Source organism: Poecilia reticulata, chromosome 16 (assembly GCF_904066995.2).
Source record: "Poecilia reticulata chromosome 16, P_reticulata-male-v2, whole genome shotgun sequence".
NCBI classification, from domain to species: Eukaryota; Metazoa; Chordata; class Actinopteri; order Cyprinodontiformes; family Poeciliidae; genus Poecilia; species Poecilia reticulata.
Genome location: NC_088845.1, coordinates 31036402 through 31107926, shown reverse-complemented (window position 1 = coordinate 31107926; position 71525 = coordinate 31036402). Strand labels below are relative to the sequence as shown.

Sequence of the window (71525 nt, the reverse complement as noted above, 5' to 3'; positions counted from 1 at the left end):
AAAATTCAGGTATTTTTAATAAGTCAATGAGTAAAAATCGGTAACCTCATTGCAAAATTTTTCATAACATAAACAACCTACTGAGAAAAAATACTTAATGTATTGATGTTAGAACACTGCAAAGTACTACTGACAATATCAGCTGTTTGTTGTCAAACAGCACAGCAGGGTAAGCCGATGTAAACTATCTTCAGAACAATAAAGCTTGGATCAAAACAAAAAGCTCTTCTAATGTAAATGTATTTATATAGCACATTTTCAGCAACAAGGCAATACAGAGTGCTTTACATTAATTAAAAGGAAATACAAACAAAATAACACACCAAATGAAAGAGCAAAACAAGAGAAAAAGAATCTAATGTTGATCTAAAGTATGTGAACTAGGTGCGCCTATTCAGGGTTGCTAAATATCCTCTGGTCTAATTCCCAGGGGTGAAAGTAAGGGGGTACAGCAGGGTACTGTACCCCTAAAAGGTTTAGTGGGGGTACACAGTACCTGCAAGAGAGAGTCAATATATATATATAGGAACAACATCAGACATCTCAGTCCAGAAATGTGCAGTTCTAGGCACAGCCAAGATACTGGAGGAGAACCTCAAGCTCCCAGGCCTCTGGTAGAGGACCTGAGCTCAGAGGATGAAACAGACCACCCGCGGAGGGTGAGAAGGGAATTTTTTTATATATATATATATATATATATATATATATATATATATATATATATATATATATATATATATATATCTTTTTTTTGTCATAGTACCCCCAAGAATTTAAAACTACTTTCACCCCTGCTAATTCCATTTCCAGGTTGGAAGACAGGAGTCTAAAAAGTAGTCTCGATTCAAAAGTTTCCTCTGGGCTTCTGGTCTCTGCATCTAAATAGTGAGTACTCTATAGTTTCTGAAAAAATAAGCTAAAGAATGAGTAATCTAATTCCTTTTCTGGGTTAAAAGTGAGTACTCCACAGTTTCTAAATAACTGATAGAATTTAGCTATTCATCTTTAAATTATTAAGTTTGTTTTAAGTCCTTCAATATCAACTTCAAAAGTGCTTTACTGTGTGTCTGATGTATTTTGTACTAAAACATCCTTGTTCTTCATCCAGTGACGTAATTAGAGGTAGGTAGAGCATCCAGAAACTGAGCTCCAATAAGAGTAGTGATAACTCCAAATAATATTACTCAAGCAGAAATAGAGACTCCATGATCCTCTCACATCCATCCTTTGGAGCTACCGTCTGACCACAGACCAGCCAAACTCTAACCATTAGCAAGTCTCTATAATCAGCCCTGAAAGGTTTTATATCAAAAGCCAATTAGAAGGCTAAATCTGGCATTCTGGACTTTTCTACTTTTATAAGTCATAACCTGTAAGACTAATTTTTAAATGTTTAAACAGACTTGCATCTAACCCATTAAGTGATTGTATACAGAAATTGCAGGTCAGCAGTAGATCTACCAGAGCAGCTTTACATAGATATTATAAGGTTCCACTCCATAGACCCATTTTTGCTCAAAGTGCTCCATCTGTTGCACAGTGGCAAAGTTGGTAGAGCTGTTGCCTTGCAGCAAGAAGGTTCTGGGTTCGATTCCCGGCCCCGGTCTTTCTGCATGGAGTCTCCATGTTCTCCCTGTGCATGGTGGGTTTTCTCCAGGTACTCCGGTTTCCTCCCACAGACCAAAAACATGACTGTCAGGTTAATTGGCCTCACCAAATTGCCCCTAGGTGTGAGTGTGTGTGTGCATGGTTGTGTGTCCTGTGTGTCTCTGTGTTGCCCTATGACAGACTGGCGACATGTCCAGGGTGACCCCGCCTCTCGCCCGAAACGATAGCTGGAGATGGGCACCAGCAACCCTCCTGACCCCACTAAGGGACAAGGGTGCAAGAAAATGGATGGATGGATGGATGGATGGATGGATGGATGGATGGATGGATGGATGGTGCTCCATCTGTGAGAGGATCTGCAGTTTGGATCTCACTTCCTGCCAATTTAAAGTCTGTAGCCAGTTTTAATATGTTAAAAAAACAAACAGAACTGTATCCACTCTTAATGTTTTTATGTTTCATTGTTTTATATGCATGACTGTGTTGTGTTGTGTAGTGGGAAAATGTTAGGGTTACTTAAGGTTACTATGATTCTTGTGTGAAGCATGAGCTCTTGAAAAAGGACTTCTGAAGGACTTTAGTTTCTCTGGCCTTAACATTACAAAGAAGTCGTTGGGTTGTTTCTTTATCTCTCTTGGCTCCTTTAAAGGAGCAATATTATGTAAAATCTACTTTTTTAGCTCTACATTGTGTTATAATCTTATTCCCTAGTAAAAAAACATACCTGGAGTGTTACTTTGATTCTTTCATGCATGTTTAAGAAATCCTTTCATCTCACATGGCAGCTGTGCATAACATCTGATTGGAAATACTATCACCTTCAAGGTGCAGCTACTCTCAGGGCTGCAGTTTCCAAGCTTCTACCTCACAGAGCAGCCCTCCCTCACGGCTCCCTGCTCTGCTCCTTCAGACTAGCCAAGCATCTGGTGGAGCTGCACATCTGCTGATCTCATACCAGTTACTTCTCAGTGCAACGTTGGTAACAATGTTGTTAAAGGGTTAATAGAAAAGTCATGTTGTGATGACTTCCTGAAGACAGAGTTTCAGTATTTAAAGAGTACAGAATCACATCAAAACAGGAAGTAACATTTCTTTTAAGTCATATTTGATATATTCAGCATTTTTATGACAACTGAATGTGACAGTTACTTGATTATGCTATGAAATGGTACTATGTGCCTGGAAACATAATTCTGCCCCTTTGAAACAACTTCTACAGTTTTTTCTTTCTTTTTTTTTTAAGGTTTCTCAAGTAAATGTAGACAGATACTACACTCCTGTGATTAGCCATCCATCTATTAAAGACACTAAATAGTTTGCAGTGTAAACATGTTGTCAAATCAACACAGCTAAAGGTTAAATTTATACAAAAACAAATATAGTTGTTCACATGTTTTCTTGTAGGGAGAACAATTTTAACTAACGATATTTGAATTCCATATTTCTTCATCCTAAAATAGCTGCAAATGCTGATTTTTACACAAATCATTAACTATTTGATAGTCTAACAAACATTTGCAGTGTTTCCAGACAAAGATTTCTGTGCTGCTCAGTACCAAGTTAACAAATTAAGAATGCTGAAGTCTTTAATGCTGTGATGACTAAAGATGTAGATGGGATCACATCAGAAAACTGCTTACCTGAGACTGAGATCTTAATGTACGCAGAACCTCCTCATTACGTTTATCACAAGGAAGCATGTGAAGTTTCTTTGCACAGTCCAACTCAGAATTCATATCTTTGCACAAATACTGGTTGTAAACACTCACATTGGTTCCAGTCATTGCACACTCATAATAGTTACCATTAAGCAGAGCAACAGCAAACCAGGTGGACGGTGCCACCAGGGCTGTGGAACTGATTTGGAAGAAAGCTGTGCAAGTGGCGGCCAGGTTTTTCCAACAACACAACTTTGCCCTGTTGTGCCAAAGACCAGTAAACAATATCCACATCTTTTTGCTGAGAATATAACCTAGCAGCAGCAAAGCTAATGCTGGAACCAACAGGAAGACCAAGCCATACAGGAAGTTCAGCTCATTGCAGGGACACTTGAATGCCACTGAGGAGAAGATCTGCTCGCCTCCAGCTGTCAACAGAGCAACCAACCCAAAACCAAGGTTGGTCTGCTTGCTGGCAATATTCAGAATCGTCTTAAACCTATCCATTGGTAGCTGCTGGGTGACAGAGAGAGCGAGCTGAAATAAACGTTGCAGTTTCACTTCCACCCCGTATGTCTAAATGGCACCACCACAAATGTTGTCATTTCCTGGAACTCTTAATGTCAGTCGTGGGTTTAACTTGCTTTCTGAGCTTTGTAGCCAGTAAACAAAATTTCAGTTTGTACCTGATATTGAGATTCAACTCCATGTGTGTCTCCAGTTACCTAAAGCGATCAAATGTCACACTCCTCAATGCTGGTTATAAATAAACCACTGGCATCAGTGCGTCTTTTCATTAGCTGTCACAGATGGGGAGTGTGGAACATTCTGGAACAAGTTATCCACAGAGAACCCCACACAGTTACTGTTCTATGTAAGAAAACCATCCTCAAGACCCAGTAAAATGAAAATACTGTCAGTATGAACTCTTTTGTTGGATCATATTGACATTGAGATAGCCTCTGTCCATTCGTGTGTCTTTTTATGTTGGGTGTGTGTGTGTGTGTGTGTGTGTGTGTGTGTGCGTGTGTGTGTGTGTGTGTGTGTGTGTGTGTGTGTGTGTGTGTGTGTGTGTGTGTGTGTGTGTGTGTGTATGTGTGTGTGTGCATAAAGGGTGGGAATATTTGTGTCTCTGTGTACCCATTCCTCTGTCAGGTCAAGACTTTTGCTACGTTTACACTGCAGGTTTTAATACTCAAGTCTGATTTTTGTTCAAATCTGAATTTTATTGCGTAGTTGTTCATATTTCCAAATTTATGCAATTTGTATGTGATCTCCTTATGTAAACTGCAAACAACCTAAAAGTGTCTTTGATGTGCAGTACAGGATGCAGAAATGACACATGCATCAGTCGTGCTCAGTGTTTGTGGAAGTAAACTTGAATGGTAATGCTGGAGTGTATCTTGCCATTCTATAGCTGCTGTCCAACAGGAGCCAGCTCATTAACAACTTAATCATGATTATTGTTCACCATGGTTGCCGTTTCTCTTCCTGCTAGCATGCATCAAGACACAGAATAGGGACATTTGTCAAGTATCAATGTGCCTGTTGACCTGACCGTACACACACAGATCACATTTGAAAAAGTCAGATATGGATTGGATTCAGGACCACATATCCAAGTGGCCTCAGTCACATTTGTAAAAACTTATCTGTGTTCTAATTGTGATGAAAAGATCAAATACAGGCCGCATAGGGCAAAAAAAAAAAAATCACACTTGTGTCACTTCAGGCTGCAGTGTGAACATAACCTTAGACTCATACTTCCTGTCAGTGGTTGATGGCCTTACCTGTGCATGCAGGTGCTGCCAGGGCTTGGTGCTCAGGTGTCTGTTGGCTCACTCTCAATGGCTGCGTGGCAGGGCCTGGGCCCCCTGGCTCTATCTAGCTCTTTCTGGAGGGTGGGGTGTCCTTGTGTCTTGGGACTCTGTCTGTGGTCAGGAAAACGTCTCAGATCACTGAAGGGCAGTCACATTACCTTCAACAGGTTTCCCAGCTTCTTCCCTCTGGGAGGCTCCATAAAGTTCTCCTGTACTTATAAGAAATCAATTGTCCTTTCTGTAATTACCAAGGGAGGAAATTCCATTTCATTAAAGGAGGCAAAATAAACAAGGAGAATTCTTAAGTGCAATTTTTTGGGAGGTTTGCCAAATTACAACGAATTGTAATGTAAAATGTGCATGTGGTGGGATGGTGTTCCACCCTCCCCCACTCTGTGCACTGGGTGCAACTAGAAGCGCACCGTTGATTGGTGGGCGGGGCAGATGCCTTTATAGTTGGGCAGGCCGCTGCAAAGTACGTCTTTGTTTCCCCCACTGCTGCTACAATCGGCGGCTACATGTTGGCTTGTGGGTTTGGTTGACTCGTCTGTGATCGTAAGTGCCAGTTTTGCTATCCGTGGCTGGTAGTGATGGGTAAATGAGGCGTCGTGAAGCGTTTCGACTCATAGAAACACTGTATTGATACTGTGTCACTCAATACTGACACCTGCTGGACATTAAAAATTCCTACGGGCAACATAGTGATTTGATGACCAAGTCTGTACAATAAGATTTAAGTCTTTGTATTTTATTGAATATTATATATTGTGTTATGTCATATCTTCAGTTAAATTTAAAATATATTTAATATACAGTCAATAAATAATGTGAACATGTAGCATAAAGTGAACATTTTAGTGAATGTGTTTGGAATGAGGATGCATGGACTGTTTCTTTATCCACAAATTTTTATTAAAAAAAAGTTTTTACAACATTTTGAAATTTAGTCTTACGCTTTTTTGACAAAACTTCTGCTGTAGAAAAAATGAAGTAAACACTACATTTACATCGAACCCTTGTTTTTTTTAGTGGTTGCGTTCCGAAAATAACCCGTGAGGCGAAATCCATGAAGTAGTTACCTTTAGTTGGGCCCTGCCCATAGCAATGCATAGGGAGAGCAGGGATCCCTGCTCTCCCTATGCATTGCATGGCAGGCACCTATTGTTCTTCACCTAATAGAATGTCTGTTTATTATTTATTTTTCTTCCGTTAACCGTAATGCGGCTCGTACCGCTGCGTGCACCCCCACAAATGTGGTATCAAAAATTGCGGCCCGATCACGGGAGGGGAGCTATTATTTCTGGTGGGATTTGGAGTTACCACGGCAACACAAATTGGGTAAAAAGACTCCAAAAAATCCCATTCATTTCAATGGAGCGAGATCCTAAAAAATACCCAATTTTTGAGCAATAACTGTGTCATCATAAATCCACGTAGAAATTCCATTCAAACTTCAGTTTGTAGATACGCCCATCATCTAAAGTGAAGACGGTACGTCGATACGAATTAAGGATTGTCCAAAACTTGACTCCAAGCGACCTAAAGTTTTCAATTTTTTGGAAAGTTAGAGTGTGACTGCCTCTCCGCTAGAGTGTGGGAGAGAGTGGATTTCTGACCCCAAAATAATTTCTTAACTTGCCCTCACGCCCACAAATATCGCCCGATTTGCCTAAAAGTCGGTTAGGAGGTAGATATGCATGCCTGCTCTGGTAAAATGTTTTCAAAATTTCCCTAGGGTTTACGGTTTTCTCTCCAGGTGCTTTCGACCGATGTGGCGCGACAGGATAAACTCCCGCTCAGACCCATCTTTTCCCATATATTTCTGAAAAATGTCAGACCTGAGCGCACATCATATTTCTCTCATCACTGTTAATACTGTGAGTGAGGTAGAGATATGAAACGCGGGAATGTCGGAGAAGACAAATAGCACTCTCATACACTTCGAACGGTTTTCGAATACGTGTTACGGTTCCTGAACGGGAATGAGTTGTTCGAAGTGCTTTTTTTGTGAGAGAAAGGCTTGTTTCAAACAGAGAATTCTCTCACCCTCTGTGCCACCAACAGGTGCAGGGAATTAATTACCATAGCAACGGAACACACCAGAGGAGCTGCTTAGGACTACAAACACGCCATCATTGTAGTTCTAACTATGTCTGAACACTCAGTTATTAACAGGGGGTTGAGCAGAATGTCAGAACTACAACATGGCAGAACTGTCTGTTACTAGAGAGGAGGACTTGGCTGGTGTTGAGAACTACTTGTGTTTTGAGCATTATATAACTGATTTAACCCAATTATTATTACACATCAGGTTAGTGTGGCCATTTCAAATGAAGCTTAATGAAAATTTCAAAATAAAAGCCTCAATAATCCTCTCAGGTAAGTGATAATATTAGCTTTTATTATCTTTTCCCCTTGTGTTAGTTATAATATTAGATTAGAAGATAATATAAAATATAACATTAAAATGTTTTCAAAATGTTGCTAGGGCTTATGGTTTTTTCCTCAGGGTCCTTCAGACCGACGCCGAGTGTCTCAAGTATAGAAACTCTGACTCCAGCAAACTGTCAGACAAAGAGCCAGCCCAGGTCCAGATAATTAATTACCATAGCAACGGATCCCAGAGAGAGGCAGTGAGTAGTCTCACAAACAGGCTCAGAGAGAGGTCTCACAATGAATTGTGGGAAGAATAAATATTTCCTGTGACTATTCATATTTTGCTTACATAAAATTTGTATTTCTCTGAATTTTTGAATGTGAATTAAAATACTTAGTATGAAGCTTGAAAATTTTCGAGAAATAAACAATTACTGACTCTTTATTTTTTTATTTCAGACCGTGACTGAGAACACCATGTGCGAAGTTTATAGTCGTCAGTCTGGAGCTGAATTTCATTGAGTACTGGGTTCAACTAATGTAATATTGTAGTGATCTAGATCAATCATAGAACTATAGTGATAGATTTGTCAAGAGTTTCAGACATTGGTGATGAACAGTATAAAACCCATTATTATGTTTAGTACTGATTTGCAAAAGACCACGTAAATAAAGTGAGTCAGTTCATCACTATAGGCAGGGAGATAGTTTTAGCCTTTTATTGCAGGCTATAGAACCGACTTTTGACAGCCAGAGCGTCAGTATTTTTTGGACTACAATTTAGCACAGCTTAGCATTGATGCTAATATTAAGCATCAGAACACTTTTCTTACTTATTAGCAACATTGTATATAGTGAATGGAGTAAGAAATGACAGACAACATGCTATTGATGCCAAACATGATACTGATAGCAATCATGCCAACATTAGCATTTTGGCTAATTTCACCTTATGCATTAATTTGAACAAAATTAATGGTCCAAGTACAGCTTCATCAACATGTTTCTGACTCTCCACAGGTTTTTGACTACAATTTAGCTCAGCTTAGCATTGATGCTAATGTTGAGCATCAGAACACTTTTCTTGCTTATTACCAATGTTTCATATACTGAATGGAGTAAGTAATGACGGACAACATGCTAGTGATGCTCCACATGCTACTGATAGCATTCATGCTATTATTAGCATTTTCACTCATTTTACCTTATGCAACATACTAAATGGTGCAAGTACAGCTTAGTGAACATGCTTCTGACTCCCCGCAGGTTGTTGACTACATTGCAGCTTTGTTTAGGATTATTGCTCATTTTTGCATCAGAACGCTATATTAAAAATCCGACGGGCACACTTTGGCAGGCCCCGTAAAATTTCTGCAGGAATTTTCTAGGGTTATGGGGTTATTTTTACAATTATACAGCAGAATTAAATACCCTACATTGAAACCAGAGAACAAAACCTGTTTTCAGGTCAGCGGATGTGCGTGTGCATCAATCGGGCCTTAATGTGATCCGGAGTCATGTCATTAAAGCTTCTCCTCCAACCCGCCCCGCCAGATTCACAGCTATATCTACGGCAGAGCGATGGATCTCATCAAGCCTCCGGTCGGGTTTTGCTGCCTCTGGCCACAGTTTTTTTCCAGCTGGCATTCAAAGTTTCAGTTTCCATCTCCTGAATGGCCAATCTGTATTAAATACCGTAACGTTATTGACACTCAGGTAGAGAAGAAGCGCGGAGACCGTTTTTACCAATCATATGATCAATCAGGACGCAAAACATTGAAAAAAAAAAAACTGCACAAAAAAATCTGCGAAGCAGCAGCGATACCGTGAAAGGTGAACCGCGTTATAGCGAGGATTCACTGTATATGAAATAATTTATAAAATGCAACTGAGTAATTTGCAGAATGGCTGTATATCTGAGTGTGACCAGCAGGTGGAGATCTTTTTAAAAGTAACAAGATGCACCCGATGCCCTGCGACAGACTGGCGACCTGTCCAGGGTGTACCCCGCCTCTCGCCCAAAACGTTGGCTGGAGATGGGCACCAGCACCCCTCCCGACCCCACTGAGGGAAAAAGGGTGCAAGAAAATGGATGGATGGATGGATGGAAGATGCACCCGAACACAGATTTATCAGTGCACAATATTTTATTAGACAATTTCCTTAAAACAATCCTTTAAAAACGATGCTTCAGGCCTACTACTCGGTCCCTGGAACAAAAGGAACACATAAGGAAATAGAACGGACAAATACAATTATTCCAAAATAACAAACATGCAATGCAAAAGAAATTAGTAAATCAAACAAAACTATAAAAGAAAACAATGGAACAAATCGTTGTCATCCGCTTCCAAATGCCCTTCGATGGGGCCACAGGAGTAACGTCCCGCCCACACAGCCCGCCCGATCCGCAACGGGTTTAGTTGAGAGCGGCCCAACCAAACAATGGCAAGACAAGACAGCAGAGCGTCCAAAGCGCTGCAGCTCCAAACAATCAGTTGCCTGAAACAGAGAACCCATTAGCAGTGGATCCAGATAAAAGAAATCAAAAGCTTAATAGCAGGTAGCTTATCCAGGGGTGGAAACACAGCCTAACCCGAGAGGAAGCGGGTCAGCAGGTGAGGACCAGATGGAAGCCGCACGCCACTGCAACCCCCAGCTGCAGCCGCACGACAGGTGTAGCACCCAAAAACCAACCATGATCTCAGCCACGGATAGCAAAACTGCCACTTACGATTGCAGACGAGTCGACCAAACCCACAAGCCGACATGTAGCCGCAGACCGTAGCAACAGTGGGGGCAACAAAGACGCAGCACCCTGCAGCGGCCCGCCCAACTATAAAGCCATTCGCCCAGCCCACCAATCAACGCTGCCCGGTGCACGAAGTGGGGGAGGTTGGAACACCATCCCACCACATGAGTTTATCTGAGTTTATCTAGGTGTATCTGGCACTTCGTTCTCATGCCTGGACTTATAACGCCTCAACATTGAAAAGGTGGATTTATTTAAATAAGACAGTTTAGTGAAACGTATGCAACACTTAACCTGCAGAACATAATATGAAAGTAAACTAAGTCAATTTCAGCTGAATTTGGATTCAGATAGATCAAGCAGAAACTTACAAGAACCGGATGAAACAACAAAAATGAAAACAAATGTTTTCCAATATAAGATCAAAATGGTCCCACACTGCGGAAACATTTCCTTTGAAGCTGCTCCATAGTTGACGTTGTTCCGTAAAAGATCAATAATTCTTTTGGCAAATGCTTTTGACAGATTGACAGATTCGCTTCCTTATAAACACAGTTTGGCGCGTTAATGTCATTTTGAAACAGTTCCTGTATCGGTCACGTGACTTGCTGAAACCAATACGCGCACCGACACGGGTTTGGTCTGTGGGCTTGATACATGCGCCGACACATCGGTGTTGCTGGACCCATCACTAACACCTATCGTGCATTTCTGCAGTGTTGCTCTGATAGCGTTGCCGGCTGCAGCTGGAGGTTGTTGTGGCGTACGGCTTCCATCTGGTCCTCACCTGCTGACCCGCTTCCACCCCTGGGTAAGCTACCTGCTATTTAGCTTTTGATTTCTGTTATCTGGATCCACTGTTGATGGGTTTTCTGTTTCAGGCACCTGATTGTGTTTGGAGCTGCAGCGCTTTGCTCTGCTGTCTTGTCTTGCCATTGTTTGTTTGGGCCGTTCTCAACTAAACCGTTGCTGGTTGGGCGGGCTGTGTGGGCGGGGCGTTACTCCTCTGGCCCCATCGAAGGGCATTTAGAACTGGATGACAACGATTTGTTCCACTGTTTGAAGTGTTTTCTTTTACAATTTGTGTGTCATTAAAGTTACTCATTTGTTTTCTTTTAGTTTTTTACTAATTTCTTTTGCATTGCATGTTTTGTTTCTTTTGGAATAATTAAACTTGTCCGTCCTTACCTCATGTGTTCCTTTTGTTCCAGGGACCGAGTGGTAGGCCTGAAGCCTCATTTTTAAGAGAAATGTTTTGAAGAAATTGTTTAATAAAATATTGTGCACTGCTCATTCTGTGTTTGGGTGCATCTTGTAACTTTTAAAAATATCTCCACCTGCTGGTCACATACAGTTAGCTTATCGACACTGCATAGAATATTACTTATTAAATGATGTCAGTTATTAGCTCCATATCTCATGAAAGGTCCTAATGTGTTCAATCTGCATGGCCAATAATGACTAGTTAGTTAGTGGCATGCACATCAAACATGGATGTTTTCCTCATTATGAACTGTTGACTCACAGAAGTCAAATAAAAATGCAAGTGTTTAGATCTGAATTTGGTTTACATTCATCGATTCCTGTGGTCAGTGCTACTGATCTAAATTACACCTTTAACAAAAATTTAAGACCAAATAAGTTAATAAAACCTTCTTCATAAACATTGATTTGTTGCAGTGTCTTGATGCAAACTATAAGTTATTTAAATTATAAATTGCTAAGTTGCTTTACTTTTAAACCCTGTTTTTGCCATGACCTAGATGATTGAACCTACAAGTACACTTTAAGAAATAATCTTGTAAATTTACAGCAACATACTGGCAGCTATAGACGCCAGAAGTTTACTGTAAATGCACAGTAGTTGTACCGTAATTAATCCTGACAGCAGATTACCGTCAATGCAAGTACTGTACGGATACTGTAAAATAACGGTAAACTTCTGGCGTCTATAGCTGCCAGTAGATTACCGTTCTTTCGAAAGAACGGTAATCTACCATTTTTCAACGATAAAAAAGAAATGCTAGTACCTACAGACACCAGTTTTTTTTTTTTCTTCACCGTTCTTTCAGAAAAACGGTTTAAAAAAAAGCTGGCGTCTGTAGATAACCAGTATTTTACTGGTACCGCCAATAGGATTTATTACAAATAAGAGCAAGCTGCTATTCCTTAGGCTGCAGCTGCAAGTATATAGCTGCAGATAAGTATTTAATATCTAGGTGTTTTATGGGAAAGTGAATCTTTCAGATCAATTTGAGAACCAATTTTGATAGGTACACTTAATTTTATTGTCATGTAGCGCGGGGTGCTGGTTTTGATTTGGTCTTGGGTTCGGTGGTCCAGACTACAACTCTGCTATGAGGCTCCTTGGTTCCATGTCCTCCTCTGCCAGTTGGATTTCTTTCAAAATAAATGTGTGGCAAAAAAGTGAAGTTCATGTTATATTAGGACAGGAGACAAGATGTTTCCATCTCTGAAATTATGATGCATAGAATCACATATCTAAGTCTAAACTGTTACAGAGTAAACACAATAAAAACATGCTTTATCTGTGGCATTGTTCATTAAAATGGCACATTTCTAATGTATTAAAATTAAATACGATCAGTACACTTAATGATATTAGTGATTAGGTAATGCATTCAGCAAGTACTTTTACTTTTAATACTTAAGTATTTTTAAAAGCCAGTACTTTTTTACTTTTACTTAAGTAAAATGTTAATGTGGTACTTTGACTTTTACTTAAGTACATTTTTGTCTGTGTATTTGTACTTTTACTTAAGTGCATTTTTTGAGTACTTTCTCCACCACTGGTTATAGCCCAAGTCTGTAACTTAAAATTACAGCTCATAATCGCCTCTGATAGACAGACAGTATAGGTATATCATACATTTTCTGATTCCTTAGAGTCTGTTGAATATTTTAGTCATTAACTCTTGTGTCCCTGATGCCCCTGGATACCATTGGGATGAAAGAAATGTATCTAGTTTGGTCAAAAAGTGTGGAAAAATGTGTAATAATTTTGGATCAACGGCCTCTAATGACCTCTGTGTTGGTCAGAGAAACTCAAAACATGGCTTAAATGAAAGCCAAGAATGTCCCCTTTAAGATGATACCAAATATTGCATTACAGACCTTTGACCTACCATGACCTTAAACCAGAGATACACCAGTCTCAAAAAATAGAATTTTTCCAAAGGGGTTGTTTACTTCATAACTATGACTTAGCTACCATTTTGGAAGGGCTATCATACCAAAATATTAACTAGAGACATGTATCTTTTCAAAAAATATTGATAGACTTTGCCACCCTGAAATGGATAAAAACGTCAAATTTTGGCCTCTGGCCCATGGACTATTTAGGGAAACTGACAAACCTATCTTTGAATTTGACTAAACAAGTGTTTAATTAACATTGTATTTTAACAGACAACACCAACACTGGTAATCTAACACTTTTGATTATGCTCTGTAGATTTTGATTCATTCCCTAAAAGATTTATTATGGAAAGTGTTTTTTTTCTTCCAGTTTAATATTGTCTTTAAATTCTGGTTCTCTAAGATGCAAATACAAGTGAAATGTCTTGCCTAGGAAAAAACTGTATTGTACAATTATTTTGCGATAGTTTACTGCCAGTCGTCTGTCTTGATTGTGACAAGAGAAGAAGACATCAAATTGACAATATCCTACTGTATTTTGGAATAACAGTATGTTACTGCTGGAATTCCATCGTAAATTTACAGCCATTTCTAAGAGTGTAGGAAAAAAATAACGGATATCTGGGAAGCATCATAACTTAAACTTAATGCTGAAACATGAGGATTTTTCTAGAAAAATATTCAGATTTTATTTCATGATTTTAAAGGTGCTACACTGAAAATGGTAAGAAATAAAAACATACCCTGTTTTTCTACCATCAGCTGCTCTCAGCTCCAACACAGAGCTGTCAGCCACTAGCAACGCTTAGCCCCTTCCTCCTGCTTCAAATTATTTTCAAATTAAGAGTTAGATCAAAATGAGATTGAAATATTTGCTACCTTTGACAAAAAGTTTAAGTCTATCAAAGCATTTTAGCTAGTTTTTCTAGTTTTGATTTCCAAGACATAACAAGGCAGTTTATGAAGATTCAACTAAAATGAAATAAACTGCGGCCTGATTTATACTGTTAATGTGTTTCATCCTATTGAAAAGTGGGAGTAAATAAAATGTGTTAAATATATTTTGCTTTAGGTATTTACTTACTGCAGTTTTTTTTGGTTTGTGCTCACTGCTGAAGCTTCTCACTTCAGACGGCTCTGAGGGAGCCTGGGTCGTCAGCAGCGCTGCTGTTGCTCCTCCTACACATTTTTTAAGGAGCTCCTGATGAGGTGGCGGATGGTCTCCTGAGGGATCTCCTCCCAGACCTGGACTAAAGCATCCGCCAACTCCTGGACAGTCTGTGGTGCAACGTGATGTTGGTGGATGGAGCGAGACATGATGTCCCAGATGTGCTCAATCGGATTCAGGTCTGGGGAACGGGCGGGCCAGTCCATAGCTTCAATGCCTTCATCTTGCAGGAACTGCTGACACACTCCAGCCACATGAGGTCTAGCATTGTCCTGCATTAGGAGGAACCCAGGGCCAACCGCACCAGCATATGGTCTCACAAGGGGTCTGAGGATCTCATCTCGGTACCTAATGGCAGTCAGGCTACCTCTGGTGAGCACATGGAGGGCTGTGCGGCCCTCCAAAGAAATGCCACCCCACACCATTACTGACCCACTGCCAAACCGGTCGTGCTGAAGGATGTTGCAGGCAGCAGACCGCTCTCCATGGCGTCTCCAGACTCTGTCACGTCTGTCACATGTGCTCAGTGTCAACCTGCTTTCATCTGTGAAGAGCACAAGGCGCCAGTGGCGAATTTGCCAATCCTGGTGTTCTCTGGTAAATGCCGAGCGTCCTGCACGGTGTTGGGCTGTGAGCACTTTGAGTAGGAGCCTCATGCCACATAAAGTTTCTGCAGGATACTTTTTTTGTATCATTGTCACAGATGGGCCGTGAAATATTGTGATTCATGAATGTGATTTATAATTTTAAAGTTGAAGGAAAATTTCTTTGTTGATAGATTAAATAGTTTCATCGTATTTTTTTCTATATATAAGATTCTACCAACAAAAAGTCTCTCAATAATATACATGGCACTGTAAAAACAAAAATGTTAATTTTTGCTTATGTCTGTTTAACAACTCTGGCTGTAACAACCTGGGTTATTATTCTTCTGTTAACCTAATTCATTTGTTTGTTATTGACTTTTGCTCAATTAAATTTCGTATGTATACACTGCGAATGGTTTTATTACAGTTGATCATGTTGTTTTTCATGTGTCCTTATGTCTTTTGTTCCTCCTATAATTGATGAAGATAAACAGATATTATTTATAATGTATAAAAGTATTGTTTGTAATTTGATTAGATCTACATCCTTAAGAAAATGAAAAAATATGTTGTTTTATAAGATAATTTTATCTTTTACTGTTCCAGTAATGCCAGAATTAATAATAAGTAATAAAGACTTTATGGTATTCTGATTTAGTAATGTAATTATATTGTGTTACCACCCCCACGCCACTAGAGGCAGTAGCAAGCCCGAAAAGATGCGACTATGGAGCAGATTTAGAAGAACACCGAAAGCTACAGAATTAGCTAAAAACTGTGAGCTGCCGTGAAGTAAATAAAAAGAGAAGTTCAAATACATTCTGACCGTGAAACTCCTTCCTAAATGTGAAAATATAGCACAGATTTCAAAAGAAAATAAAAACGGAAGTATAGGAAATAGCGCCCCCTTCACTTCCGGATTGCAATGGTCCCATTTCCAAATAAGGTTGACTGACAGTGGTCCGTCCCGCCCCTTTCTGTTTGCTACAGCGAGGTCCTTCTCGGCCGACCAGCTCCATGAGGCATCTACGTGTTCATTAAATCTGAGATTGATTTAGTGGTCTGCAAAACAGATAACCGGAAGGCCCGGACCCTCCTTTTGCACTGTTTGAGTCAGACAGAAATTTCAATCTCCGACATCATCGATCGCCTTGTGAGTGGATGGGACCGACAGAACACGCCGAGCTCTATGTTGCCAAAAGTTTCAGTGTTGGAATGATTTTATCAAACTCTAGATAACCCCCTGAGATTAACAATGACAGATTACGTCGAAGAGCAAAGGAATGAACTTGAAGCCATAGAATCAATCTATCCCGACTCCTTTACAGGTGGGAGTTGATTAAAAATAGTAACTAGCTTACAGCTAGCATCGCAGTGAGCCTTATTTAATGTATCTGACTGGGTTGGAACTGCTTTATTTTTGTTTGATGACTTCCAATCAATGAAAGCTAATGAGACAGTAAATGCTCTGGCCTTTGGCCACGTCTTGCAGGATTATTCACGTTCACATCCAGGACGAGAAGCAACGATTCGGTTTTTATAGCTAAAGTAGACAAGTTTAAATCCGGGATAAACTTGTAGAGACTTGTAGGGGTTTGGAAAAGCAGGAATGTTTGTATAGTTTAAATGGACTGGTTCAGTGACAGCCATGGAAAACTGTCTGGACAATAGTCCACTAGTGATCATGGTGTTCTAATGCAAGTTTGCAGAAATGATCTGTTCTTCATGTGGGCTTGCAGTGCTGTCAGAAGAACCCACCAGTTTCACTATTACCGTTACGTCAGACGCAGGAGAAAACGGGGAAAGTGAGTATATTCAATTCATAAATGTGTTATATTCTGACATTTCCTTATTTTTGACACCTTCTATAATGACGATGATTTATCTGAGTTAATGTATGGTTTGAAGTTACCGAATAAAGATGGTTTCAATTCAATGAGAATGAATTATTCTCATTTAACGTTCTTTTCTCATTCCAGCTGTTGAGGCAACTTTAAAGTTTACATATGTAGCAGAATATCCAGATGAGCCCCCACTGTGGGAGATCTACTCTCAAGAAAATCTGGAAGATGGCGACCTGGACAACATTCTCACCCTGTTGAAGCAGCAGGTGTGTTCATTTATCTGAGAATAAATATTGTGTTTAATTTCTTCTGCTTTGTTCAATATTTTAGATTTTTTTTCTGGGGAAAGTGTTCTCAGCAGACTTTAGGACACAGGAGTCAAACTCCAGTCCTGGGGGGCCACTGCCCTGCAACTTTTAGATGTGCCTCTGCTGCACCACACCTGCATCGAATAATTATATCATTAGCAGGCATCGACACAAGAAGGAGGTAAATAAGCCATTTTATTCCAGTGGCACATCTAAAAACTGCAGGACAGTGGCTCTTGAGGCCTGGAGTTTGACACCCCTGCTTTAGGATATTTCCATACACTCAATAAAAACTGACCAAAGAGCCATATTTAGTCTTGGCACAGCCTTGTAAGTAAGTAAGTAAGTAAGCTTTATTTCTATAGCACTTTTCACAGACCAGGATCACAAAGTGCTGCACAAAGTATAAAAAATAAAACAAATTAAAAACAACATACAAACAATAAAACACAGTAGTACACTAAAAAGCAAGATTAAAAAAGTGGGTCTTAAGTTGTTTCTTGAAAGTGTCTATGCAATGTAGAGATCGAATGGTGCAAGGTAGCTCATTCCATAGGCGGGGCGCCACAGCTTTAAAAGATCTGTCTCCACGAGTCTTAAAAAAGGTCAGAGGAACCGTCAACAAGTTCAGATTCGACGACCTGAGGCTCCTAGTCGAAACATAAGGCTGTATGAGGTTCTTAATGTAGTCTGGCGTCTGTCCATGAAGGGCTCTGAAAGTCAGTATCAGGATTTTGTAGTGCATCCTGTAAGATACAGGCAGCCAGTGCAAGCTTTTGAGGATGGGAGTAATATGTTCCCTCCTGTGGGTGCAGGTGAGCAGGCGTGCAGCAGAGTTTTGTACTACCTGCAGACGCATTAACTCCGTCTTATTAAGACATGTAAACAGACTGTTACAATAATCCAGTCTAGATGAGACAAATGCATGAATAATCATCTCAAGCTCACCATAAGTCACCATTTTACGAAGTTTTGAAATGTTCCGAATATGCAAAAAACAATTCCTAACAAGCTGATTTATGTGCCGCTCCATAGACATTGCTCCATCCATGAAGACACCCAAGTTGCGCAAGTTGCTTTTAACTGTGCAGCTCAAGTTTCCAAGGTGCTGCTTAATTCCAGGCACAGCACTGTCAGGAGCAACAATCAAGGTCTCAGTCTTATTGGAGTTCAATAATAGGCTGTTTTCAGTGAACCATTTTGTCACTTCGGCCAAGCAACTAGTGAGAGCGCAAAGTTTATGCGGCTCACTAGGCTTGAAAGAGCAGTACAATTGAAGATCATCGGCATAGAGATGATAGGACACCTCACTAAACTTCTGAATGACCCTGCTTAGAGGAAGTAGGTACAGCAGGAACAGAACAGGTCCCAAGACCGATCCTTGCGGCACACCCCACAAAAGCCCTGCAGAATCAGACACTACATTTCCCACTGACACACTAAAAGTTCTACCAACCAGGTAAGAGGTGAACCATTTCAAAACACAACCCGACATTCCAACCAAATGTTGGAGCCTGTTTATCAGGATGCCATGGTCCACTGTGTCAAACGCCGATGACAGATCCAATAAAACCAGCACAGAACATTTACCGGTGTCCGCTGCTATCATAATATCACTAAACACCTTCAACAGGGCTGTTTCAGTAGAGTGAAACTCACGATACCCTGATTGAAAAGTGTCATAAATGTTATTTGCCTGCAAAAATGATCTAAGTTGGATGCAGACCACCTTTTCCAGGACTTTGGCCAAGAAAGGGATCTTGGATATTGGCCGGAAATTCTTGAGTTCAAAAGAGTCCAGTCCAGGTTTCTTTAACTGTGGCTCCACAATGGCATGTTTAAAAAGACGGGGAAACACACCGCTAAGCAAAGACATGTTAAACATTTCTGTAATATAGGGCCCAATGGAATCAAAAACCCTCATAAACAGTTTAAAAGGGAGAACATCTAAAGTACCGGAGGACGGTTTCAACTTCCACAGAAGTTGAAACAGATGGGCTTCCACAGAACTTGTGGAAGCCCATCACTCAAAGATTGATGGTTTTAGGAGCTGTTGAAGCAGCAAAGTTTGGTCAAAAAATCATTGAATGTGAACTGGAACACACAAACATTTAATGAGTCCATGCAGTTATGGTCCTCTGTCATGCCACCAAGCCTCTTGCAAGATATGTTTTTTTTTCCTTTAATGAAACAGTTGAGCTTTAATTTGTGCTGTGGCATCAAGTTGCAGCAGGCAGTGTGGAAATGTTCTGGTGGGCATCCCTCTTTACTGCCATGATCACTGTGGTAAACTGCAGCAAATGGCCATATTTAGAGTTATACTGAACATGACAAAACTAGTTCACAACATTATTTCATAATATTTCATATTTGGATGCTAATTTGAATCCAATAAAAACATGTGGGGGGCTGCCCCATGGTTCCCACTTGCTCCATGGAATAAGTTTCCAACAACCCAATCAAAACTCTTGCATAAAGCAGCTGCTCACTATTGATTCCTTGTTTTGACACTTGGAAATGTTTTGTTTGGGGCTTAATGGTTTTAAACTTTTTATCAGCTGCTCAATTGCCAGAGTTTAAAAGTTTAAAATGATAAACTTTTATCATTTTAAACTTACGGAGCTTTATAGAGCTCTGTAAAGGCCTCGGGCAGAGGGTGGGCTTTTTGGTCTTACAATAGTCCCGCACTAACTGAAAAAATATTCATTACAATTTTCCCATTTTTATTTGCACTTAAAGGAGGGAACAGATCACTAGGAAAAGATTTCTGTTCTGTGCACAACCTGGCTCTAAATTAGCGGTGGCTCTTATTCAAGGGCCTAATGTAACTCTGTAAACTGTTTATTTTCTAATATCAACATGTGTGTGTAATAATCATGCAGGCTGAAGAAAACCTGGGTATGGTGATGATTTTCACCCTGGTGACAGCAGTTCAGGAGAAACTTAATGAAATTGTGGATGCAATGAAAAACAGACGAGAAGAGGAAAACCTCCGGAAAGAAAAGGAGGCAGAAGAAGCAGAAAAGGTAATTGGACGTCTGTCTGAATACTTGATTGACTTTTGATTGGTTTGCCTTTTCTATGTCCTCATTTCTGTAGAAGCTTAGGTGATATGCTCAGGTTCCCTTAAGGAGGTGAAGGAGGTTAAGGAGGTGAAGGCAGTATGTATGGACACGTACTCAGTGAAGGGTGCTTGTGTTTGGCAGGTGAAGTTCCAGGGTACAGTGGTAACAATTGAAAACTTCCTGGCATGGAAAGCCAAGTTTGAGCTGGAGATGACTGAGTTCAGACGAAAAAAACAGAAAGAGGAGGAGCAGGCTGGAAAACCCAGACTCACTGGTAAATCAGTTTCACTTTTATGTCAAAACCTTGGAAGCTGCTTGCAAATAAAGTTATTTTTTCCTCTTTAGGCAAACAGCTGTTTGAGAGAGATCATAACCTTGACACATCAGACATTCAGTTCCTAGAAGAGGGTAAGTAAAACTCTACAATAAACAGATCCTGTTGTGAAATTACATTTGGAAAACCCTTTTTTCTCAAACCGGAGGGATTTTTCTCATAACTCCAATCCGTTTCGAGTAATAACTCCAGCTAGATAAACTTAAATGTGTCTTGTGTTTGAAGCTGACTTGCCAGAGTAGCAGACTTGATTTTACTAGCTTCAGTTAGGAACCACTGATTGGAAACAAAACTACGGGGAGTTGGAGTTTGTTTAGATTCTTCTATGATGCGATGATCCGACACAAGAGCCAACTCTTAACAGAGCTGGTGTTTCTGGTTCTCTTTGAACAGTGCGGGCCAAGCACTACATTAATGTCCTGGTTTTTTTTGTTCTGTATTCCAAACAATAACAATGTTTGGCCTTTCGTTTTCACAGCTTAAGCTAAAATGTTTGGAATCACAGGGCCTGTGGTGGAATGCATCTTGAAGGGTGATTTGTTCACTACCCTTCTTCTAAAGCAGTCTTGTTTGGTCTTTTCAGCTGGAAACAACGTTGAAGTGGACGAGTCCCTGTTCCAGGACATTGAGGACTTGGACTTGGATGAAGACGATCCAAACTTTGACCCATTAGATATAGACAGCGATGAAGACTAAAGCTGGACAAAACAACAGACAGTTAAAAACCCCTAGCAGACCACTGCTTCACTCATAGTTCCACCCAATTATGGCTTTTTTGAAGACTCTTGGAGAAAATGGGAAAAATCTGTTTACTACAACAGAAGACATTAAAAAAAACGAATTGAAATTTCCAAAAATCTTGCTCTTCATTAAATACTGACCTTTGAAAAACTATGGTGAATAATATTTCAGTTTCTAAACTCCAACTTATGATACAAGTCAAGAGGAGAAGAGCTACAGCCTCATACAAACGTTTAATGATTTAATATCCACAACTCCTAGAAAACGGGATTTTATTTTTGTCCTGATTCAGAAACATTTGGAGATGGACACGTTACTAGATCTGACACCACAGAGAAAACCAAGTTCTCTGAACAGAACTGTTCAAACTTATTTAGCAACATTAAACTGCTGAGTTTGTAGAAAACTATAGAGTGAATCCAGTGGAATTGCAGATCAATTGCAACATTACATTCTGAATAAATACATCAACTATGGATCATCTTATATTTCCATCTCCATTTTTAATGGTTATTTCAAATTTTGTGTAATTATTGTTGGTCATATTTTTCATTTTCCCTCATGAATATAAGGTAATTTTTTTGATTGGGTTCTTTGCTAACCCTTTTTAGTGATCCTTTTATATGACTTGTTACAGCTGTGAATTACAGTAGATAAAAAAAGGTTTAGCATCGTCTATAATTTACTAGAAATACTTAAAGGGATCCCTGATTAGTTGTAACAATAGATTTTATTTGTGAAATATTTGTTTTATATGTAAAAACAGTTTTTTTTTATTACTTCCAACAGTGACACAGTGACGCATCATCTAAAATTACACAAGTCAAATGTAATATGATAAACAACAACTTGGGTAAATTTAGCCTTTCTGTGTTTAATCCATACATTCCAGTACAGAACAGAGCCGACCGGGTCATCAACCCAGCATGCATTGCACAGGTGAAAAAATGGTGAGCTCCATGGGTGAAAAATGTAATAGAAAAATTTTACAGTAATGAAGAATTGTTACATAACACAAACGGCAATAGAAAAATTGCAACATATTTAGGTCAACATTTTCAACTTATCTTGGATCCCTTTAAAATCCATGCAAATAACCTGATTCCAAAAGGATTCAATATTTTGTATAGTTATGCACTCTTAAAAGATAACTACCATAGACTCAAAACATGACATCATAAAAGTAAGATAAAGCTGTTTTTTTTTTTAGAAAGTTTAAAACTGGACATAAATTTTGTAGTATATCAATTATAGTATTGTATATATAAAAATCATTTGCATTCATGGAATCCTTTCAGCAGATAATGTTCTGGAGTTGAAGATTCTTATCTGTGAAAACAAAGGAAGCAGAAAAGAAGGCTGATTTATAGAGAATAAGTCCTTTTTACCCGGGTCACTTCCTAAGTACTTTGAACTAAAATTGGTTCAAATTTAGTTTCCATGGCTCTGATTCTGTGTCGATATGCTGTGCTTTGTGTTTGAAACACATCTCGCCTGTTTCTTCAGGAGACAATACTCCGTCTCCTGACTGCTATGAGCTGGTACTGTTAGATTTTGGGGGAACTTCCTGACAAACTGAACGGCAGTCAGGCGCGTGTTTCTGCTCAGCAGCTTTCTGGTGTCGGATGATGAAGAGCCAGGATCTAAAAGCAGGAGGCACAGGCTGCCATTCTTCCTCTGTTCCAAACCAACTACTGTTCGGCTATGACCTAAAGGAGAGGACATAGGGATTACAATGTGCCACATGCTGGTATACTGTGATTTCTAAACCACAATATGAACAGAGAGTATCCAGTATAGCACATATTTTAAGAGACGTGCACATCACATCATACAAGATTGAAAGTCATGGAAAAAACTGAATGACCTCTGGGAACATTTGATGACTACACTTTACACACTGCATATAAGTTATAGTTTCTAGGGAGGATTAGACATGACAATTGTAATGCAACCTACTAAGATATTTAGGTATATGCATATGTCCTGGGTAATCTAATATTAAGTCAAGTCTAGTAAATTCAAAGTGCTTTACATGATAAAAACACACCGTTTACAAAAAAAAGACATTACAGTACCAGAATCAGAATAAAGATGAGGAATGACAAGTTGTAATCCAGACCAGAATTAATATGTTGTCCATTTATTAGTCAAAGGTAACTGAACAAGTGGAACTTTGGCCTTGATCTCAGTCAGTGTTTCTCAACCTTTTTCAGCCCAGCGCCCCCCCAGCCTTTATCCAGGTCCCTCACAGCCCCCCACCAAAGAATTTACAGGCTACTTTGCACTGACTATTATTTTATCATTAATATTACTATCACTATTGTAGATGTTTTGATTTTTATGCTTGTTTCTGTATTTATCATCAAAAATAATTTCCCAGAGAATAAAAAATAGAAATTATTTTTACAGGCGTCTGAAAAATGTAATGAACATTCAAGTTAAAATTTATAGGCCTACCAGCAGCCAATCAGAGTGGAGAATATATTCTTATTTTGTGCCATTTTCTAGTTGTTAAATATTCCATAAAATGACCAGATAAAAGATGTTCAACATGCCAGTTTAAACTTTGAACTGTTTGCAAAACGACTGAGCTGCAACATTAAAACATGGATAGAACTGTAACTACATTAATCATAACTCTTCTTCTCTTCAGTGTTTGTTGGTTTCTGGTGGTGCAGCTCTGTGCTGCCTTCAGGAGAATGGGACATCAGAGTATCATCCATAAAACTTCACCCACATGGCATTTATTGTTCAAACCAGAGCTTTCAGTGGAAAAACTAAAGTTTCTTTTAATGCCATACAAATATGAGACAGAAACATGGATTATATCTTTATATAGACCTGTCTATTGATTATAGATTAATAGTTTTACTGGACAGAAATTACAAAGAACAAATCTGGTTCTTAATCAAATCCTAATGAGTCAAATTGAAAGTGTCATGGAGTCATCAGCCTCATGACATTAACACTGACATGAAAAATAATATTGAAGAAATAAATATATCAAATCTAATTAAAAACATAAATAAGTGATCAGTTCTTTACTGTTATGGTCTGTAAGATATACAGGTCCTTTTCAAAAAATTAACATATTGTGATTCATTATTTTCCATAATGATAAAAATTAAACTGTCATATATTTTAGATTCATTGCAGACCAACTGAAATATTTCAGGTCTTTTATTGTTTTAATACTGATGATTTTGTCATACAGCTCATGAAAACCCAAAATCCCTGTCTCAAAAAATTAGCATATTTTATCCGACCAATAAAAGAAATGTGTTTTAATACCAAAAAAGTCAACCTTCAAATAATTATGTTCAGTTATGGACTCAATACTTGGTCAGGAATCCTTCTGCAGCCTTCAATGCAGCATGGAGGCCATCAGCCTGTGGCTCTGCTGAGGTGTCATGGAGCCCAGGATGCTTCGATGGCCTTAAGCTCATCCAGAGTTTTGGGTCTTGGTCTCTCAACTTTCTCTTCACAATACCCCACAGATTCTCTATGGGGTTCAGGTCAGGAGAGTTGGCAGGCCAACAGTAACACCATGGACAGTATACCAGTGGTTTTGGCACTGTGAGCAGATGCCAGGTTGTGCTGAAAAATGAAATCTTCATCTCCATAAAGCTTTTCAGCAGATGGAAGCATGAAGTGCTCCAAACCTCCTGATAGCTGCTGCATTGACCTGCCCTTGATAAAACACAGTGGACCAACACCAGCAGCTCCCCAGACCATCACTGACTGTGGGTACTGGACACTGGACTTCTGGCCTTTTGGCATTTCCTTCTCTCCAGTCTTCCTCCAGATTCTGGCACCTTGATTTCTGAATGACATGCAACATTTGCTTTCATCCGAAAAAAGTACTTTGGACCACTGAGCAACAGTCCAGTGCTGTTTCTCTGTAGCCCAGGTCAGGAGCTTCTGCCACTGTTTCTGGTTCAACAGTGGCTTGACCTTTGACCTGAGGAATGCAGCACCTGCAGCCCAGTTCCTGCACACGCCTGTGCACGGTGGCTCTGGATGTCTCTACTCCAGACTCAGTCCACTGCTTCCCCCACGGTCTGGAATCGGCCCTTCTCCACCATCTTCCTCAGGGTCTGGTCACCTTTTCTCACTGTGCAGCGTTTTCTGCCACTTTTTCCTTCCCACTGAGGTGCCTTGATACATCACTCTGGGAACAGCCTATTCGTTCAGAAATGTCTTTCTGTGTCTTACCCTCTTGCTTGAGGGCGTCAATGATGACCTTCTGGACAGCAGTCAGGTCAGCAGTCTGACCCATGATTGCGGTTTTGAGTAATGAACCAGGCTGGGAGTTTTTAAAAACCTCAGGAATCTTTTGCAGGTGTTTAGAGTAACTTTGTTGATTCAGATGATGAGGTTAACGGCTCGTTCAGAGAACCTTTTCATGATATGCTCATTTTTTGAGACAGGGATTTTGGGTTTTCATGAGCTGTATGCCAAAATCATCAGTATTAAAACAATAAAAGACATGAAATATTTCAGTTGGTGTGCAATGAATCTAAAATATATGACAGTTTAATTTTTAGCATTACATTATGTAACAAATAATAAATGTGATAAAGTTAATAAATAATGAACTTTATCACAATATGCAAATTTTTTGAGAAGGACCGGTATTTATTCTCAGTACTAGATGTGGTCTCAACAAACCCATGACATTTCAACAATATTACTTTACCTTTTATCTGGAAATAGTGTCTGTTTATTCTTGCCATACAGTCTCTGTATTAATTATTGCTCGAAAGGTCTTGCCATACCAGTTTATTCCTCTGTATTTACTTTAGTTTCTTAGTTTATTCTTGCATTTTGTTCTTCATTCATTTCCATTTAGTTTCATTTGATTAGTTTTATCCTTTCTTGGTTTATTGCTATGTCCACTTTAGTTTCTTTCCTGTTGATAGATTTATTTGATCATTTATTGACCATCAGTAATCTTCACCATAATTCACATCTAGTTCGTCGCTCCGTTTTATGTCCCGCTTCTCCTGTTTCAGAGTTTTGCGCAATGTGTGCGTCTTTTTTTAAGCCCCTAAGGTGCAGGGCGGTCGGGAAGCGTATCGATGGGGAAAAGGCAGACCAGGATAGCAGGAGAACAGAGTTGCGCCAAAAGCTACAAACACTGAATAGAAGAAGAGCTGCCATCGATACAGTTGCAGCCAGGCATGATTTAATGTTACACAATACAGTTTTACCAAGTTGCTCAAAGTCTAAACTGGTATTGTACATTTAAGGTTTTGTAAAAAAATTCCGCCAGCGCCCCCTGCCCGGAACGTTAGCTGGAGATAGGCACCAGCAACCCTCCCGACCCCACTAAGGGGCAAGGGTGAAAGAAAATGGATGGATGATTAGTTTTATCCTCTCTTGGTTTATTGCTATGTCCACTTTAGTTAATTTCCTGTTGCCAGATTTATTTTATCATTTATTGACCATCAGTAATCTTCACTCATCACCTGCTGCGCCGCCTAATCGTCATGTGTTTCACATCATGTGTTGATTTTTTCACTGTTCAATGTCGGATTCTCTGTTTTTATGCCATAATTCACATCTAGTTCGTCGCTCCGTTTTATGTCCCACTTTTCCTGTTTCAGAGTTTTGTGCTATGTGCGCCTCGTTTTTTTTTTTTTTACTCCCTATGGTGCGCAGCGTTCGGGAAACGTATCGATGGGGAAAAGGCAGACTGACATAAACCTTTTAAAACAACGGAAACAATTTCTGCATTCTGATTATTGAAATTTAAAAGTGCTGTGTTGTTCTATCACCCCGTTTCATACCGGACCACTTACAGCACCGTGTTAACGCTATAAAATGAACGCTCTCTATCGTGGTATCACCCATGGAGGGATTTCTTTATTTAAATGGGTTCATTTTTCAGAGGGATACAAAGTGAGGGTATCGTGATTTTAGTAATTACATGTTTATAAGAGCGATTTTCTGTTGTCCTTCCATGGTAGCGGGCAGCTTTCAAACGGAAATAAAACACTTTTTAAAATCAATTGCTGCTTTGACATGATCACAGAACTGCCAAAACATATGTAGCTACATAAATACCAGACAAAGTGAATCACAGCAGCATCATCAGCCGGTGTAACGCTGAACTGATGCGGAGCCATGAAGCTACAAACACTGAATAGAAGAAGAGCTGCCATCGATACAGTTGCAGCTAAACATGGTTTAATGTTACACAAGACAGTTTTACCAAGTTGCTCAAAGTCTAAACTGGTATTGTTGTGGATCTAAGGAGTAAAGCTTACCTTCGACCAAACGCCCCCCAAAGGCATCCCAGCGCCCCCCTTTTGTAAAAATGTCCGCCAGCGCCCCCTGCTGCCCTCTGAACGCCCCCTGGGGGGCGGTACCGCCCACGTTGAGAACCGCTAATATAGAGCGTAACACTATGCCTATGTAAGATATTTTATTAGTAATTTCTTTCTGCAGGTCTGTTTTGTTATAGGAAAGTATTGCAATATTCAAACCCGCAATTTAGCAAGATATGTAAAACAGAGCTAGAGCACCAATCGAATCCAACTTTATTTATAAAGCACTTTAAAACAACCACAGCTGATACAAAGTGCTGTACAGTAAAACACAACATAATAAAAAAAACTAAAAAAAAAGAACCAAAAATAAATAAATAAAAAATAAAAAAACTCTTACAGTTTAAAAACAAAAACATACAATTTAAAACTATTTTACTTAAGAGCCAAGTAAAATAGATGAGTTTTAAGACGAGCTTTAAAAGTGGACAGTGAAGGGGCCTCTCTGACCTGCAAAGGCAGGTCGTTCCATAACTTTGGGCCCATGACAGAGAAGCCCTGTCCCCTCTGAGCTTCCTTCTGGATCTCTGTACCTCCAGGAGCAGCTGATCTGCTGACCTGAGAGACCGATAGGGTATGTAGGGGTGAAGAAGCTCAGAGCGGTAAGCCGGGGCAAGATTATGTAACGATTTAAAAACAAACATAAGAATTATAAAATAAATCCTAAAATATACAGGCAGCCAGTGAAGTGAGGCCAGGTCAGGGGTCACATGCTCCCTCTTTCCAGTTCCTGTTAAAAGTGGTGCAGCAGCATCTGAACCAGCTGCAGATGTGAGAGCAGCGACTGACTGACTCCCAGATAAAGTGCATTACAGTAATCCAACCGAGTCGAAATAAAAGCCTGGATCACTGTTTCAAAATGCTGCCTGGAAAGAAAAGATTTCACTGACGCCCATCGCCTTAAATGATAAAAGCTGGACTTAACCACGGCTCTGATTTGGCTGTCCAGTTTAAAATCACCTTAAAACCAAGATCTGTAATAACAGGTTTAAAATAAACCTCCAAGGGTCAAAGGTCAACAGAGGAGGACTCACAGGTGCCACTGGGTCCAAACACCACCACCTCTGTTTTGTTTTCATTAAAATTTAAAAAGTTCAAGGCCAACCAAGCTTTAATATCACCAAGACATGCCAGGAGATGTTTAATGGAATATACATCCTTCTGCTTCAGGGGCAAATAAATGTGACAATCATCAGCATAACAATGAAATGAAATCCCATGTTTCCTAAGGATAGAACCCAGAGGCAGTAAATACAGAGAGAAAAGCAGAGGGCCCAGAATTGAGCCCTGCGGGACACCATAAGGCATTGAAGCAGCAGATGATTCAGAGTCACTAATTTTCACTGAAATAGTTCTCTCCTCCAGGTAAGACCTGAACCATTTAAGAACAGTGCCATCAATACCTACAATGTGGTGTAATCTCGATATTAAAATGTCGTGGTCTACAGTATCAAAGGCAGCAGTTAGGTCAACTAGGATCAGAACAACATGGTGACCAGAATCACATGCAAGAAGGATGTCATTAAAAACTCTTATTAAAGCAGATTCTGTGCTATGAAGAGTTTTAAAACATGACTGGAAAACCTCCAGAATGCCATTGTCATCTAAAAACTGTGTCAGCTGACAGGACAAAAGTTTTTCTAAAACCTTAGAAAGAAAAGGCAGCTTAGAAATAGGCCGATAATTAGCTAGAACAGTCGGATCAAGGCCAGGTTTTTTAAGCAATGGTTGCACTACTGCATGTTTAAAACTAGAGGGCACCACACCTGAGGACAGACTGCTATTTATAAGTGCAAGAACAGGCTGCAGTATGCTAGATAAAATATCTTTAAAAAATTGTGGACGGACAGAATCACGGGGGGAACCTGATGGCTTAATGCAGCCGACCACGTCCTCTAAAAGTGAGACAGTCACAGACTCAAACTGAGTGAAAGCAGCAGAGCAAGGTACCGAAACAGAGGGGTCAGAGTCAGGAGCTGTGATAAGAGCCCTGGTACTACCAACCTTTTCAATAAAGAAACGCAGCAAATTATCACACATGTCAGGAGAAGCTTCCAAACAGGCATTTTGTGGGATATTAAGTACAGAGTCAATGGTGTGAAATAAAACACGCGGATTATGGCTGTTTGAGGAAATTATATTTGGCAAATATTCCATTTTAGCCTCTTTAACTGTGCTCTGGTAGAGACGCCAACAGTCTTTTAAAATCTGAAAAGTAACCTGCAGTTTATCCTTTTTCCACCTTCGTTCAACACGGCGACATTCCTTCCTTGCAGCACGAGTTCTGTCATTAAACCAAGGCTCAGGTTTAATCCTTGGCTGCCTGGTTTTTAATGGAGCAACCGAGTCCAGGATGGTTTGACAGGAAGAACAGAACCAGGACCAGAACTCTTCTGTGTCAGAGTGGAGGAAGTCAGATGATCCACAGAGCTGAAGAAAAGCAGTAGAGAACTGAGTGGCAGTGGAAGGGTTAATACTCCGACAGCGAGTTTTAACTGCAGTTGGTGTCAAACTAACTGAATAAAACAGGCAGGTGATCCGAGAACACAGAGTCACAGATTTCCAGGTTAGTCACAGGCAGACCGCAGGAAATAACCAGGTCCAGTGTGTGTCCGTGCTCATGTGTAGGACCGGATACGGCCTGTACCAGGTTAAAAGAGTCCAGAAGGCTTAAAAAATCCTTTACTAGAGGCTTATCAGGACAACACACGTGTATATTGAAGTCTCCAACAATAAGAACATGTTCATAGTTAGTTATAATCCCAGATAAAAAGTCAGAGAAGTCGCTAATAAAATCCTTATTATATTTGGGGGGCCGGTAGACGACAGCACAGAAAACTGGGTTTACGTGTCTCATTTCAAATGACGTAAACTCAAAGCTGAGGAAAGACGTCTGTAGAAAACACTGCTTACATTTGTAGTCCTGTTCGTAAACCGTCGCTGTGCCTCCCCCTCTCCCTGAGGTGAATTAAAATAAGAACAGTCCACCGGTAAAAGCTCAGATAGAGAACTGGACTCACCAACACTCAGCCACGTCTCAGTCACACACAGAAAATCCAGGTTTTGGTGACTAAAAAAGTCCCGAAGAATAAAAGTTTTATTTGCAAGCGACCTGGCGTTTACCAGGCCAATCCTGACAGGAACTGGATCCTGGGCTTCGACAGGTCGGGAAACCCGGCACAGCGGTTTCAGGTTTTGGAGACACCGTCGGCGGGTGTTGATTCGGGAAGGGCAGGGCCGGCGGTGTGGGGTGGCTTGAACTCCGACCACTGGTACCAAGCAGACGTTGACGGGATCCAGGAAACGCCGAGGCACCCGAGAGCCCAGAAACGATCCATGTGATGGTCGGATGAAAGGAGAACAGTGCGTCACGTAAACCTTCAGCTTCACCAGCCGGCCACTTCGTCTACCACAACGACGATGACGTCTCCTCCGTGACAGCAGCGCAGGAACCCGGAACAGGTGACTCGGAATCTCCGACAGAAGCGGAGGCAAGGATTGTTGGCCAGCAACATCGAATAACAGCATATTCTGGGCCACAGGTCTAGTAATGTGTTGCGATCAGACACCAGCAGGGACTCCGTAGATGACACAGGTCAGAAACAGTACAAACCAACCAAATGAGAGAACAACAGACGAGCAGCCACACACACTGGCGCCATCTTGGATCGGTTCCTCCGATTCCTATTGAGCAAAAATTGAATTGTTAATGCATGTCACCATGAGAAAAGCCTACTGAATTTTGCTTAAAAAAAACTTTAAAAAAAAATTAAATCACATATTTGACTCTTGAAGTTAACTTTTTTTTGCAAAACAAACTTATTTGCGCTTGTCATAAATCTTTTCTTGCTTTTCTAAGTTTTTGTTTGTGACTCAAAGTTTTGCTTGTGATTCTCACATGACGCCTTGAGCAGGGCCTAAAATCACAACAAAATATTTATGATGTGTGCAAATAAATGTTTATGTTTGGTAAAAAAATGAGTTAATTAATTTAAAAAAAGTCTCTTAAACAAAACTTTTTTTTAAAAGGAATCATTACAATTCCAAAAGTTTTGATTACAATTTTATTTTACTTAACTGAGGTTATTTATTTTTTCATCAAATAATTGGGAAACACATTTTTAATTCATACTCTGCGAACCAGACCCTAAACTTAAAGTCTGGTTTGAGTTTTTTCCCCTTCATTAATGACACACTTTTATTACATTCATTATATCTATCATGGTAATTCAGGGTGAGTTATTTTTAATTCTAGATGAATATCTTTGTTGGACTTTTATTTAAGTGTTATTCTCCTTCAAGATACATTTACCTAACGCCAGAATAAATGAAATGTACATCATGCAGCAAAGGAAATTAGAAGATCAGACATATATCCATTATGGAGATGATCGGTTTTGGACGGGCGATGTGCCTCGTACACAGGGAAGAAGCTTTTAGTTATCTTGCTTTGCTAGCAAAGTCGTCAGCTAGCAGCTAGCTAATAGCACAACAACAACAGTCTAATGTCTGTATGATAAAAATACTGAATCGATAGATAAGAACAGTTTCTCCTCACCTGGCTGTCTCCTCCCACTCAGTAGTTCTTCAGAGAAAGGCAGACGCAGAGGCCTGTCAGTGTCTGTTGTATTTCATTACCTCTCTGCATAAACCGCGACTCTAAGCTGAAGTAGAAACGATACTTCAACGTTTTCCATCATCTGACAAGCAGCAAGTCTACTCCACTTTATTCACCAAAAACCTTTTTTTTTATAATTCACCAAAAACTGTTCTGAAATGTGGAACGTTCGCTATGTTGAGCTCCAGTTAGCCGCTTTGTCACACTGCGCCAGAGGCAATTGCATCATGCGTCACAGGCAAAAGGTCAAAGGTAACAAGGTCACCAGAGGGCTTATTATGTTGTACAAAAAAGAAACAAAAAAACAAAGAATTTTAGCACATGTTTTTATGTGTCAGAAGAGGGCTTAGGAAATAATACAAAAAAAAAATTGACCAAAAGGGCACTTGGGGCAAGGAGCAAAAAGGGCAGGTGCTTAAGCCCCCCCAGCTCCCCCCTCTGCACGTGCCTGGACCATCTTCATCTCCACTGCAGCAAACAGGCAGCTCTTTTTATAGAGCACAGTCCACCAAAAGGTTGCATTGTGCCCTTGTTACACTGTTTTAATACTGTATATTAAAAATATATACTATTATATTTTACTAGTGTAATTCTGTAAAGACAAAATATGTCTGGTGGTCTAGCTCTGATTTACATATCTTGCTAAATTGCGGGTTTGAATATTGCAATACTTTCCTATAACAAAACAGACCTACAGAAAGAAACGACTAATAAAATATCTTACATAGGCATAGTGTTACGCTCTATATGGAGATGTTCCTTAGCTTTGATTATATCTCACATTTTTGTAATTTATCATTGTTTATTAAACTCTGAAAGCTGAGAGGCTGTTAATATTCTGTCCTAGAAGGTGGTTAGATGGGCCCTTTTTTTGTTGTTGAGCACCTGCCCCTTTAGTGGTCTCTGCACGGCCCTGATAGACATAATATAAGAATAGACCCTCATGGCCGCTCTTGTCTATTGTCGCTGACGAGATTTAGGGCGGCCATCTTGGAGAGGTCCACCACTCCACTCAGCTTATGTGTTTAGCAGCACAATGACGTATCAGCGCATTTAATCGATCATAACATGCTTTTTTGTTACTGGAAAGCATATTCAAACATCTATCAAAGCTACATTTATAAACAATTGTATTTTTTATTTGTATTGATACGTAGTTCAGCATATTTAAATTTCCTGAGTGGGGAAAACAATAGAATCCATCCATCCATCCATCCATTTTCTTTCACCCTTGTCCCTCAGTTGGGTCGGGAGGGTTGCTGGTTCCTCTCCATCTAACGTTCCGGGCGAGAGGCGGGGTCACCCTGGACAGGTCGCCAGTCTGTCGCAGGGCAACACAGAAAACAATAGAATAGGAATAGAATATTCTGATATTGATGTATGATGAGCATTTTACAAACCACACAGCCGTTCATAATTTAATTATAAATTATTTCGTAATAGCAATACATATTTATATAAATACATGACACACATATATATATTATATAATGACACAAATAAATAATGATAATAATATATATTAGAATATACATGTTTATATGTATAAATACATATAAACATGTATATTCTAATATATATTAATCATCGGCTGTTTTCCAGCCGAGGATTTCTAGCTTCAGAGTCATTCAGCAGCTGAGATTGAGTCCAAAATTTGTGCCGTGCAGTGAATCCGTCTCTCTCTAAAGATATTTCCTACTTCTTCCTCACATTGTGTCTTTAGGAAACCTTCAAATCAAAAACGGAAGATTTGGGAGCTATCTTACTTTTGACAGAATGAAAGAATAACTTATAAATAATAGTCTTTACCACCTGTGTAAACTTTCCTGGTCAATGTTATATAAGTTTTATATATTAGAGAATAATAATAATAATAATAATAATAATAATAATAATAATAATTATTATTATTATTATTATTATTATTAATAATAATTATTATTATTATTATTACAATAAAGCTGTAAGCGACATAAAATTAAAAAAGAAGAAGGAGATTTACGTCGATTCCGGCCTAAGCCGGAAACAGGAAGAAAACTCCGAAGATTGCGCTACAATGGAGGCGACTGTGTTTATCCTATCGCTTGTAGACTGTTGTGCACTGATTTTTCTTTCGGTTTACTTTGTATCCTTTCATTGTATATGTTTCTCGTGAATGTTGATGTCTCGTGAAAAGTAGCCTTTTCAGCTATAAGCTAATCGGAACTCCTGTATTTGTTTTTCTACACAATCTGTGTAGGCTACACCTTTAGCCACCCAGTTAGCCCTGGATAATGAAGCATTTCATACAGCCAAAAGACGGTGGCTCCTCGGAACTTGGTGGGGACACGGAAGCAAGTGGCGTGTCGCGGGTTGCTGCTGCTAGACAACAGTAATAGACTCGTGAAAACGACTAAAATGGTTTATCCCGGAAATTGTAAATATTCTATGAACTTTTGGCAGAATTTCATAACCGAATAAATCGGTTCCTTCTTCCTTTAGTCCACTTTATTTGTTGCAACTGGAATTGTGGAGGAATTATTTTCTCTTACTTAGCATTGGAACCTACAAAAATTGCAGCACCATAATAATCAATTAATACATTTCAAGAAATCTTTTTGATAAAGTTTTTCAAATTATCTGTGATTAATGTTGACTTTTTAGGTGTTAGAATGAATGACAGTTAACTGAGCTCCTTATCAGTGTCCTGTTCAGTATTGTAGAATAAAACACTTTTACTGTTTAAAAATGAAAACAAGATATTCTTCCTCGAACCAACCCTGGTCAAGTTAAATCCCGAATTTCAGGTTTAATATAAACATGAAACAACGGTTTACTTGGAAAATTCTTCTGACCTTCAAACACTTCATTTTCTGTTTGTCTAAATTTCACTTGTGTGCCCTGACTATGATTTTAACAAGAATGGAAAAATCTGACCATAGAATTAAATGCTGTGTAAGTTTATAATATCAATTGAAATCCTCAATTATCAATCTTTAGTAGAAATAAAACAGAGGGGAAGGTGCTTCCCAGAGCATCATCAGTAGTCCAGAGATTAAGCCTTAGATCCAAAGATAGGAACACTTCTGTCTCATGTATAATTTTCTCTGCGATAATTGACAGATTGTACCACAATAATAATCAAGAAATAACAGATGTGTCAGATGACAGAACGATATGGAAAATACTTTTCTTTTTAAAACAAAACATAACCTTTGTAGTATTTAACACCTTGACATTAATTTCAAGATTATCACTCTGTCAGATCTAGAATGTGACTACATTAATGCCCGAGCATGCTGCTCCAAGCTGAACAAAGTAAGTACCATCTCTGTCTTCTTGATTTCCAATGTAAGAACATTTTTTCCTTGTGTTTATGCTCCATTTTAAATATATATGTTTATAGTTGGTTATATGTCCTGAAATGTGTCTGTTTTTATACAATGAAAACAGACAATACAGCTTTTAATGGTTTAATGTTTCTAGTGGGTAATTCCAGAGATGGTTGGTCAGTGTCTCTCTATGATGCTCATGCTGGTCTCCATGCACTGGTTCATTTTCCTGCTCAACATGCCTGTAGCAGCCTGGAACATCTACAGGTAAGCCATGTTTTTTAAGCTAGTGTTAGTCTAACTGTTTGAGTGTGTAAACATTTGTAGTTGATATATCACAATACAAAAGCAAAGATCTTCACTCTAGGGTAATATTATAAGAACTGTTAATTTATATAGTTTGCCTGGTATTTTTATTGAACACAAACAACAGAAATGACGCTTACTGCACAATGATCAGTATATCCCCTTCTAAAGGTAAAATTAAGTTAACATAACTTTGGCACCCGGAAAAGATTTCAAACCTTGTTAAAAGACCAGTATTCTGCATGTTGAACTCCTGAACGCTTCCCTGGTGAGATCCACGTCACCAGGGAAGGAGATCCACGTCCCACTGGGAGGAGCCCAGGAGAAGACCCAGGACACACTGGAGGGACTATGTATCTCGGCTGGTCTGGGAACGCCCTACGATCCCCCCGGAGGAGCTGGCCCACGTGGCTGGGGAAAGGAAAGTCTGGGCCTCCTTACTTAGACTCAGCAAGTCTGGTTCTTTCTTTGAAATAAAATGTTGTTTAAACAATCATTTCAAAGTCTTGGGGCTGATAATTTGATTAATTTGTGTTAAAAGATTAACTTTATTTCTTTATTTGTAAAACCAATACCAACTATAACTACAACTATAACAAGACCCTCAGCGTTCCTCATTTTAGCACATAAAATGAGAGTTATCATAAAATTACACCTTTATTCTCATACAACTTTACTTAATCTGAAGAAGCCTCTGACTGAAGACACTCTGCTTTCCCAAGACAGTTACATGAAGAGGATTGTCAGGGTTGTCCATAACTTTCTTGATTTTATGAAAAATCTTTCTTTGCCTCATCATCTCCAGAGGTTCTACAGTCGTCCCCAGAACTGAACCAAAACAGAAACAACCTTCTTTATCAGGTTGTTGAGCTTTTTTATGTCATTTGTTGTGTTGCTGCTGCCCTAACAGATGAAGGGCAGAAGAGATGATTCTCTCAACAACAGAGATCTGCAGCGTCTTGCTGCAAACCTTGAAGGATCTTAGCTTCCTCAAGAAATACAAATATTTGCCCCTTCAAAGTAACTGACCTAATTCAGCATAGGTCCAACCAACTGGTAATCTTACAATGAGTGGAATGGAGATGAACTGAGTGCAGTGAGTGCGTCTCCAGTGATTGTAGTACAAGACAGCGGGTTCTGGAAGGTCCAGTCACTGGTTCATCAGGATTTCAGAAGAGTAAAGAACACTCCAAGATAAATCAGAGAAAAAGCTGCTGAAAATATCAGTCAGGGAATGGATATAACAAATCTCTAAGGCCCTGAACATCCCCTGGAGTTCAGTTTAGTTTATTAACAACAAATAAAAGGAATATGGCCCATGTGTAAATCTGCCAAGAATCAAATCAGGTTATCCTCATACACTCAGTGACCGTGAAGAAGGAAACGAGTGAGAGGACACATTTGATGTCAGAATTTATTGAGATGCAGCTGTTGTTAGGTAAGTAGGATGAAGTTTGCTAACCCATAAAGACCATATGTCACACGTCTGATCTGAGATGGAGACATGAATACAGTATTTCAGTACATGTTGCAAGCTTCTGTTTGACTCTTCTTCTGTTCCCATAGGTATGTGAAGATTCCTATGGGAAACATGGGTGTGTTTGACCCAACTGAGATCCACAACAGGGGTCTGCTTAAATCGTACATGAAGGAGGCCATGATTAAATTAGGATACCACCTGCTCTGCTTCTTCATTTATTTGTACAGGTAACAAAACCCTCACATTTTGTTTATAAACATCTAATTCTTTAGATAATGTCATTCAATATTATTTTAGTAAATTGCACAGTACTACTTTTTCCTCCATGTATTTGCAGCATGATCCTGGCTCTGATCAATGACTGAGGCCCTCAACAGAGTGACCACCCTCACATCTGTACTGTTTGGATGAAATGTCTCAGAACACTGTTGATTTGTGTTGTCAGGATCCAAGGTTTGCAGTTTGATACAGTTATGTGGTTAATATTTAACCATTCAGTGCTTAACACTTTCAAAATAGCCAAAAATGTCTTTTTGTATGGTAAAGAACCCTATATTATTTTTTTAAATACTTTTTTGACATGAGGGCAATCACATTTGCTTTTCATTGTATGTTGGTGTGAATATTTTTGTCTGTGCTTCAATTAGCTGAAACAAAAAAATGTAAGACATAGTCAATTACAAAACATTTCTAATAAGTAATGCATACAACTGATCCACTTAGCCTACTTTATTTAGTTTCATTTACATAGCATGCTCAACATATGAAACATCAGCCTGGCAGAAAGATCCTTCAGTGATCACAGTTGCAAGTAGAAATTGTTGAATAGCTCACTTTATTTGCAATAGCCCCCATTAAATATAAGATATGGTCTACTGCTGCTGTGCAAATATGCATGAAAAAAGTCCTTTGGACTCTGTTCATAGGGCAGGACCAGGAATTTGTATGATCGGGTTAAGGTTTTTAATGTTTCTCATTAAAACCCAGTGATGTAAAACCAAAAAGAAATGCTTATATGGTTTTTGCTATAAGATACAAAATTATAAAATGGAAAAATGAACATTTATGGTCAACATCTCAGCAAAAAAATGTAATTTAGTTTGATTTTCATTTGCCTTTGGGAAACCATGTTTTTATGTTTCTGGCTGCACCCTACTATTGCTTTTTGGGACTCTAGGTGGCACTGTTTTCCCTGTGCAACTCAATTTGCTTTCAAAAAAAAGAATGTGCTTTGTTAATGGCTCAAGTTTGCTTGAATACTGTAAATAAAGAAATAAAAACTAGGTATCTGTCAAGATGTGTAAGACTAAAATGAAATTTTAACAAATAATTTAATGGATAAAATATTAATTATCTTCTATTTACCCATTATGTAACATGAAAGACATGTTACATAATGATAAAGACATGTTACATGTTACATACATCTGATAAAAATATTTTTACACTGTTCCGCCACTGTTCAATTTGTGAGATTGGTAAGCAATGCAGAACATCATACTTAAACTCAAAAGGAGGAGACTGAAAAAGAGTATGTGTGGATGCTGTTATTGAATGTACTCCTTTGTTTACTGTCCATTTCTATAGTAAACCTGTAATTGACTTGTTACCATCACCCCCTTTACAGTAATACTGCTGTCATAACGTTTGTTAGTCTAGTCTGTATAAAGATGGCTGATTATTGATGGAAGTCTTAAAGAAGAAGTAATCATATCATGTCTTAGAATTGGCCATGCGTAACTTAATAGTTCACTTTCTCAAATAGGGAAACATAAAACCGGGACTTGTAATCAGATGGAAACAGTGGAACACGTCTTATTATAATGTAATAAATATTCAGAGGAATGTCAGAATGTGAAGTCAATATTAAACAGGGAGGAAAAAGGATTTTCTATAATAAATCTTTTAGGAAATTAGTCAAAATCTATTAGAAGTCAATTAATTAGATTAATTTTAAATACTAAGTTATTTCATCAAATTTACAAAGTATGAGGGTGTGTATATGTATGCATGTATGTGCATACACATGCATATATTTGTTTATGTGTATGTGTGTGTAAATAGGCACACATACACATACTATTATTAAATTCCCTTTGAATATCATTGATGACCACACTCCAGTCCAGTAGGTGGCGGTAAATATGTTGGTTGCCATCCGCCAATAAAACAAAAGAAGTTGTACTAAAGAATTAAACAACTGTCAGTAATGAAATGTTTTCATAAACACAAACAAATGCGTTGCATTCTCCGGTGAAAGTAGAGAAATACGTTTAGTTTTGGTTTTCACGGTGATCATGGTGATCTGGATCAAAAGGGAAAAAAACCCGCTGAAAATCACAAGTCAAGCTGCGCTGAGTGTTGAGCTTGAGGGGACATAGTAGTTTAAACAAGACCCGAGTGAATAATGAAACTAGACTGGCCAAAAGGACATCGGTCTTTTGGTTTTGTTTGGGTGGTTTGCTCTATCTTTCGGCTCACACACCACCACCTCAGTAGATGGCGGTAAAGGGCCATTTTAAGCTGGGTCGCAATAAACAGAAGAAGAAAGAAAACAGACTGGGGGAAAAAACACGGAAGCTTTGAGGCTGAGGGAGGTGGAGAGTCTGGTGATAAATACGATTTGAATTGGAACATGACAACGTTGGATTTAGAAAGAAGTGACTGTAATAGTATGGAGTGTAGTGAAGAGGAAGGAAGGAGTGGGCAGAATGAAGATAAAGAGTGGGACTTGGTGGGAAAGGGTGGAAAGAAGCAGCGAGCTGCCGAAAGAAAGAGGAAAAAAGGAAATGAGGAAAACACTGAAGACACCGATAATGACGGAACTGAGGAAGGAAAAGAAGCACCAAAAAGACAAAACCTGAACATTATAATAAGATTTGATGAAGGAGAAGGAGTCAAGAAGATTGATCCAATTAAACTAACAAAAGCACTAAAAACACATGTTGGGGAAATTAAATATGCTAAAATACTGAGAGACGGAAACCTTTTGATTGGATGTAATTCGGAAGCGCAAGTTGAAAAGGCAAAAAAGCTTGGATGGGTGTGTAAAGTTAAAGTCAGAGCAGTTGTTAAAGTGGGTGAAAAAAGAAATGATGAAAGCAAAGGAATTATCACAGGAGTGCCGTTGAGTGCTAACATGAAGGACTTAGTTGAGAATTTGATAGAAAGAAACAAGGAAATAAAGGGAGCATGGAGAATGACAAGGGGTACAGAGAAGGTTGAAACAGAAACTGTGTTGTTGGAGTTTGAAACAAAAGAAATGCCAAAGGAAGTTTTCTTTGGTTTGATAAGATTTAGTGTCAGGGAATACGTGCCCAAACCAGTGAGGTGCTTCAACTGTCAGGAATTTGGCCATGTTGCAAAAATGTGTAAAGGAAAAAGGAGATGTGCCCGATGTTCTGGAGACCATGAATATGGTAAATGTGGAGTTGGAGTTAAACCAAAGTGCTGTAGTTGTGGAGGAGAGCATAGTGTTGCTTTTTGGGGATGCGAAGTAATGAAACGACAAACAACTATACAGAAAACGAAAGTTACGCAGAAAGTAACATATGCAGAAGCGTGTAAAGTAGTTGAGAAAGAGAAACAAAATGGGAAATCTCTAACAGGTGAAAAGCAAATGTCAAAAATTATGGAAATGATTGAAAAGAAAATAGAAGAGGAAAAAAAGAAAATGGTGACTTTAATTGCAGGAGTTATAAATGCAACATCGGACGTGAAATCAAAAACGGAAAGGATTGAGATTTTTGTGAAGGCAGCATGCCATAGCTTAGACTTAAAGAATATTCGGTGGGAAGACATAAGGGGAGAGCTGTGTAGTCAAGCAAGTCAAGAAGGATAGTCTCAATATTACAATGGAATGCGAGGAGTCTTTTGTCAAATGGGCAAGATTTTAAACAGTTTATTTATGAATTAAAAGAGAAACCTGATATAATTTGTATACAGGAAACTTGGTTGAGAGATGGATATATTGCAGTTAGATATGATAGAGAAGAAGGAAATGGGGGAGGATGTCTTTCTCTGATTAAGGAAGGTATTCCGTATAAAATTATTGGAAGGAAAGGAGACTTGGAGTATGTTGCAATTGAAATATGGGTGGAAGAGAAGGTCATGTTGATTTTAAATTTTTACAATCCTTGTAAAAAACGTGAGTTAAGCAAACTTGAAGAGATGAATATGAAATGAAATGTTATTTGGTGTGGAGACTTTAATGCACATCATTCATTATGGGGTAGTGGAAAAGTAGATTATAATGGGGAAATTTTAGAGGAATTTCTAGATGGTAATAATCTGGTTTGATGGAATAATGGTAAGAAGACAAGAATTGATATAAATTCAGGTAAGGAATCTGTATTAGATTTGACATTTGTTTCTAGCTGTTTAGCTCCATTATGTGATTGGCAAGTCAAAAATAAGACATTTGGTAGTGATCACTACATTATAATCAGCAAAATAAGGATGGGCCAGGTGCATAGACCTGAAATGATAGGAGGAAAGTGAATATTTGAGAAAGTAAATTGGGAGGAATTTTATAACTTATGTGATAGGAACATTTTAAATATTAAAAATGATCAGAGTATTGAAAGTATGAACCAAGAGATTAGTCAGAGTATTTTAACTGCTGCTGAGGAGTCTATTCCAAAAACATCAGGGAAAAATAGGAGAACGTTGGTTCCATGGTGGAATGAAGAGTGTAGAAAAGCAGTTAGAGAAAGAAATAAAGCATTTAAATTGGTTAAAAGGTCTCATAATTTTCAACATTTAATTGAATATAAAAAGTCACAAGCAAAAGTCAGGAGAACAATAAGAAGGACAAAAAGAGAATTCTGGAGAGGTTTCTGTGACACAATTGGCAGTAGTACAAAACTAGGGAATGTTTGGGGGATGATCAAAAAAATGGGAGGAGATGGAAGGAAATGGAGTTATCCTATACTAAATAAAAATGATATAGTTGCTGTAACTGACAAGGAAAAGGCTGATATGTTAGAACATTTGTAGAGATTCATAGTGGGGAAAATTGATCAGTTAATGAAAAAGAGGGAAGGGAGAGAACTAGAAAGGAAAATGATGGAATCTTAAGAAGAAAGGAGAGTAATAATGATCTGATGAATTATCCTTTCTCTATTGCAGAGCTGAAAAGAGCTTTGGATAGAACTAGGAATAGTGCTCCAGGTAAAGATGAAGTGTGTTATATTATGTTAAGACATGTAAGTGAGGAAGTTTTAAATACAATAAGATTTGGAAGGAAGGGAAACTGCCTTGTAAGTGGAAAGAAGCTATTGTTATTCCGTTGAAGAAACCTGGGAAAGATCATAGTAACCCTGGAAATTACCGACCAATAGCTTTAACATCTAATTTGTGTAAACTGATGGAAAGGATGGTGAATGAGAGATTGACACAATATTTGGAGTCAAAACATTTAATTGCTCCTCATCAGAGTGGCTTTCGTAGAGGGAGAGGATCAATAGATCCCATTTTATGTTTAGAGGATGATATTAGAAAAGCTCAAATTAATAAGGAAACTGTTGTTGCTGTGTTTTTTGATGTGGAAAAAGCATATGATATGCTATGGAGGGAAGGGTTAATGATTAAATTACATCAGATAGGTATAGGAGGTAATATGTTTAATTGGATATGGGATTTTTTACGGGATAGAAATATTAAAGTTAAAATAGGATATCATGTTTCTAAATTATGTAAAATATAAAATGGAACCCCTCAAGGAAGTGTGGTAAGTCCAACATTATTTTCAGTTATGATAAATGACATTTTTAAAGATTTATCTATCAGTTTTGGTAAGTCACTTTTTGCTGATGATGGAGCTTTATGGAAAAGGGGAAGAAATGTGGAACATCTTATTATTAAACTTCAGGAAGGTATAGATAAAGTGGGTAAGTGGGGGGTAAAATGGGGCTTTAAATTTTCAATTGAAAAGACAAAAGTAATGTTTTTCACAAATAAGAAAATAGGGGTTGATAAAAAGTTGTATTTGTATGGGAAAGAGTTAGAAAGGGTTGATTGGTTTCGGTTTTTGGGTGAAGTTTTTGATAAGAAACTAACTTGGGGAAATCACATAGAACATGTTATGGAGAAAAGTAGAAAGGTTCTAAACATTATGAGGTGTTTAGCAGGATTGACATGGGGTGCAAGTTTTGATTCCCTAAAAAGTATATATGTGTCACTAATTAGATCAAGAATAGATTATGGGAGTGTGGTGTATGGATCAGCAGCCAAAACTAGGTTAAAAAAGTTACATGTTATTCAAGCCAGAGCAATGAGAATTTGTTTAGGGCCAGTTAAATCAACGCCAGTATGTGCTTTACAAGTAGAGTCAGGAGAAATGCCATTATGCATTAGAAGACAGCAGCTAATGGTCAATTATTGGATAAATTTAAAAGGACATAATGCAGATCACCCGGTTAAGAAAGTATTAGAAAAGTGTTGGGAAAGAGGAAAGAAACAAATTGATAGCTTTGGGTGGGTTGGGGATGATAGAGCGAAAATTTTTAATGTATATTATAAGGAATTTAGTCCAACTGTATTGTGGCCTTTGAGACCTACATGGACTTGGAAATATATCAATGTAGACAGAACACTAACACATGTTAAGAAAAGGAACACACTAGATATTTGCCAAGAATTTTATAATCAAATGCAGAATAAATATAATGATTACTTGCAAATATATACTGATGGGTCGAAAGACCCTAAAAGTGAAGCAACCAGTATAGCTGTAGTGATTCCTGAATTAAAGATTAATATTTCAAAAAGAACATCTGATTATTTGAGTGTATTCGCAGTGGAATTGTGTGCTATTTTAGTAGCTTTAGAATGGGTGGAGGAAACTAATAGGAATAAAATAATAGTTTGTAGTGATTCTCTATCTGCATTGATGAGTATCGGAAAGGGACGTACAAAAAATCATCAAAATATTCTATATGAGATTATGGCAGTTCATCATAGGATATGTGAATAAAATAAAAATGTTATATTATTCTGGACTCCTGCTCATGTAGGTGTTATAGGGAATGAAAGAGCAGACAGGCTGGCTAAGGAGGCGATTAAAAAAGATGATATTGATATGCAAATAAAGTTATCTAAATCTGAAGGTAAAAGTATAATTTGGAAAGAAAGCAAAAAGATATGGGAAGCTATGTGGGTAAATGAAATAAATGGTAGACATTTATTTAGGATACAAAATACAATCGATGTAGAAAGGATAAGAGGAATAAACAGGAGGGAGGAGATAATTATAAATGGAATAAGAACCGGGCATAGTTTCCTAAATGGAACTCTTTTTAAGATGGGGAAACACCTTACTGGTTTATGTAGATGGTGTGGTGATGTAGAATCAGTGGAACATGTTTTGATCAAATGTAGAAAGTATGAAAGCCAAAGAAGATTATTAAAAACGGAACTAGGTGTTAGTAGGGAATTGGTATTTGAGAAGGTGATCGACAAATTGAATAGTATTGAGGGGAAAAAGAAGATTTTTCGTTTTTTAAAAAACACTGGGATCTTTAAGAGAATTTGAGGGGTAGTTGGTAGGAGTCAATAGAGGGCAGTAGTGCAACATAAATGGATGCAAGCTGCCGTTAAAACCTAAAAGAAGAAGAAGAAGAAGAACAGAAGAAGAAAAAGAAGGAAGAAGAACTTCTTGTTGACGTGTAGGTTGGAAAGTGTAGCTTTAGCAAGTATCAAAGTGTACTCTTATTAATTATTCAAAAATGAATTCGTTCGGTTTATTGCAAAGGTTTTTAACAAAACGCTACTCAAGATAAACTGGAAAAACTGCAAAGGTATGGAACTTAAGATTCCGTGACAAGATGGGTGCCGTGCAGAAAGTTGTAATTCTGATATATTACTGCTTTGCCAGACAGACATACCAGTGAAACAGACTGACGAGTTTTTGTGACAGACTCCGATCCTGTAGCGTTAATGATGCTACACATAAAAGGGTTTCGTCATGTTGGTGTTCTTATTGGGAAGTAGAGCCATTACATTTAGGAGGAGTGTAATAAAAAGTTTTCGGACAATATGCAATTACATTAATAAATTAACTTCTACCTAAGGTTTACGCATTCTTATTGCAAACGAAAAATAAATTCATACACCAGGGTTTAAATATGCGAGTGCGAAATGTCGTTCTAGGTACGAAATGGAAGTGCTTACTGAATCAGTTTGTTCGCCATCTTTTCCATAGAAAATGAACATTAAAGTGTAAACTCAACGACCCCCGATGCATCGTTTTTATATACAACAGATATATTGTCATAATTGCAGTGAATATGTTTCGCTACGTATAAAGTTAACGTACCTGCTTGTTAATTGTTCAGCCCTCTCCTTTAACCTTGTTACATTTTTTGTTTATTATTCTTTGTCCGTCCCTGACCTCAATTTGTAATATTTCGCAGTGTTAGGTTGGTTTTTTATTTTTATCAAAATATGTTCGGTGGGTTAGGGTTGGTGTATAATTTAAATCAGCTGTATAATATTTGTTTTATACTGTGAAACCTGTTTTAATTTTGCTTTAAAATTGTATTACTACTGCAGTTAACAACTAAAGAAAATATTTTGCAAGCTTACAAAAGAAAAAAAGAAATGTACAGAATTGCTGCTGAATTCATTTGCATGGACCATATTGATTATGCCGTAAATAATATGTTGAAACACAATTTATTTTAGTCGATTGACAGCAAATTGACAGGCAAATAGAAACACACAGTGACATATTAAAGTTAAGCAGTTATAATTAAATAAAAAGGATTGCAAAATGATATTAACATTTCTGCTCAGTGTTTTAAGTGTTACCCTGTCTACTGTTTGGCCAAATCGTAAAAAATAACTCTCTAATTATGTATTTATGTCTATACGATGGCTAAAGTGTCCCCTACTGGTTGGTTTTGCACAAATAAAGGAACTTTTGTCATATTAATTAATCTTATTTTTTTCAGTTAACTTGAAAACATTCTGTTCTTTCAAAGACATTTTCCACTATGACCAAAATTGTCTAGTTTTTCTCTTAGGGTCGCATCAATCTTGAAATTTTAATGTTGTAACAACTATCTTGTGTTTATTTGTGTCACTGTATGCATTTCAGACAAGCTTAATGCTTTGTTTTCAACAGGTGTGGTTGAATAAGGACGTCTGTGATAAACTATGGGGAAGAAGAAGGTGCTGGATCTGTATAGAGCCCCATTTCCACTGTACACCGTCAAAGTGGATGCCACTACAGGGCTTGTGATAACAGCTGGAGGAGGGGGTCCCTCAAAGACAGGAATAAAAAATGCTGTAGTAAGTAATGATGATTGTTTAGATCAGTCTGTCTCAAAGTGTGGGCTGCGATGTACTGCATGTAAACAAGTGTTAATTTCCCTTGCAACGCTACAGTTAGCTTACCAAAGGATTGTACTTAAAAATAATAATGGATAAACGGTTTAAGACCAGGTCAATAAAAAGAAAACCAGAAGATACTAGTCTAAAGTTTCTCAGGGTGAGGTCCAGAACTTTTGCTTTTGAACACTACTATACAGTACACAGCATGCCACATGCATGTAGTTGTAGGTCCAGTGAATGCGATATGATGGGCAACAGGTGGTGCACAGAGGTGCGCCTATGCTGACCAACTGCATCTTAACACCTAAAATATAAAGTTATTTATATTGGGCTAAATAAAATGGCTGAAAGAAAATGTTTGTTTTTGCCAAGGTAACTCAAGTCTATTTTTCGTTTATTATGCTTCTAAATTAGAAATATCCCTTAAATGTTATTAGTGCACAGAACACTAGTAAAAACATTTTTTGATTTCCATATGTTTTTTATCACTGGAAAAGTTTAGAATTCATACTTTCAGAATCTGTAACTCAAAATGTCCAAGCAGACTTGATCATGGTTTTTATTGTGGCTAGTCACATTCACAAAACAACGCCACCTTTCATATTCGGAGAAACAAAGACAGTGAAGTAAGAGACTAATATTTTCATTTCAGGTTGTATATATTAAGATGTTGCGAGGGCGATTACAAGTTAGGTGGTCCTTCAGTATTTTTAAATTGGGTAAATAATACTCAGCTTGAAAAAGCTGCTTTAGATGAAGACTGAAGTTTCTCAACACTACTCAGCTAGAACAATACATTGGTGTTAATTGTTGTGAGTCTTAACTTCTATTTACAATGTCTAAATTGAGATATCAGGTCAAAGTAGCTATTAATTTTCAGTTTTATTTTCAAGTTTTGAATTCAGAAATACTTTATTGATCCCACAGAAAAATTAAATTAAATTCTACCTCCTGCAGTAATTTATTTTAATTCTCATTAATATTCTTTTCACTATATACTGGATAATTAATAAAGGTTAAACACAGCAGGTCTGATACACAATAATAAATATTATGAGTTTATACTCTCAAAGGAGTCTCTGTTTTATTCAGTTTTTTTCTCACTGTTGTTTCGTTTTTTTCTGTGGTTGAAAAACATTGCTCCATATCTCAAATCCATTAACAAGCCACTCTGTGCATCACAGCAGTGCACAAAGCATTGATTGTGTTAATGTGATCAGGACCAGCAGAAGTGGTCCTGACCTGTTTGGCACCCTGGGCAAACCACCCTTCCGATGCCCATCCCAGAAACTTCCACTGAGGACCGGTTTTGTTTTCCAGAACCAACAGCACAAATTCTGTCATAATGTTCACTTGTTTCTGATGTGCACAGCAGCAGTGGCTCGTTCTGCTACACTCTGCGCCACACTCCTCTGAGCTTGGATGCGATGCAAAGTGCACCAACGTGAAATAATACAGCCAATAGAAGTTCAGAGACCTGCTGAGGAAAACCGCTACCAGGGAAACAGATTTTAGTCCTAAATGATTCAGCTCCCATCTATCACCTAAAATCTCTCCTCCTAGACTGACGACTACTGCAAGCTTGAAGTGATAACTTAGAAAAATTCCACCACCTGCACGTTATACTACTTTTGGCAATGCTGTCTTCAAAGAGTGTGGGAAATTCAGTATAAAGCCGCACACTCCATCCATCCACCCACCCACCCACCCATCCATCCATCCATCCATCCATTTTCTGCCGCTTATCCGGGGTCGGGTTGCGGGGGTGGCAGCTTCAGAAGGGAGGCCCAGACTTTCCTCTCCCCACCCACTTGTTCCAGCTCTTCCGGGGGAATCCCAAGGAGTTCTCAGGCCGACTGAGAAAAGTAGTCCCTCCAGGGGGTCCTAGGTCATCCCAAGGGCCTTCCTCCGGTGGGACGTGCCTGGAACACCTGACCAGGGAGGCGTCCAGGAGGCATCCTGACCAGATGCCCGAGCCTCAACTGGCTCCTTTCGACATGAAGGAGCAGTGGCTCTACTCTGAGTCCCTCCCGGATGACCGAACTTCTCACCCTATTTCTAAGGGAGAGCCCAGACACCCTATGGAGAAAACCCATTTCAGCTGCTTGTATCCGCGACCTCGTTCTTTCGGTCATGACCCAAAGCTCATGGCCATAGATGAGGGTAGGAACGTAGATCGACCGGTAAATCGAGAGCTTGGCTTTTTGACTTGGCTCTCTCTTTACCACGCTGGACCGGTAACACCGCCCGTTTCACTGCAGACGCTTCGCCAATCCGTCTGTCAATCTCCCGCTCCCTTCTTCCCTCATTCGTGAACAAGATCCCAAGATACTTAAACTCCTCCACTTCAGGTAAGACTTTCTCCATGGCCTCCCCAGACTCCTCCCACGCCCAAGTTTTTGCCTCAGCAACAACCCGAACTGCATACCACTTCGACCGCCAGTACCCATCAGCTGCTTCTGGAGTCCCACAGGCCAAAAAGGCCCGATAGGACTCCTTCTTCAGCCTGACAGCATCCCTCACCAAAGGTGTCCACCAACGGGTTTGAGGGTTGCTGCCGCGACAGGCACCAATAACCTTGCGGCCACAACTCCGATAAGCTGCCTTGACAATGGAGACATGGAACATGGTCCACTCAGACTCAATGTCCCTTACATCCCCAGAAACATGTTCAAAGTTCTGCCGGAGATGGGAGTTAAAGCTCCGTCTCACAGGAGACTCCGCCAGACATTCCTAGCAGACCCTCACAACATGTTTGGGCCTGCCAGATCTGACCAGCATCCTCCCCCACCACTGGAGCCAGCTCACCACCAGCTCCTCACCTCTCTTCACCCGAGTATCCAAGACATGCCGCCGCAGATCCGACGAAACGATGATAAAGTCAATCATCGAACTGCGGCCTACGGTGTCCTGGTGCCAACTGCACATATGGACACCCTTATGCCTGAACATGTTGTTTGTTATGGACAAATCATGACAAGCACAGAAGTCCAACAACAGAACACCATTCGAATTCAGATCGGGGGGTCGTTCCTCCCAACCACACCTCTCCAGGTCTCACTGTCATTGCCCACGTGAGCGTTGAAGTCCCCCAGCAGAACAAGGGAGGGGCCAAGAACTCCAGTACCAAGGACTCCAAGAAGGGTGGGTAATCTAAACTGTTGTTCGGCCCACAAACAGTCAGAACCCGTACCCCCACCCATAGGCTGAGGGAGGCTACCCTCTTGTTCACCGGGGCAAACCCCAACGTACAGGCACTGAGATGGGGGGCAACAAGTATGCCCACCCCAGCCCGGCGCCTCTCACCGTGGGCAACTCCAGAGTGGAAGTACGTCCAGCCCCTCTCAAGGAGACTGGTTCCAGACCCAGAGCCATGTGTCGAGGTGAGGCCGACTATTTCTAGCCAGAACCTCTCAGCCTCACACACTAGCTCCGGCTCCTTCCCCACCAGAGAGGTGACATTCCACGTCCCAAGAGCTTCTGCAGCCAAGGATCAGACCACCAGGGTCCCCTTCCTCAGCCGTCACCCATCCCACACTGCACCTAACCCCTTTGGCCTCTCTCACAGGTGGTGGGCCCATGGGCAGTGGGACCCATGTCTCCTCCTCGGGCTAAGCCCAGCCAGGCTCCATAGGTAAGAGCCTGGCCACCATGCACTTGCCATCGTGCCCCAACTCCAGGCCTGGCTCCAGGGTGGGGCCCCGGTGACCCGCATTCGGGCAAGGGAAAACTAGAACTATTGTTATTGCATCATAAGGGGACTTCGGGTTGCGCAGGTCCTAGGTGGTTCTTCACCTAGGACCAAGGACTAGGCTTGGTCCTAGTCCTTGGACCTAGGACCAAGGACTAGGCTTGGTCCTAGTCCCTAGTCCAAGGGAGACAGGTCACCCAAGGGGTCACCTGTCTCCCTTGGGTGACCCTATCAGGGGCATAAAGCCTCAGACAGCATAGCTCCTAGGATCATTGGGGCACTCAAACCCCTCCACTGTGATAAGGTGGCAGCCCATGGAGAGGATCACTTTCACAATATTTATCAACAAAGGGAGGTAATTTGTGGAAAGGACTGTCAAAAAGGAGGACTGGGTCCTTGTTCTCACTATTTTTGCAGTTCTACTGCACTCTGCTGGTTAGGTTATATCATGCCTCAAGCTTCTGCATCTAGGTCCAACTTTATCCAGCACCATTCCCTGACACTAAATGTATGGCACCAAAAAAGGTTTTGTACTAAGAAGTATTATATTAACATTAATTTGTGTGTGAATAGGTTGATTGTGTGGAAATTGCTTTGAATGGCTGACAAGATCAGCTTAAATCAATTAATTTATTTAGTGCCAGTGCTGGAGGGTGCATGGGAGTTCGCCCAACCAGTCTACATGTGTTTTGTGGACTTGGAGAAGGCGTTCGACCGTGTCCCCAGAGGGGCTTTGTGGGGGGTTCTCCGGGAGTATGGGGTACCGGGCCCTTTGATACGGGCTGTCAGGTCCCTGTATGACCGGTGTCAGAGTCTGGTCCGCATTGCCGGCAGTAAGTTGGGCTCCGCCAAGGCTGCCCTTTGTCACCGATTCTGTTCATAGAGCTTCGGAGCGTGACGTCACTGCTGTAGAGGGAGGGACATCAGCGCCATCTTTGGGGTCCTCTCTGTTGAACATAACCGACATAAACAACAGTCTCGCAAATTTTTTTAATCCAAGTTACTTAAAATAATTTAGCCATGGTACAAACTTGCTGCGTTATTGTCTGTAATGTCCGATCACACGACTGAAACGGTAAAAAGATGAAAAACGGACTTTCGTTTCACTATTTTCCTGCTTGGAAGCAACGCGAGGAGGCTAAGCTATCGGAGCTAATGAAAAGAAGACAAATGTCCTGGTATCAGCGGTGAGACGCTGATGTTATGTACTCCAACATCCACAGATACCTACAAGTTTGCTCCAGACATTTCCATTCTGGTGAGTGTCTACATTTGCTTCGTTGGTGTTGGGTCATATTTTTTTTGCTATGATTTTGTTTATGTAGCATAGTCCGAGTTTTGTCAGTGGACATCGGGGTTATTACATTATTGTGAAGTAAACTATTTTACTAGTGTTATCAAATTTACAGCATTAATACTGATGTGTTCTGATATGTCCTCTTGAAGGCAAACCAACGTATGAAATGGATGAGCTCCATCCTGACTGGGGTCCAGCGCTGAATATCGAGGCAAACTCCACAACATCGGACCAACATGGGCATCAATTAAAGAGGCGATACAGCAAGACCATGGTGGATCAACAAGTTACTGAGACTGTTTTCATTATTTACTTCAGAAGAGATAAATAATGAAAACACAGTAGCGGAGGCAATAGAAGAGGAGCAGGTTGGAGAGGCTGAGGAAGAAATCCCACGAGAGAAGATCAGCAAGGCTGCAGACTCTGAACAGGAACAGGAACCATTTGTGTTGAAATACAGTTGGAAGTGGCTGTTTTCTCTCATTTAATAATTTAATGTATTAAGCATTCATGAATTGTTTGATTCAAGCACTTCAAGTTGCATGTAAACAGGTGAAGAAATAAATCACGTTTTAAGTAAAAAAATTGATATTTAAAGTATTTCAGGTAATAAACATGAAAGATTATATTTTTAAATAAATATTTTATGTGATTAAAGTAAACAATTATCAAATCAGACATCTGTCAGGTCACTGGGTTTTTGGGTTTGTTTTGCTTTTCATTTTATTTAGCTTCATGTTTTAATTCACTTTAGTTTAGCCCTTCATGGACCTTTTGATATTATTAGAGGTATTTAGTGTAGTTAGAATAATATTATTGCTTTTCCTTCTTTAATGACTATAGTTTAATTCTATTTATTTCTTATTTCAGCCTCCCTGTAGGGTTTCTAGTAATGTTTATTTCTTAATTTGATCACCATAGGTTCAGTTATTCTTCCATGTCTGAGTCTGTATCTAACTTTAGTAATTCTAGTTGGGTTATTTCTTTGTTTAGATCTTCTAGCTTCTCTAGCTCTGTGTTCCTTAGTTCTTATTGTTAGATCAGCCTTGTTTCTATTTAGTTCTGGTTTCCCTCATATCTTTCTCTCCTAGTTCATCAGGTTTTCTTTACTCTTAGTGTCTTTTGTATTAGAAGTATTTTTCAGTTCTCTGTTTCCTCCCGTTTGTGTCCCAGCAGATCTCCTTAGTTTCCCTGTGCCACCTTCTCCCCAGCCCTCAGCAGCTCCTGTGCCAAATTACTCTCACCTGCTGTCACTCTTCTCATCTAGCCAGGCCATGTTCCAAATTACTACCTCCCAGTACTTAAGCTCCTCTTTTTCAGTCACAACTCACCAGTCCGTCTTGTTATCCTGCTCACCATGTTGCCAGTTGTTACCTTTGTTATCCCTCGTGTCTCCTGTTTCATTGTGTTTTGGATTTCCTTGTTTTCCCTGGATTTTGGATTTATTTAGTTTATTCTGTTCATTAAAAATAACATCTTCATAAAGTAAGTCTACTGCCTGCTGCATTTGTGTCCACCGCCACATCATGACACAAACCAGATGAAAGAGCCCATCTTAAACATTTCACGTGTAATTAAACAATAAAGGTGACAAATTCTATGACATAGATCACACTTTAAATATTTATTGTATTTAACATATTTCAGGTAAGTGAACATGTAATAGATCCTGTCCTAGAATTTTATGTAATTGAACATTACGGGTAACAAATGTGTTGATCATCTGAGGTAATACATTTAATGAACATTAAAAAAAAAAAAAATTTTTTTTAAAAAGGGGGTCAAAATGGAATAAAAATAGGCCTAATCTATATAGTAGAATAATTTCACACGAATTTTGAATTAATAGCTGACATGACCTAGAAACTATTGAAGAAAAATACTAAATTTTGACTACAGAAATTGCTAAAAAAAAAGAAATATATATACATAGTGTTAAAATGTAATAAAGATGAGTGTGCCTCATCTATACAGTCTAGTAGAACTATTTCCCATAGATTTTGAAGTAATGGGGCACACGATTTGGAAGCTATTGAAGAAAACATTTAATGTTAAAATTATTAAAATTATTGAATATGGCTTAAAATTTTAATAGAGGATAGTGTGCCTCATGTAACAGGATTAATTACCACTTTTTTGTATCAGTTGGTCACAAGACAAGGCATTTATTTACAGGAGTGTTTGGTTCGGAAAATTGATGGTTCCTATGTGAACCAACGAGCGCTTGAGGAGGGACCAGTAAAGAACAGCTGGCCGAAATTAGCGTTCATAAATCGGACCAACCTTGAGCTGAACGCCGCTTACTCCGCGGAGCTCGCAATATCCAGTATTCAACTTGAAAACAACTTCACTGCGGTCGGTAACACAATAAAAACACCGGTGTTCTGAATAGTTTGTTTTGGTCTGTGGACCCCAAAGATGGCGCTGAGCGACATAAACGTAATACGCAGTGACGTCAGCTCCAAAGCTCTATTACCTTCATGGACAGAATTTCTAGGCGCAACCGAGGTGTTGAGTGGATCCGTTTTGGTGGCCTTAGGATCGCATCTCTGCTTTTTGCGGATGATGTGGTCCTGTTGGCTTCATCGGAACGTGATCTGCAGCTCTCACTGGAGCGGTTCGCAGTCGAGTGTGAAGCGGCCGGGATGAGGCTCAGTGCCTTCAAATCTGAGGCCATGGTCTTGAGCCGGAAAAGAGTAGAGTGCTTTCTCCGGGTCAGGGGGGTCGTCCTGCCTCAAGTGGAGGAGTTTAAGTATCTGGGGATCTTGTTCACGAATGAGGGAAGAAGGGAACGGGAGATCGATAGGCGGATTGGGGCAGAGTCTGCCGTGAAGCGGGCGCTGTACCGGTCCGTCGTGGTGAAGAGAGCTGAGTCAAAAAGCAAAGCTCTTGATTTACCGGTCAATGTACGTTCCCACCCTCATCTATGGTCATGAGCTTTGGGTCATGATCAAAAGAACGAGATCACGGGTACAAGCGGCCGAAATGGGTTTCCTCCGCAGGGTGGCTGGGCTCTCCCTTAGAGATAGGGTGAGAAGCTCGGTGATCCGGGAGGGACTCAGAGTAGAGCCGCTGCTCCTCCATGTCGAGAGGAGCCAGTTGAGGTGGCTCGGGCATCTGGTCAGGATGCCTCCTGGACGCCTCCCTGGTGAGGTGTGTCGGGAACGTCCCACCGGGAGGAGGCCCCGAGGAAGACCCACGACACGCTGGAGGGACTATGTCTCTCAGCTGGCCTGGGAACGACTTGGGGTTCCCCCGGAGGAGGTGGAAGAAGTGGCTGGGGAGAGGGAAGTCTGGGCCTCCCTTCTGAAGCTGCTGCCCCCGCGACCTGACCCCGGATAAGCGGAAGAAAATGGATGGATGAATGGATAGTGCCAGTTCACAACAGGTCATCTCAACATACTTTAAGAAAATGTCTGAAAGTTCACTATAAGTTCAGTCTGTTTTATTTGTACATTTTAATAGTACTAATCTCTAGTTTTATTTCTAGTAAAGAAATTCTCATTCATTTTAATATAACTTTTTTAAATTGTGGCGCAAATTTGCACAGACACCTAATGACAGAATACAAATGTGATTTCATCAGTAGCAAACTTGTCTTTCAGCATTTCCTGGATGTGCAGATGGTTGGAAAAAATCAGTACAGCTCCAGTCTTCTTCACTCTCATGACACGGACACACGCGCCACTATAAACATGGCTGTTGGTGATGGTGTGATTGCTGCTGGACAGGATGGCACATGCAGCCTCATGAGGTTTAAACTCTGCCTACAGAAAGAAGAAAATGCTACGCATAGAGATGGTATGGTTTACATCTTTCTGAAGATTACTTGCTGTTTTAAAAAGACAGTTAAAACATACTTTGAACTAAAGGGTTGTTATCTTTCCCATTTGGAGTCAGAGGTGGAATTACCGATTAAACTTTTGATTGTGATGCAGAATTAATTTTTTTAATTTACTTTTGGTTGTTTTTTGTGTGTGTTGCTTTTCCTTGATTAGTTTTTAATAGACCACACATCTGCTGTCAGGGCTCAAAAATTATAAGCCTCCATACAGTACAGACTAAAAGTTTGGACACACCTTTTCATTCAAAGAGTTTTCTTCATTTTCATGACTATGAAAATTGTAGATTCACACTGAAGGCATCAAAACTATGGATTAACACATGTGGAATTATATACTTAACAAAAATGTGTGATACAACTGAAAACATGTCATATTCTAGGTTCTTCAAAGTAGCCACCTTTTGCTTTGATTACTGCTTTACACACTCTTGGCATTCTGTTGATGAGCTTCTAGAGGTCGTCAGCTGAAATGGTCTTCCAACAGTCTTGAAGGAGTTCCCAGAGATGCTTAGCGCTTGTTGGCCCTTTTGGTTTCACTCTGCGGTCCAGCTCACCCCAAACCATCTCGATTGGGTTCAGGTCCGGTGACTGTGGAGGCCAGGTCATCTGGCGCCAGTGTTGTGTTCAAGACCACCTAACCCAAGACCGAGACAAGACCAAGACTTTTAGGGTCCGAGACCAAGTCAAGACCAAGACCGAGGGAAGTCGAGACCGAGTCAAGACCAAGACCAGCGTCCCGTGCTACATGACACAATAAGATGTAAAATATCATCAAAATTACTTCTCAAATTGATCTGAAAGATCCACGTTCCCATAAGAACACATAGATATTAAATACTTAATAAATTTAACAAATATTAAATTTAACAAACTCTTTGTTCTGCATTGCTTTCATCTCTGTACAAAGCAGAACAAAGAGTTTTGTCTGCGGTGGTCTCGTGCCATCCCTAAAAGGATAACGCCCTGGGTGTTTACCCATGTTGCTCATGTCAGAAACTACCATCTGCACCATTAAACATAGCAATTGAGGCAAAGCCCTGACGCTCAACTATGAACACTGACCAAGGACCAACAAGCAAGAAGTAGATACTTGTATGCCAGTAGTTCCCAAACTTTTTGTCCTGCGCCCAGTTTCAAAACATTTCCTACTCCCCACCCCCTACAAATAGCTGTGTGGTTGAACGATGTGTTTTTGAGGAGGGGATCGTCATATTTGGCTTCATCAAACTAAACAGTTTCTCCTGCAGGTCTTTGGGATTCTCTTTTCCTTTTTTCCATCTCTCTTGAAACCTTGATCTCCTTACTCCTTAATAATGCTGGCTAAATTGATCAAGAACCTATTAATGTTTTTAAACAAAGATACAATATAAATGCAGTTTTTCAGCAGTTTTTTATGTTTTCATAGAAGATTTGCGTTTATTTCCACAACAGAGTAGAACTGAAAGTACAAATGTTTTTAGATCAATGTTTCTTTATTATTAGGTTGGAAACTTTGTGCTTCTTTCACGTCATTTCCCTTACATCAGTGGTTCCCAAACTGTTTCTAGCTAGTCATCTTTTAGCTAACTTTACCTGCATCAAGCAGCTTCACTAAACAGTCTGTTAGTTTGGGGGGGAAACTGTGAAAAGTTCTTTGCGTTTTGCTGCCATGATTCTAACACACCTGTGCAGCTCCGCCCAGCAGCAGCAGGTCTCCTTCGCTGCCGTACAGGTGTAAACCCAGCGTCGTAGCGCTCATGTTGTGTTTAAAGGCGGCACGGAAAAACAGGTTACCACATGTTAACAACGGATTAAACAGTTTTAACTGCTGATAAAAGTGACAGAGGACACACATATGGTTAGTGTGGAAACCCCTACTGTATCAAATTGACAGAGAAATAACAGAGACTTGGCCATTCTAAAGTAAAAATCCAGCGCATACAGGGTTCATGTTTTTTTTTAATTGTTTGTTTCTCTTTTTCATCCAGATGGCTTCTCCTTCTTTCCCTTTTCCCCACTTTTTTCTCTCTTTTCCCTGCTCTTTTCCAACTATGTGTCCATTGCAGTTGAAATTAACCCAAAGCAATTTCTAATAAATGTATATCCACTCACCAGCCACTTTATTAGGTACACCTTCCTGGGGCGGTGTACCTAGGAAGGTGCACTGCCCCTAGGTACACCTATTCACTCAGAGCGTTATAGTTCCAACGTTCCAATGGGGGTCCAACCATGACAAAAGGGGGTCATGGTTGGACCCCCTTTTGCCTTCAGCATCTTTCATGGCAGAGATCCAACAAGGTACTGGAAACATTCCTCAGAGTCTGGTTCATATTGAGATGATAGCATCACACAGTTGTTGCAGATTTGTCAGCTGCACATCCAGGATGTGAATCTCCCGTTCCACCACATCCCAAAGGTTCTCTACTGGATTGAGATCTGGTCACTATGGAGGCCATTCGAGTTCAGTGAACTCATTGTTGTGTTCAAGAAACCAGTCTGAGATGATTCACTCTTTATGAGGTGGTGCCTTATCCTGCTGGAAGTATCCATCAGAAGATGGGTTCACTGAGGTCATAAAGGGATGGACATGGTCAGCAACAATACTCAGGTAGGTTGTGGTGTTGACATGATGCTCAATTGGTACTAATGGACCCAAAGTGTGCCTGGAAAATATACCCACACCACTGCACCACCACCATCCTGAACCGTTGATGCAAGGCAGGATGGATCCATTCTTTCATGTTGTTGACACCAAGCTCTGACCCTACCATCTGAATGTCACAGCAGAACTCAAGACTCATCAGACCAGGCAACATTTTTCCAATCCTCTATTGTCTAATTTTGGTGAGTCTGTGTGAATTGTAGCCTCAGTTTCCTGTTCTTAGCTGACAGTAGTGGCACCCGGTGTGGTCTTCTGCTGCCTCAAGGGTCAACGTGTTGTGTGTTCAGAGATGCTCTAATGCCTACCTTTGGTTATTTGAGTTATTTGAGTTACTGTTGCCGTTCTATCAGCTCATACCAGTCTGGCCATTCTGATTGGCTGATTTAACATTTGTGTTAATAAGCAGTAGGACAGGTATACCTAATAAAGTGACCATTGAGTATGTGTGTGTATATGTACATATATGTATAATCTGCTGTGGCTGTATAGTGTATATTACCGCACCTTGATTCCAGGCATTGCAAAATTTTCAAAACATCATATTGGATTATTTGTGTTATGTTGTTAAGAGTGTTATTTCTGCTATAGGTAACACCCTGGAACTAAGCAATGCCAGACGGAGATCTGGGAAAGCTGGCAAAGGTAATCTTGAGAACCGTTCTACTACTGGAGATGAGTCTGATACTAGGAATGAGACGGTTCAGATCACAGTGACCAATATAGCTGAAGTGCTGTCAGACCTAAACCCCCATGACCCTCTTCAGAAAGTTGTTAGGTTCAGTCCTGACATGAACTTTCTGCTGACTGGAGGCACCGATGGATACATCAGAGTTTGGGAGGTAAACTTTGATCAGTTTTTAAATGTGAAATTATCCCCACATTAGCCAGCTGACATTTTTATGTTTTCGAATCTAGGTAATCAGAAACAAAAAAATTTTTTTGTTTTTTTTAAAGAATAACATTTCACTAGTCCTTCCTACTTACTACATTAATATCCATCATGTTTTTTTTTCCATCTTCCAGTTTTTCCCTTAATTTAGCCCAGAATAACATTTTGAAAACTTGCCTTTTAGGTCATGGAATCATATGAAACATTTGAAAGTCAGACAACAGCTTATCTCTATTTATTTATTTATTTATTTATTTATTTATTTATTTATTTATTTATTTATTTATTTATTTATTTATTTATTGTCCAATCTAGCAATAGTGACAAATTCAAACTATTTAGATAAAGAAGAAAACAAAACAAAAAAAAATCTTCAAGTTTCTTTTGCTGACACAACAAAAAAGTAATGCATTTACTGACAATGGTAGTAATGTAACTAATAATAAACATTAAATATGTTTAGCAGGTTTCTGTATAAACCTTGTAGATGCCTTGTAGTGGTGGGTTTTTGTTTTGACCTTGTCACTTTGGATTTTTTTTTAAGTTTCCATCCCTTGAGAAAAAGTTTGACTTTAAAGCACATGAAAAGGAGATCGAAGACTTGGATATGAGTACAATAAGCAAGGTGAACTATCAACTACTCTTAATATGAATGTAATGGATGTTCATAAAAAATGTTCAGTCATTTTATGTTTCGTGTTTCCTCTTGCAGCAACTTGTGACTGTGGGGCGAGACTTTGTCTGCAATGTGTGGAGTGACAACCAACTGGTTACAAGTCTGAACTGGCTTGAAACTACGCCTCAAATTGCTGAAAAGACCTATCGATATATGGCCTGCAGGTATGATAATAAGGAAGTTGGAGAAGGGTTTCTTCTCTTGAAAGGTCCATCTAAGTTGTTTTTGTGTCTTTCTAGGTTTGGAAATGGTGAAGATGAGAAAGATGCCATAAGGCTTTACACAGTCCAAATCCCTCATAAACGAGACAAAAAACCTCCTCCATGCTATATCACCAAGTGGGACGGCAAGATCTTACTTCCTATGTTAACATCTCCCTGTGGTACTGAAGTTATCTCCTGTCTGGCTGTGAGGTAATTGAACTGGGAGAACCAGAAGATGAAGATTGAATTTTTTTTTGGGGGGGGGAATAATACCATAATTAATTCTGATGTGTTTGTAACAGGCATTGTGTGTGTGTGTGTGTGTGTGTGTGTGCGTGTGTGTGTGTGTGTGATATTTGATATATATCTGACGTGCTGTGAGGGCTGGTGAGGCACTGAATTAATCAAAATCATAAGACCCCCTGCATGTTATTGTTTACATACGGAAATTTCGCGCATGCAGACAACATTGAAGGGCAAAAAGACTATACTTTCACATGCCATCCATAGCATCGCGGCCACGGTAGAATAATTCCGTTAATGAAACTTGGAATATAGATATTATTAATTTAGTGCTATGCTGCACAGCAAAGGGAAAACCCGTTGAACTCAAAACCACCTTTTTCTGGCTCTCTGTATCGGCCAAGCTACACGTAGGCTCGTTAAGTGTAGCTCCACTTACTGTACTGCTCCATAGACATAATATAAGAATAGACCCTCATGGACCGCTTTTGCCTATTGTCGCTGACTAGATTTAGGGCGGCCATCTTGGAGCGGTACACCACTCCACTCAGCGTTATGTGTCTGGCAGGCACAATGACGTATCAGCAGGCACGTGCAGAGGGGGGGCTTGAGCACCTGCCCCTTTTACTCCTTGCCCCCAAGTGCCCTTTTGGTCAATTTTTTTATTTTTATTTTTTTTTTGTATTATTTTCTAAGCCCTCTTTTGACACATAATAACATGTACTAAAATTATTTTGTTTTTTGTTGGGGGGGTTTTTTTGTACAACATAATAAGCCCTCCGGTCACCTTGTTACCTTTGACCTTTTGCCCGTGACTCATGATGCAGTAGCCTCTGGCGCAGTGAGATTAAGCGGCTAACTGGAGCTCAACGTAGCGAACGTTCCAGATTTCAGAACAGTTTTTGGTGAATTATAAAAAAAAAAGGTTTTTGGTGAATAAAGTGGAGTAGACTTGCTGCTTGTCAGATGATGGAAAACGTTGAAGTATCGTTTCTACTTCAGCTTAGAGTCGCGGTTTAAGCAGAGAGGTAATGAAATACAACAGACACTGACAGGCCTCTGCGTCTCTCTTTCTCTGAAGAACTACTGAGTGGGAGGAGACAGCCAGGTGAGGAGAAACTGTTCTTATCTACCGATTCACTATTTTTATCATACAGACAGGCTGTTGTTGTGCTATTAGCTAGCTGCTAGCTAACGACTTTGCTAGCAAAGCAAGATAACTAAAAGCTTCTTCCCTGTGTACGAGGCACATCGCCCGTCCAAAACCGATCATCTCCATAATGGATATATGTCTGATCTTCTAATTTCCTTTGCTGCATGATGTACATTTCATTTATTCTGGCGTTAGGTAAATGTATCTTGAAGGAGAATAACACTTAAATAAAAGTCCAACAAGGATATTCATTTAGAATTAAAAATAACTCACCCTGAATTACCATGATAGATATAATGAATGTAATAAAAGTGTGTCATTAATGAAGGGGAAAAAACTCAAACCAGACTTTAAGTTTAGGGTCTGGTTCGCAGAGTATGAATTAAAAATGTGTTTCCCAATTATTTGATGAAAAAATAAATAACCTCAGTTAAGTAAAATAAAATTGTTATCAAAACCTTTGGAATTGTAATGATTTATTTTTTTGAAAACAAAATGTTTTGTTAAAAAGCTTTTTTAAAAAAAAAATTAAATAACTCATTTTTGTCTCGTGAACTTAAAAGGTTATTTGCCAAACATAAACTTTTATTTGCTCACATCAGAAATATTTTGCCCACAACGTCATGTGAGAATCACAAGCAAAACTTTGAGTCACAAATAAAAACTTAGAATAGCAAGAAAAGATTTCTGACAAGCGCAATTAAGTTTTTTTTTGCAAATATTTTTTCACTTGTGTGAAAAAATTGTGATTTTAATTTTTAAAAAAGTTTTTTTAAGCAAAACTCAGTAGCTTTTCTCATGGTGACATGCATTAACAATTCAATTTTTGCTTTTGTTTTTCTCTTTTTTCTGCAGTTCGATGTTAAAGTTTGCTGCAGCTCTGCTGTCCTGAATGGACCGTCTTCATCTCCACTGCAGCAAACAAGCAGCTCTGTTTTATAGATTAAAGTCACTAAAAGGTTGCATTGTGCCCTTGTTTATATTTTACTAGTGTAATTCTGTAAAGACAAAATATGTCTGGTGGTCTAGCTCTGATTTACATATCTTGCTAAATTGCGGGTTTGAATATTGCAATACTTTCCTATAACAAAACAGACCTGCAGAAAGAAACGACTAATAAAATATCTTACATAGGCATAGTGTTACGCTCTATATGGAGATGTTCCTTAGCTTTGATTATATCTCACATTTTTGTAATTTATCATTGTTTATTAAACTCTGAAAGCTGAGAGGCTGTTAATATTCTGTCCTAGAAGGTGGTTAGATGGGCCCTTTTTTTGAGCACCTGCCCCTTTAGTGGTCTCTGCACGGCCCTGCTTATCAGCGCATTTAATCGATCCTAACACGCTTTTCTGTTACTGGAAACCATATCCAAACATCTATCAAAGCTACATTTATAAACAATTGAATTTTTAAAGTATTTTTTAATTGTATTGGTACATAGTTCAGTGTATTTAAATATGCTTAGTGGGGAAAACAATAGAATAGGAATAGAATATTCTGATTTTGATGTATGATGAGGATTTTACAAACCACACAGCCATTTATAATTTATTTAATATATTATTTAGTAATATCAATACATATTTATATATACAAACACAAATAAATAATATGTTAGATACATGTTTATATGTATGTACATATAAACATGTATAGCCTAATATATATTGTCTGTCGGCTGTTTTCAGCCAACGAGTTCTATCTTCAGTGATTCAGCAGCTGAGATTGAGTCCAAAATCCGATGTGAGATTCATCAGTGAATCCGTCTCTCTTTATAGATTCTCCCTCTTCTTCCTCACATCGTGTCTTTATGAAACCTTCAAAACAAAAACGGAAGATTTTGGATGTATCTTACTTTTGACAGAGTGAAAGAATTACATATAAATAATAGTCTTTACCACCTGTGTAACCTTTGCTGGTGAATGTTATAACACATAATATAAGTTTTATAATATATGTTACATTGTTTCATTTCTAATATAGGCTCTTGTGTCAGATAATCTAAGTCAATGTTAGAGATTTTTTTTTTTTAATTTACAGAATCTCAGTTATCCTTCATAGCGGCTGAACCCGTATTACACCGAGCACTGTAGCTAATATTAGCTGGTATCTCACTGGTGGACATAAATACAGTAAAGTAATATTCTAATCACAAAATATACATAATAATATGTCCATCTTACTTGTGAAATGTTGTCTGTGGAGCCTCACATCAATAATCCATCGATCAGAACAACAATACCCCTCAGTGCTGAGGCATCTTCTGCTGTTTTGGTTGAACAAAGTAGGAGGGACGACCTCTCCAAGATGGCCGCCGTATTTCCTGCGCCGGAGCAGCCAATGCGGGGTCTACTCTTGTATTATGTCTATGGCTAGCTTGATGTCTCTTACTCTGCAGACGTGGAGTCACAATGTCTGGGTTCATGAGCGCCCCCTGCCATGAGGCAAGAGAACTGCCTGCCTCACCTCAAATCTGTTCTCTGATCGCTCCTCAGCACACGAAACACGTTACACACACAGTTGGTGACAACAAACACTGTACATTATATAGATAAGCTAAATGATGGAAAATCAGTTTATATATAAATTTTTTTTAACCATTTTATTGACGATGTACAGACAGGAGGAACATGCTCTCATCGAGTGGCAGCCAGCTAGAGGTTGCGCAATCCAAGGTGAGGCTCAGCTCACTGCTGCCTGACCAGCTGCGCTTCGTCTGCATTTGAATGGGAAAATGCTAAAATTCAGCAATTTTGAAGAAAAAATAATCAAAATTGGTTAAACTAAATGAAAAATAAATACTTCGTAGTACAAAACACAGAATGAAAATAATATAAATTGTCTTATTACAATATTCTTCCATGATGAAGAATATGGCCTCCCCTGACTGCACGTCACTGATTTATATATGTGTGTTTGTGTGTACATATAGAAAGTTGATCAATCAAGCATTTGAGGATGGCAGATGGAAAATGTAATCTTTGACTTATCTGTAACAGTGACTCTGGGAGGTTTCTTGGCCTTGGAACAGTAACTGGATCAGTAGCAGTTCATATTGCTTTTTCTCTACAGGTAACATAAACATCATACTAACCCAAACATATAAAGTGTATATACATAAAAGTTTATTTGTATGTTCATTTTTGCAGAAGCTGTACTATGTTCATGAGTCACATGGCATTGTTGTGACGGATGTAGTCTTTCTGCCCAACTTGATGAAAGGCCAAAATATCAAAGGGAACAACAAAGCAGCAATGCTGAGTGTAGCTGTGGATAGTCGATGTCAAGTACATACCGTCACCAAAGAAAGTGAGTCTGGCATTTTCATATTTTCATTTAAAATGCACATCTCTGAGCCTCTCATGTTTTGCTGTTATTTTTTTCCATTTATCTTAGGGCCTATCCCTCCCTGGCTTTTCTTCTGTGGGCTCATCATCGTGGGAATGCTCTTAATTTTGCAGTACCTTTTTCCAGTGTTGCTCTAAATGATGCATATTATCTGTGATTAATAAACCTCTGACAAATTGTCAGCACCTACAATTACTTTTTTAACAGTTTTCAATAAGGCTCAACCCAAACAACTGTATATTATTAAGTACATTTTTTGTTCTGTGAATATGGTTCAGATTCACTTTACTCTGAAAAACAGGCTTTATGAATGGGTTCATGAAAATGTACAATTAGTATGTAAAGGAATTATTTCCACATCTTTGTAGGAACACACACAATAACCACTTTTCGAATATTGTCGAATATTGTAGAGATTTTGATTTTGAGAGGAGAAATATCTTAGATGGGTCAACTTAGAAATTAAGTAATAACTTTAAGGTTTGGTTCTAAATATACTGTGTCTTTGAATAATTAGTATGTACCGAAAATAGCAGTTTTGAATTAAGTTGATGTGACCGCAGACAGTTTTATTAATAACATTATTGATAGTATCAAACAAATATGTTGATATACAGTCATATGTGTTTCAGTCACCCCCATATTGGTATTTTATTTTTTAAAGATTAAATAAAACAATCAAAGGCACAAAATTATTTCTATATAAATCTTCCTCCAATCCTCCTGGCTGTTGTAGTATTTTTCAAATCTTTAATTGTTTGATTCGCAACAAGAGCTTTGTGGGCAATGCTGACCACAAGGTGGGGAAAATGAAAGGAGCAGAACCTAGAAACCTGGACTGACCAGTGGTTGGAAAATTGTATTCAAACATATGTTGGCTTTTCTCAACATGCAGTAGCTTCTTTTTTTACGATCAGCCTGATTTAAAAAGCATTTTTCAAAATTCAAAAATACTTTATTAATCCCAATGGGAAATTAAATGTTGTAGCTCATTAATTTAGATTCCACAAAGAGCTATTGAAGATGGTGATGGCTGTTGGCAGGAAAGATTTTCTGCAGCGCTCTGTACTGCACTGAATCTGAAGAACTGAACCAGAACTGAACCAGAACTGAACCAGAACTGAACCAGCCTTCTTTATCAGGTTGTTGAGCCCAATTAAAATGGCTGAGCCACAATGTTTTTAATTGAGTGGTAGACAAATATGTGTTTCCTGTAAGAATATTACCTCTGATTTCAGTTTATTCATATGAGAACACTGTTGCATAGAAAAAGCTTCTGCAATTATAACGGAGGCTCAGATGTCTTCACTAAACATTTTCTGTTCAGTTTTTATTGAACACAAAAGCAGCGAAAGCTGGATAAAAGCAACAGTTGTTTCAATTGTGATGCATTTGGTTTGAGGCAAAAATCTGTCAACTGTCAGCGCGAAGGCAGCAGATAAAACACCAATATCAAAACACGGCAGGTTAGAAAGATAACCTTATAAAATGTATCTTAGCAGCCCGCTTAACAAAGACCAAAGGAATGTTTATCGTGTAAGCGCTTGTTTTCATAATACTTTTAATTAAACTGCATTTGTTTAATTGTGAATTTTAACTTAACTTAAAATAACTTTTACAAATTAATTTTAGTTTCAATTTTTAACTAAAGTATGTGAAGTATATGCAACCCTGTCCGTGTGAGATGACGCCTCGCTGTTCCTTAGACTCTGCGTTGTGTTTTCTTTAAAGATTTTTTGTCGGAAGGAAACTTGAGGCAGGAATCTGACACACACAGCGGTAGAGATCGTGGTTCAGACCGTTTATTCGGACCAGCCGACAGCGCAGCGGCTTCATCTTCACAATTCACAGCAAATACTGCGTGTCAACATAAGTCTCAACGCAGTTTTTTTTGTTTACAGATACAGCATATACTAAAAAGGAAGAAAAGACAAAATGATACAAAACTAACTACTTGGACATTAACAGTAACATTTGGCTACAGTGAGGAGCTGGCGGTCAGCATTGCTTACCTTCAGAATTCACAGCAGACACTGACCGTTGTACCACCAGCACACAGTAACAGACGCCAAGTACAGCGTTCTTCAACGGACACACTTTACCAACTTCCACAACCCAAAGAACTAATCTAACATTTTGGTGACATGCGCCGACATATTTAAAGCACTGTCCTACATATACTTTAGTTATACTTCAGTGGCTTGACTTCATTACAATATCTTTGTTTATGACCAATTTTTCGAATACCCTCAACTCTACAATAGTCTATTAAAGGCCTTTCTGCCAATCAGTGGTCTTCAGAAACACAATTGAATAGTAACAGAGCCAATGTGGGTCATTCTGAAATGGATAATGGTAATTTCTACCATCACAGTCTTAAAATAATAAAAGTACTTGACTGAATATTAGTACTTTTTTGGTGACAAGAAAGACTAAAACTAATAAGAAAACAAAATCACGGACAAAACACATTTCTGATCAGTGTGAGTGCAGACTGAACAGATAAGGCTCCAGGTTTAACTAAAGCCTGGCCATTAGCAGGCTAGCTTCACAGAATAAATTACCATGGTAAGTTATGTGTTACTCTTTTGTGAAACTGAATCAAGAGCTTTTGCACCAGGGATGGTGTTGAAGGCCACAGAGAAATCCAAAACTAACAAACTGATGTAAGACTTCCTGTTCTGCAAGTGGGTGAGGGCTGTGTGGATCGCCAGCCAATGAGACGGCATAAGAGGTGGAGCAGTTCTTCCTATAGGCTTACTGTTGAAGTCCTTCATGTGGGTCATGACTAGCCTCTCGAAGCACTTCATGACTACAAATGGTAAGTCTGTATGTCGACAGTCTGTCACTGTGGGACACTTGGGGACAAGGACATTAGTGGCGGTCTTTAAGCAGGTGAAGACTGCCAGTGACAGAGGTGTTGAAGATGTCTGCCAACACCTCAAACAGCTGGAGTGCACAGCCCCTCAGTACCCGCCCTGGGATGTTGTTGGGGCCTGCAGCCTTATGGGGGTTGATTTCCTGGAGGAACATCCTCACATCTGCTGTGGTCACACAGAGAGGTGTGTCACCAGGTGGTGGTACAAGTCTGGTGCTGACGGTGGTGGTAGGATCCATAAAGAAACATCAAACTTACTGAGTGCATCTGGCAGTGAGGGGTCCCTTGGGCATTGTGCATCGCTGATGTTGTAGTCTGTCGTGTTCTTGATGCCCTTCCACATCCGCTGGGAGTCGGTGGTGGTGAAGTGGGTTATAGTAGAAAGAGTCAGGTGGCCTCTAAACTGTCACTGGTTACCATAGTTAAACACAACAGCTAACATATTGTTAGTGTACTACAACTTTTTATCACAGCGTGATGAAATTAGTTAAGCTACTAAATGAACATTAGTGATCCATTAATGGCCTGTATGCATTACATACAGGTGAGTGGACAATGACAGGAGAAAATGGCCCAAACTTCAGTAGCAGATGTAATCACTTACTAGTAATATTAAAGCAATTTTGTTAGCGGAGAGAGTATTGGCTCTCATTGAGATATGTGGAGTCCCTCTGAATAACATCCATGTGAGCAAGGGCACCTTAATGGGGTTTTCTTTAAATGTAAGTTTTTATAAAAAAAAAAAGAAAATACTGAATTTTTATTGTGCGTGCAATGGATGAATAAAATACAATAATTTCTTCCAATTTTGGTCATGATTAGCGGGAAAATGAAGATGTATCAGCATCCATCAAGGCAGGTGATAAACTAAATTTTCAGAAATTAAAAGTGCATCAGCTGAACCTTCACATACCTGCTACTCCATGACAACAAGAGGCACATGTAGCTTCTCTGAAGCCTGTAACTATTCCTTGTAAAGAGCTAACTGCTGCAGTGGCTGCTGGCAGGATGCTCAAGTTATTGAGGACGGAGTAATAAATGGACCTGTCTAATCTTAAACTTCTAACCATGTCTTTTGGACAGACAGCTCTTCTGTTTTGAAGTACGGTAAAAATTAGACTTCTAGATTCAAAATCTTTGTAGCAAACAGAGTCAGATATGTATAAACTGCGCAATGCATCTTAATGAATGTATGTAAATACTCCAAGAAACCATGCAGAGTTAAGCTGTGGGGTTGCAGAGGTTCAGACACTTAAAATCTGATGAATGGCTTTCTGGTCCAGACTTCTTGTGTGAACCTGAGAACAGATGGCTAAAAATCCCTGAGATCTTGAAATCCTGATGTCAAAATAGTGGTGATGAATTTTACTCAAGCTAAGACAAGATAGTCCGGTAGAGAGGCTTTTTAACTACTTTTCTTTATGACTTGGCCTTAAGAAGGCTGCTAGCGGCTTCTCAAGTGTAACACCTTGTTGCTGTTTTTGTCACATCGAAAACTGTTAAGAGAAACTTTCTGAACTACATCTAAGTGCTGAGCACCTGGAGAAAGAACTAGTTGTCAAGAGGAAAGATGACAAAGCTCAAGTACCAAAGAGTTTTCTATGCTTAGAAGATATGGTTTAGATATGGTAATAAATAGAGGTATTTATTACAGTTTGAAATTAATATCTGTAACGTAGCCAGATGTGAAAAAAAGTGATGTGCTGTGAATACTTTTCTGATGCACCATAGTGCAGAAGTTTATTGTTTTGGTGTTATCTAATTTTAAATGTCTCATCTTTAGCAGAAAAGTGTATGTACAAAATAATCCTTATCAAAAATAAAGGCTCAACATCATCACTGTGTCTGTAGTAAATATATGTAGTGGATCTAATGACTGACATGAATAAATTTGTCAGTAAGATAAGCTGATTGAATATTAACGTATATATACCGATGCATTAAGTAATTTAGAATTTGAAAAGTTCGTTCAGTAAATCAATTCACTAAATCATTACATATAGACTGGCCTTTTAACGACTTTATTCCTTTTGATTATTTTTCACTTGCAGTTAAAGCACTTTTAATCTGACAAATGAGCTTCATCAGAACATATTTAAATGTATTAAATATGAGTGTTTGAATTTACATTTTCGAGTGACTAGGACGTCATGTTAGAGGGAGGAGCCCTCTAACCCGTACCAAGATGGCGATGGTATTGCCGCATCGTTCGTATCAACAGCAGTAGTCAAGGCGACATCATCATGTACATCTTTGACTGCTACTGGTTTTCCGTTTTCTGCTGAGAACACAGATGCGGTGCTAAGTCAGGGTGACTCTCTATTTTACGTTTATTTTCTCTCACTGAGTTATTTATTTTTGATGAAAAATATTCCCTCCTTATGGCTGTGTTATTGTAAACTGCAGCATTTCAAGAGGACTGCGAGAAGCCTCGTTATTCTAATGGTAATTATATTTAGCACAAACAATGAGACGTAATCTGGCGTTATTGAAGGTAAGTGGAAGTAGGAGGACATATGATTTGCATAATTTTCCAAACATCCAGAACAGTTTATAGAAATGAAATGTGTCCTGCATTGTCGGTTAATGGAAACATGCAATAAGGATTGGAGAATAAGGGGATGAAGGAGAAATCCTAGTCAGAGGAGTGTGTGTAATATGTACATGTTTTAATTGAGTGGCTTTTGCAACCGAAGATGGGGTTGCCTGTCGATAAGCAGTGAAAAAAGTAATGTATAGACTGTAGGTATGTAAGAATAGAATGTTAGATTGTAGACGTGCTTCCACAACATACCTGTGTGAGCGAGCAAACATGTTGCTATGCAGGCCAACATCCACATGTTGTCTATATATATAAAATCACTTGCAAGACAGATACTTTATTCTATCTATCTATCTATCTATCTATCTATCTATCTATCTATCTATCTATCTATCTATCTATCTATCTATCTATCTATCTATCTATCTATCTATCTATCTATCTATCTATAGACACTCTATGCTACAGCTAATGTTGGATGGGTATAAATATTTATGTGCTAAACTTTCTATCTGTATTCAGACATGGAAAGATGAAGAAGGAAACTATTCAGAGAAATGATGGAGAAACAAATTCTTCAAAAATAGACAAATATGGGATATAGCAGAAAGTCACATGTTGTTGATGAACTTTAAAGCATCTAATCAGTATTGATTCATCTTTCTGATAAAGGATAGATCTACCCTGTGCTGGTGACAGAACATTGATTGACTGCATTGGACTAAGAGGACATCAGTGCTGTGATGAAACAATACGTCTCTCCAGTGCCGTTGTAAATTATGAGAACAGTCGATTGTGTGTTCTCAGAAGAATCAAGACTACGCTGCAAAGAGAAAAGTGATACATTATTTTTATATTAATCCACTGCTGCAGGACAACATGCCTTATATTCTTTGATTAAAACAAGACTGAAAATTTTGATTCAGAGTTTTCACCATGCCTCGCAATCAAGCTTTTTCTGAACCAGAGTACTCTGTGGAGTATTCGGCAGACTGCTCTGTGACATTGCCCTCTGATCCGGGGCAGGCTGTTGGGCGAACACACGAGGTTACAGTTCGAAATTCTGGATCCTGCCTTTGCCTGCCACGGTTTATGCGCCTGACATTTGCACCAGAGTCGTTGGAGAATCTCTACCAGACCTACTTCAGAAGGCAGAGACATGAAACACTTTTGGTGCTGGTTGTGTTTGCTGCTCTTTTTGATAGTTACATCCTCATCATGTGTGCAGTGGTTTATACCTCTGAAAAACTTGCATCTGTTTCTGTGGCAACTGTGGGATTGGCAGGAGATATTCTTCTCTACCTGCTGTGC

At 39.2% G+C, this 71525-nt stretch overlaps 5 protein-coding genes and 1 long non-coding RNA gene across 15 annotated transcripts in view; 5 read left to right on the top strand and 1 right to left on the bottom strand.

Moving 5' to 3' along the window:
• calhm6 (calcium homeostasis modulator family member 6) overlaps positions 1-3946 on the bottom strand; it is a 5136-nt gene extending 1190 nt beyond the window's left edge. Inside the window, exon 1 of the mRNA XM_008432807.3 lies at positions 3249-3946. Within this exon, the coding sequence (XP_008431029.1) occupies positions 3249-3773 (525 nt within the window). The 5' untranslated portion in view covers positions 3774-3946. The remainder of the gene's footprint in view (positions 1-3248) is intronic.
• Positions 3947-16087: 12141 nt separating this feature from the next.
• rwdd1 (RWD domain containing 1) lies at positions 16088-21906 on the top strand. The gene is made up of 7 exons (XM_008432805.3): positions 16088-16456; positions 16868-16933; positions 17108-17238; positions 20163-20306; positions 20487-20619; positions 20691-20753; positions 21263-21906. Exons 1-7 carry the CDS (start codon positions 16384-16386, stop codon positions 21373-21375), a joined length of 723 nt encoding a protein of 240 aa, XP_008431027.1. The 5' UTR covers positions 16088-16383; the 3' UTR covers positions 21376-21906.
• Positions 21907-34393: 12487 nt separating this feature from the next.
• On the top strand, positions 34394-38765 carry cnih4 (cornichon family member 4). Of its 2 annotated transcripts, XM_008432803.2 has the most exons (5): positions 34394-34498; positions 35602-35670; positions 35839-35951; positions 37557-37697; positions 37808-38765. In XM_008432803.2, exons 1-5 carry the CDS (start codon positions 34430-34432, stop codon positions 37833-37835), a joined length of 420 nt encoding a protein of 139 aa, XP_008431025.1. In that variant the 5' UTR covers positions 34394-34429; the 3' UTR covers positions 37836-38765. The 2 variants fall into 2 exon arrangements, with proteins under 2 accessions (XP_008431025.1, XP_008431024.1); XM_008432802.2 differs by lacking the exons at positions 37557-37697; positions 37808-38765 and adding an exon at positions 36264-36486.
• Positions 38766-44986: 6221 nt separating this feature from the next.
• On the top strand, positions 44987-64989 carry preb (prolactin regulatory element binding). 3 transcript variants are annotated; one of them, XM_008432801.2, is made up of 10 exons: positions 45010-45137; positions 46598-46764; positions 55400-55595; positions 58868-59118; positions 59713-59793; positions 59881-60008; positions 60084-60257; positions 64446-64518; positions 64596-64755; positions 64843-64989. In XM_008432801.2, the coding sequence occupies exons 2-10, from the start codon at positions 46630-46632 to the stop codon at positions 64929-64931; spliced, it is 1287 nt and encodes a 428-aa protein (XP_008431023.1). In that variant the 5' UTR covers positions 45010-45137; positions 46598-46629; the 3' UTR covers positions 64932-64989. The 3 variants fall into 3 exon arrangements, with proteins under 3 accessions (XP_081473168.1, XP_008431023.1, XP_008431022.1); XM_008432800.2 differs by having other exon boundaries at positions 45077-45269; XM_081617042.1 differs by lacking the exons at positions 64446-64518; positions 64596-64755; positions 64843-64989 and adding exons at positions 61293-61398; positions 62299-62405 and having other exon boundaries at positions 44987-45269.
• On the top strand, positions 46771-53283 carry LOC145555331 (uncharacterized). The gene is made up of 2 exons (XR_014091488.1): positions 46771-51755; positions 51944-53283. It is a non-coding gene; the product is annotated as an uncharacterized LOC145555331 (long non-coding RNA).
• Positions 64990-69846: 4857 nt separating the features above from the next.
• The window catches only part of adcy3a (adenylate cyclase 3a), a 63392-nt gene continuing 61713 nt past the window's right edge, over positions 69847-71525 (top strand). For 5 of the 7 annotated variants that reach the window (XM_008432798.3, XM_081616841.1, XM_008432797.3 and 2 more), the window contains exon 1: positions 69847-71525. This exon is cut by the window's right edge and continues 300 nt beyond it. In XM_008432798.3, coding sequence (XP_008431020.1) covers positions 71151-71525 — 375 coding nt within the window. In that variant the 5' untranslated portion in view covers positions 69847-71150. The other 2 variants (XM_008432796.3, XM_008432794.3) reach the window with 2 other exon arrangements.

Coding starts and splice junctions, on each gene's coding strand:
- rwdd1 (XM_008432805.3), top strand. CDS start 16,384: ATGACAGATTACGTCGAAGAGCAAAGGAATGAACTTGAAGCCATAGAA. Junction 20,307..20,486: donor AGGCAGAAGAAGCAGAAAAG/GTAATTGGACGT, acceptor TGTGTTTGGCAG/GTGAAGTTCCAGGGTACAGT. Junction 20,620..20,690: donor TGGAAAACCCAGACTCACTG/GTAAATCAGTTT, acceptor TTTCCTCTTTAG/GCAAACAGCTGTTTGAGAGA.
- cnih4 (XM_008432802.2), top strand. CDS start 34,430: ATGGAGGCGACTGTGTTTATCCTATCGCTTGTAGACTGTTGTGCACTG. Junction 34,499..35,601: donor TTTTTCTTTCGGTTTACTTT/GTATCCTTTCAT, acceptor ATTAATTTCAAG/ATTATCACTCTGTCAGATCT. Junction 35,952..36,263: donor GCAGCCTGGAACATCTACAG/GTAAGCCATGTT, acceptor TTCCCTGGTGAG/ATCCACGTCACCAGGGAAGG.
- preb (XM_008432801.2), top strand. CDS start 46,630: ATGGGGAAGAAGAAGGTGCTGGATCTGTATAGAGCCCCATTTCCACTG. Junction 64,519..64,595: donor ATATTGCTTTTTCTCTACAG/GTAACATAAACA, acceptor TCATTTTTGCAG/AAGCTGTACTATGTTCATGA. Junction 64,756..64,842: donor ACATACCGTCACCAAAGAAA/GTGAGTCTGGCA, acceptor CATTTATCTTAG/GGCCTATCCCTCCCTGGCTT.